The sequence below is a fragment of the Haemaphysalis longicornis genome, unplaced genomic scaffold (genome assembly GCF_048455015.1).
Source record: "Haemaphysalis longicornis isolate Haplotype H1 unplaced genomic scaffold, Haemaphysalis longicornis Haplotype H1 scaffold_12, whole genome shotgun sequence".
In the NCBI taxonomy this organism is placed as follows: domain Eukaryota; kingdom Metazoa; phylum Arthropoda; class Arachnida; order Ixodida; family Ixodidae; genus Haemaphysalis; species Haemaphysalis longicornis.
Genome location: NW_027526225.1, coordinates 73,255,364 through 73,327,452, shown reverse-complemented (window position 1 = coordinate 73,327,452; position 72,089 = coordinate 73,255,364). Strand labels below are relative to the sequence as shown.

General features: G+C 45.0%; 1 protein-coding gene across 2 annotated transcripts; it reads left to right on the top strand.

The window, feature by feature from the left end:
• Positions 1-12,196: 12,196 nt before the first annotated feature.
• Positions 12,197-67,669, top strand: LOC144162813 (serine palmitoyltransferase 1-like). Of its 2 annotated transcripts, XM_077693479.1 has the most exons (12): positions 12,197-12,327; positions 23,699-23,809; positions 37,703-37,797; positions 45,884-46,050; positions 49,452-49,584; positions 51,133-51,273; positions 51,835-52,021; positions 53,426-53,521; positions 55,312-55,408; positions 56,664-56,718; positions 60,580-60,694; positions 66,377-67,669. In XM_077693479.1, exons 1-12 carry the CDS (start codon positions 12,265-12,267, stop codon positions 66,548-66,550), a joined length of 1,434 nt encoding a protein of 477 aa, XP_077549605.1. In that variant the 5' UTR covers positions 12,197-12,264; the 3' UTR covers positions 66,551-67,669. The 2 variants fall into 2 exon arrangements, 1 of the variants encoding a protein (XP_077549605.1); XR_013320774.1 differs by lacking the exon at positions 56,664-56,718 and having other exon boundaries at positions 66,377-66,506.
• Positions 67,670-72,089: the final 4,420 nt, after the last annotated feature.

Genomic DNA, 72,089 nt, shown 5'->3' with positions numbered 1-72,089 from the left:
CGTGAAGGTATGTGCCATGCGTTCTTAAACTTTTATTCGTTCACAACATATGCCTATGAAAAGTTTTCTTTCAACACCGGATTATAATCCAGGTCTGAAAATGTTTTGCTCTTTTCTCACTTTTTTACTAGAGAGAATTCCCAAAACAAATCTATTTAAAGCAAAAGGGCTGGTGTGCGCTGTACCAGAAAAAATGGTACCCTGGAAGGGGAGGGTTTCTATAGAAGGAAAAATTTGGTCTCATGGTGCGCGTCTGCAAGAACCCATGGACCATTTTGTTAGGTCAATATCACGACAATCGATCCGAGGGAAGATTTCCGAGATGCGTACAAGTTAGGGCTAACATTGGCACATGGCACATCCAACACAGCACCATAGTCACCCGTTTTATAGAGAAAAGCTGAATGCGACGCGGAGCTTTCCCCTGAGAGGTCATTAAACACATGGTTGAATACATCGTTCCACAATCACATAGTTTATTTTATTTTTTACGTCGCCACAGAACAATATCACGAGCTGTGTGATTCATTGTGGTAGTTCACGACACCCTCACACCTAGAGGAACCTCTGGGGCTGTGGATGAGAGTGCAGTTTAGCAGCTGCTTTTAGTAACTCATTTTCTAGCTGGCCAGGGCTATTGGGACGTGGTTATTGCGTGCCCCAATACCTAGTGGATTTTCTCGGTGACTAAATATTATATCACTCATCGATCACTCAGAATCAACTTCTCAGCGCAAGCTTACACCCTTCCATGCAGTTTATTGATCAATGATACTTATTTTGTATTTAAGAACACTCCTAGCTTCCACAGTGTGGCTGTGATAGGTATTACGTGCTCGGATAGCACAAGTCTTGTCCAAAGCATCTTGTAAAAGCGACAGAGGACAAACAAAAGCAAGTATCTCATGCCTAACAACACAAAAAATATAAAAACTGAAATTTGCACAGTTGGCAGGAAATGCCAGCACACGCTTCAAAATAGTGTTTTACGTAACACCAATTATTAAAAGTGACAGAGGAACGTTGCCAAGATGGGTAGTTTCGAATGGGATCAGGCAGTAGAATCCATCCATTCAAAAGAAGTAAAACCTTAATGTATCAGCATTATATCGGTATTCTCTCCAGTGATTAGTGCGTTTGTTCTGCGGTGATAGCGCCTCAGAATAGCTGAAGCATTGATTTCTGAGAGTTACGAGAGCGTCATTCGACTGGAAATTTCAGCCGTAGATTCCTTGCACCAATACTCAAAGATGGGGTAACCTGCCTCAGTCAAATCCTGTGTAAGGAAGTAGTATTCTTGTTGCGTATACAAAAAACACGCCGTACAGCTTTTTGTTGAGGGCTGTCTTACGTAGAATTGAATGTTTCATGTACAGATTACAACTAGTGAGCGGAAAAAATGCAATCTTTGTGTACAGGTGTATTTCGCACTCCGCCTATGTGACTGACGTTTTGAGCGGGTATCATTCCACCTCACGTGTCACCCACCGCTGTGGCTCAGTGGCTAAGGGGTTTTGGTGATGAGCACAAGGACGCGGATTCTAGCCTGTCCGCTTCGGCTGGTTCACTGATGAAAACTGGAAAAGAAAGCGCCAGTGCATCAAGATTTGGGCGCACCGTACGTACCCATATTTTCTAATTTAATCCGTAGCCCTTCACAACGGAGCACCACTTAGCTTCGGTACAGCTTGGGCACGTCAAACCCCATTTCTTTTCAACCATAACCAGTGAATAACCCATTCTTTTGAAGTCTCAAGTGGTATCCTACCAGCTCCTATTTACCCACCTTGAAAAAAGGCTCGCAAATGATGACCCAGGTTATAAAAACAAAGGATTACGCCCTACTAGCTACTGGAACATGCATTTATAAAAGCCGTCTCTATAGCGCAGTTGAACGTGACAACCCAGTGACCAAAACAGGCACAAAATATAAGCAAACATGCAAGCTATTAACAGTACACGTGTAATCCCAGTAGTGCCATCTCAGCGCTTTGTAGATAGAGCGATGTTTGGCTTACGCACATTGAACCCTCCCGGCTAATAACACAGCTTCCAATATCACCCTGTACATGTTTCTCTTGTACCGACACATCTGTTATTTTTTCGCAGAGGCCGTCAAAACATCCCTCGTTGCACGCCGTGCAGGTAAAGGCCAGGTGCGTAAACTTTATGCCCACCGCCCAACTTTGTGCTCACGTGAACGTATGTAAAGATAACGTCCGGATTGCTCGCTATGAAAACATGTACAGCACGTCACGATGTACACGTGGGAAATGAACATCGAGCAAAGCGGGCGAAGATTTGACATACACCGACGTGAGCCCGACAGTTTCATTGGCGGCGACATCGTACAGGGACCTAGTTGAGCTGCTAGTAGTGCAACGAGGGCAGGGTGCCTCGATGCCAGCGCCGCCGTACAGGGTGGAGACACCCTTCGTACGGTACCGTGCCGCCGCAATTGGGTCAACGTGCTCAACACGTTCTTATTTTCATTTCCCACGAGACTAAGCAACACGAAACAGATAAGATGATTCAAACTTCGCGAGTAAACCACGTTGCGGCGATAATTTTAGCGCGGTTTTTTTACAATTACTTGCTGCGGTGGCGAGCGCGTGCCCGAAAATGACGGCGCCAGCGTATACTTGTCACCGCCCTGCACGGCGGAAGCGTAAATCGAGGCACCCTAAACGGAGATGGCTTTGAGCACCTCTGCGGAACACATGTAAATTAATGCTGAGACTTGTCTACTAGTACCCAAGCAACGTAACGGTGATTCACTTGTGCCTATTTCCTTCGCCCAATTATCTTCTTCCATTATACTATTTTGTACAATCGCAGGGCGTTTAGATTGGTGCTTTTTCTCGATTTTTGTTGTGTTTCAATTGTGTTTTGAAGGAGGAGGCGGGGATGCGGTTGTTTTTGGCTATGAACGCGGTGTATGCGATACATTAGTTGGATCCCGTATATTTATAGCTTTTTTTCTTGTTTTTCCCTCGGTTTTTCTAGCTTTCCTTCTACCAGTTATCTCTATTTACGCTATTAAAACGACTATATACATATTCTAATATCACCAATTATGCATTTCCTGCACATTCAGTGCAGTACACCATTGGTGCTTTTTCACGTTTCGGTAAGCGTTTTCCGTATTTTTATTTTTGTCTCCATGTTGTAAGGGCTGTACATTAAATACATATATTTGATTTCGTTAGTTTTTTTCTATAATTATCGTTGTTTTGGGTGACATGTTTGGCTTTTTTCTTCCTACCACTTATGTCTATTAACACCATTAAAAATTTTCCGTCTCGTAACTTCTCTAAATATTTGTGTAAATGAATGGCGTTCCATGGTTGTAGCTTTTTGATGATTACACGAACACTATACCAATTTTTCGGCTACCTAACGCGAAAATTTTGGTCTGTCTGTCCGTCAGTTGATTCAGCCGCCGGGCACAAATGTTGAGAGAACAGACAAACAAAAAGAATGTAAAAGGCATAGCCATTCCAAACCACGTGGCCGGTGGTGTGTATAAGCCTCTCAATACTGTTCAGCAAAAACGAACAGGCATAATTGAAACAAAACGTAATGTTAGACAAACCAAAAGAATGTAAGAGGCATAGCCATCCAAACTACTTTAGGCCGGTGGTGTGTATAAGCCTCTCAACATTGTTCAGCAAAAACTAACAGGCATACTTGAAACAAAACGTAATGTTATAACTGACGGTAGCAGCGTCCACTTTATTTGAAATTGACCTGGTTTCATTTTTATAACCTACGCGGTAAAAGTATGTCTAGAACACAGATGAGGTAACAATAAACATTACAGAAAACGCTTCTCCTCTATGTGTTTCAAGATCACTTGAAAGAAAGGTCCCAACAGATGACGCGCGAGAAATGCGAACTCGGGACCGAATCAATCAAACCACTTGCATTTATTAAGTGGGAAGTCTGAATATTCTCATTATCTAACTTTTCAACCGTTTCAGTGACGCTGGTCGGGATCAAATATTCCAACAAGGCCGTGGGTGCTTTGCATTGAGCAGATGGAGTATGTCACTGACCCAGAAGTACTTTCAATATATTTTGTCTTGCACTTTGGTTGCATATTTGCTCCACGAGACGGCACTTTCCTGGGATATATGTGGAGCCCTCCAACAGCATGTGTTCCACGGCCATCATCGATCTCCAGTTATTACACTAAGGGCTTGAGGTATGACTTTGGAGGACGGCATTCAGGCGTAGTCAGTGGTATAACGTCCCTAGCTTTCGCAGAAAACTCTCTGGCCGCTTCATCCTGAGCTCCTAGTGTATGTGGTGTGAGAAGTGATTGTGGTGCTCTGGAAGGGACCACAGACGGTTATCCGCGCCATAAGGACGCTATCCGTTACATTATCCGCCAGTTGCCAAGCAATGCACCATCTTTGCGAACCCGAGGGCACCTTTCCAAAACATGAATCGGCATGACTGCCTTACCACTCCCGAAACTTTCTGTCCGGAATTCACACACCTGCAGCCCTTCTAGACACCAGGCAACCTTTCAGTGGCTTCCTGGGCACCTACGGTGTTCTAAAAGGCGAGAATTCAGGCTGATGAAGCCATTCGCGGAGGCCTGGAAATGCGCGAAGTGAAGAATATTTTCATTACAAATCATTATGTTCGAGCTGCGGTGAAGACTGTTTTCGGCGCCATATGACATCTCTTGAGCGGAAATGCATCCTTATAACAATAAATTGCACGACTTCCCAACGGTGTACAGCGGCATGGTTTGTACAGCAAAGCTGAAATATGTCCCGCTACTCGACGTGATCGAAGGCGTCCCAAAATTCAACTCCGAAAGAGCGCTGGTATTCTTAAAGGTCTGAAGGGTCCCTGAAAAATTCAAGAAATGTCTGTTCTTGTGCTCCCATCGCGGTAACCTACTGTTACAACCACTAGCAAAGCAGGTAACTCTGGGCGTTAAAATAGAAAAATACAGAGAAGGCTGCCAAGGTTCTTCCTGGGCCGGTACCAATGGCCGGAAAGTTCAACTCCTATGAAAAAGATTTCAATTTGGAGCTATTTTTATCGTACCGCAGAAACTTGTAATTACAATTTGTGTAATATAGGAACAAACTGGAAACAAATACTTGCAGATGCCATTTTATGCTTGACATGGGATTGGTCATTCCTTCAAACTTAAGAAACACCATCCTATGACTGCTTCGACCATTCATTTTTTTTTTTTTGTAAAATCAATACATGCGAAGGAAATAAATGAGGAAGCTGTACAGCTTTCCCTTGTAGACGTACGGCTGCATTGAGGTGGATGTCTAATTTCCCTTGGCAGAACTCTACTCCACCTTGGATATTTCCCCTATATCTGGTCGATATATCAATACATCACTGGAATGGGCCCTAGAACGCACAAGTTTCCTCTGTGAATAACTTTTTTTTGGAACCTGTAAACCCTGCTCTAGAACCTTCGCACACGGCAGATATATCTCGATTAAGGAATAAAGAACAGGTCATTTCAGCTCTCAAAACAGAAACGGGTATATCAGAAGCTCAACCTCAATGCGGGAAGTCTGAATATTCTCATTATCTAACTTTTCAACCGTTTCAGTGACGCTGGTCGGGATCAAATATTCCAACAAGGCCGTGAGCCAAAATGTTCCCCTAGCGCAAACCCACTCAAACCGGTGGTTTGAAGTTAGGGGACGCATGCCGGAGCACGCGGACACAGGGGAACTACGTCAAACGCAACAGCGAGGTTTGTTAACTAGATACCGTTGCGAATAGAATAACATGAAGCGCTGGTGTATTCAGAAGGTGTATGTACATGACGGAAGGCACAGCGCAGACCATAAGTGCAATATCTTCGTCAACCTACTTTTCGATCTCCACCTTAGAGTCTGAGCATGCCCACCGTCATCTCTTTTTGCCTACGATTGAGCACAAGCAGGCTATGTCCTTGCGTCCTCTCCTCCTGCCTCTGTAGCTGATGCACCATAACAAGATATTTACAAAGGTCGCGTACGATAGGCACACACTTTTCCTCGCCCCATCGTCGCGGTGACAATAGACAAAGACAGACGGTCTCCATCTGTGCGGCCACCTGGGCGCGTGTTTGGAAATTCTTCGCTGCACAGCGCTCCGCGTGACATGTGTGATTTCACTTCGCGCACTATTCCATTGCGCAGCTGCTAAAAAGGAATGAGGGCCATTTTACAGTCGAGTTAAACCGTCGCCAGTGCTTGGGCTAGCCACTGACTGTGCGAAAGTAAAAAAAGACTGTTTAAAAAAATTAAATTTCGATTCCGCCTAGGGTAGACTCAGTGCAATAATAAAAAAAAACGTTTTCTATTCTATTTCATTCCCGCGCCAAAGCTGAACTTCGTCTACGGCGTGCGCCGTAGTGAAGCGGTCTGGATTAATTTCGACCACCAAGAAATGTTTAATGCGCACTGAAATATCAGACACTGGGGTGTTTGAGTTCCGCCTCCATGTAAACAGTTACCACTGCCCCCGGAAGTGAACCCGCGCCGTTGGGCACACCAAGATAAGGACTCTTTAACTTAGGCGCCACGCCGGGTAGAAAAGCATATTACAATATTTGTAACAAAGATACCTCATTTTTATATAACAGAATGCCCAGCGATGATACAGTAATTTTTCACGTGCGAAAAAGAAGTCAACATCAAAAACCAATTACGAAAGGTCTCAGGGAACCAGGAGAACCTTTCAAAAAACTCTAGGGCGCAGAAATAAAACAAGATACGATGCTTTCTGTTTAATGTAGCAAATGTTGCCAAGTATGCAAATAGAAGTAGTGCATTTGTGTCGTTTAAGCTTTTTACTTTTTTAGAGTGAACGTGTGTTCGAATAAATTCCAACCAGCATAATTTACGAAGTTTCTTCCAGAGTGTCATCGAGTGTTAGGCCACAGATCCTGCGAGACATTTACCGGTACCATAGCAGTTCATTGAGACGGTAGCCTTAGACGTTTCGTCGTTCAGTCGACCTTCAACATCCTTCAGCGAATCATAGTATGAAAGGTATTTCGTTTCAAATAAACAAAAAAAGCGTTCTATAGCTCAATGCGCTCTGAAGCGTGACGTTAAACGCGGCAATTACAAGAGGTGACCATCCACACCAGTAAACCGCAGAAGAAGGTAGGGAAAAACGCAGCCGATTGAGCGGAAATACAAGCAGCCAAACCAACTAAACTGTCGCATTAAAGAAAAAAACGGTCGACGACAACGGGCATCGCTGCGGACGTAAATATAAGAGTTGCCGGGAAAATAGTCACGCCGGAAGTGGAAGAAATATATGTCAAAAGCAAAGGCGAACTGGAAAACAAAGGGAACGTGAAACAAATTAAAATTGAAAAAAAAAATTAGACTTTGTAGACCAAATCTTAGTTTGGTTCTTCACAAAGCCTGCTTTGGTTTGAAGACAATGCTAAATGTTTATCACAAACCTCACAAAATATTAGAGATAAAATAAAGCACTGGCGAATCCCCCGCCACTTTCTTGCAAATGCTTTATTACGTCGAAAAATTTTGTTTAAGTGAAGGAATCCCGCTGAGCATGCCTGGGTGATGTAAGGGGGGCCTCTGGTAGATTTTTAAACTGAAAGCTTTTTTTGTGAGATCCATAGCATTCTGCCAAAGTGCAGTTACTCAGACAATTTGGTCGACTGAAAATCTCTGATAAGACATCTGGACACACGGCGGGTGCCTGAAACAAACCTTTCATTGTGTCAGAATGGTTACTTGAAAATCTCAAAAAAGGAAGAGTTCTTGATGAGGCAAGACAGCATGGATCATAAAGAAGGAGGACAATAGTATACATTTATTCCATAAACCACGCTTCCGTATACATTTAGATCGTTCGTAGATGCGTTTACGTAGTGCACAATAAATTGTCGTATGAGTTTGTCCTTTTTGTACGATTTCGGTGTTTGAAGATTTGACGACCGATTGGACGCACTTTCGAGGACGTTTTTACGCACATTCATGAAGGATTTTACGCACGTTTGACGCAGTTTTGATGCGAGAAGGCTTTCGCGCTTCCTTCAACTTTCTTTAGGTGAGATGATAAAGTTTCTGAAGAGTAATTTCAGAGTCAGAGTCAGAGTCAGAATTTTTTTTGTTAGTCAATTGAAGAATTACAAAATTTTTGTATACAGAAGGAGCTCCCCCAGTCAGAGACTGAATCGGGACCGTCTATATCAGTGAACATGAAAAATGTATTTGAACTGTAGTAGTGAAAAACAAATCATAAAATACATCTGAAGCAACGCAAGGTACTCGAAAGCAGAGCAGAAAAAAAAGTAAAAAAAAGCGAAAATTGTATATAGAAAACACAAGGCTAATTCAACATTTCCAAGTAACTGGGAGATTGTTGCAAGTTGCAAAAGAGCAAAAGTGCAAACGTAAAAGAAACCCCATCTATCTTTAGCTATATACAACAACCACCGATGATGTGATTCATCGCCAGAAGGTTGTGCAAAAGTTGCCATTAAAGAGAGAGGGAGGAACAGTAGAGAAGTAAAAAATGCGAAGAAAAGTAAAGGCCAATCAAACTTACGCTGGATGTGGCATGGACGTGAGGAACGCTTTCAGTTCTTTCTTTGAATTAGCCAATAAATTGATTGGGAAATTCGGATTTCCGGTGGTATGGTGTTCTATAGCTGGATTTCGGTGAAAAAGGCTGTTTGTTTGCCGTAGTTGGAGTGAACTAGAGGTAAAATGAAATTGTGGTTAAGTAGAAATCTTTTGAAGTTAGTATTTATTTGGTTGCATTCGAGAATTGCGAACAGAGGAAGCTGGTTGTTAATTTTTGTAAACAGTAAGATACTCAGCTTTTATTTAAACTGTTTTCAATATAATAAATGTTGTTCTCAAAAAGGAGTGCGTTGGCATCACTGCGGAAAGGACTGTGGCTAAGTATTCTAATAGAGTGGTTTTGAAAGTTGTAAGGGAGGAAAGGTTTCTGATCTAGGTATTGCCCAAGATTAAATACAGTAATTATTATGGGAACGAATAAAGGTGAAGTATAACGAAAGTAAAGTTGGCTGAGAGAATACACCACAGCACTTAATCAAAACATGTGTGTCGGACGCCAGTTTCCTTATCAGATAAGAAACGTGAAAGTGGAATTTCAAGTGACGGTTCAACCAAACCACCCAAAAACCACCCTCTTTTCTGCTTCAGTTTCAAATTGATTGAGAAATATTCGAGGGATATAATTCGGTACGCATCAGTGAAAGTGAAAAACAACGACCCCGGTTTTAGTGGGACGAATCAGTAATTTATTACCAGAGCACCAAGCCGCCAAGCTTGCCAGGTCTTTGTTTAGTTTCTCAGTCAGAAACTGGAGGCATTCATCAGTGTTAACCATTGCTCTAGATATTGTAGTGCAAAAGATTTGCCCACTTAGAGTATGCTATCAGGCACTGCGAAGGACGCACTATGCCCCATGTGGGTATGCCCTGATACGGTGGCCATTGGCAATAATGGGTACGCAGTGAATCGGGACTGTGAAGACGACGAGGAGGTAGCACCGGCCTCGGATAGAACGCGCCACGATCTCTGATAGCTCGCTGCAACGTGATCATCGCTCCGGCTAGTCTCAGTGCCTACCTGAACACCGTCACCTGGAACGCTACCATTCCCTGCCAATAAACACCTCTTCAGTATGCATAAAATAAGCAATCTGAGGCATTAGGAGAGGTTGGCAGATCATTTATGTAAATTATAAAGAGAAGTGGGCCGAGAATCGAATCTTTTGGAACGCCTATATTTGTTACTTTGGGCCTAGAGTTATCACGTGACACATCAACAACCTGACTTCTCTTGAGGAAGTAATTTTTTATTAATAGTAGTCTGGGACCAGTTGCTCGTATTTCTTCCAGCTTCATAAAAAGAATGTGGTGATTTATAATGCCGAAAGCTTTGGTGAAGTCTACAAATACAGAGCCTGCATAGTTGCCGCCATCAATTGCTTCCTTCAGCTTATCGGTTAAAGATAACAAAGCGAGGTCAGTGGAATATGCCTCTCGAAAACCAAATTGAGTAGGTGATACAATCTGAAAATTATTGACAAAACTCACGAGATGAACGTCCACCAATTTTTTTAATACCTAACTAACAAATGGTAGTAGGCATATGGAACGATACTTGGGTATTAGTGCTGACCCTTTTTTTAAAGACAGGAACCATTTTACCCCTTTTCAGTTCAACAGGAAAGGTGCCAGTTTTTAAAGCTAGGTTTGTAATGATTCATAGAATATACTAAACAGCGTGCGCAATTCTTTTTATATGAATGGGGTGAATAACATCCTGACCAGCACTTGTTGTTTTCCAACTGCGAATGACATCACGAACTTCATCAGATGTGGTAGTAAATAAAAAGACAGATGGGGCAGAGGAGGTAGGCATAAATTGTAACCGGAACTTGGGATGCCATCAGTACGAAAAAAATAATTACTGAAGGCCTCAGGTATCTCCAGCGAGCTTTCACACTTATCGTTGTGTTGCTGAACGGTAGTTATGCTAGACTGCCTTTCGTTTTGGTGAATAATGAGTAAAGTATCTTCCATTTTTTCTTGACATTTGAGCCAGAATGTTCAATTTTTCGTTCATAATACATTCGTTTTGCATTTTCTGACGTATTCTAAGAACATTACGGAATCTTCTGTAACGGAAAAGGAAATGCAATTTAAGAGGTTTACGTTTTATTTTATTTTTTATAAAGGTTCTATTTGGCTCTTAGCTCTTTCAGTTATTTTCCAGTAATTCAATGGTTGTGAGGAGCGGCCTATACATTTTTACTTTTGAGTTTCTGCGTATCGCATTGAATGTGGAATAACAACATAGATACAAACCCTGCAAATGCAGTTCGGGGAACCTTTAAGGGTATCACTGAGGGCCAGTCAGTGCGCATTACAGCATCAATGAACGATTCTTTGTAAAAAAACCTCTGGTTGAGGATTTGCTGGTTCGACTGGCGTTGTTTGTGAAGGGCAGGCAAATCGGGTAATCATCAGTAATGTGGACTTTAAGAACCTCTGTGTCCGGTGCAGGACACATTAGAAACAGCATGATCAATTGGGGTGCTTTTACCATTAGTGCCGCGAATGGGAAGGGAGATTAAACATTCATATCCAAAACTCTGAAAAGGGCGTTTGTAAATTAAAGAGCTATGGGAAGAAAGGTCAGGTAAACTTATATTTAAATCGCCCATAATCACATCAGTTGTGTCAAAAAGACGTGATGCATGCAAAACAACATTGAGGGCTTGGCAGAAATTGATGACCGACGAAGATTGAGATCGATGGACACTCCCAAAGATGAAACTCTTATTGCCAAAATTGATAAAACTATGATCGAGTTGCACCCAGACACTTTCCCGGTCAGTTACATTTAACAAGTCAGATCGACGTTTGTGCTTGGTGTTAGAGTTGATGTATATGGCTCCACTTAAATGATTGCTATGTGTTCTATGCGAGTACACAGAAATGTAAGAAGGTAAACAAAACAAATTTTTGTCGTCGTCGCAAAGCCAGGTTTCAGAGATACTGGTAAGAGAAAATTGTTTATCAAGAGCCGAAAGCAAAATACTGTATTTCGAAAATTTTCACTGATGCGTTTTGCATTAATATAAATAGAAGAATGGAAGACAGGCGAAAACAAGCATTTGAGTTGGTCTGTTGGGAAGTAGGTTTTAGCGCCACAGATAGAGAATTTCAGATTGGATGAGGTTCGCTAGCAGGTTTCGAATAGGTTTAACTAGCAACTTCCAATTTGAATTCCAACTTCCAGTTAACAACACACCGATAACTTACTCGACATTTGGTACCGGAGCATATTCCCACCCAGGCACGCCACTGTGGCGCAAGATTTGAAAGCTTTTCCATATTGCGTAGGTGTACCGTTATCTCTGCAGTGAAATAAAGGTTAACGATTCATTTGGCGCTATGCTTGCATGTTTTTCCTATCTGACACGCTTTATTAACACCTGTCTGCCGCGTATGTCGTCCTTGAACCTTGACGTCACCATTTTCAAAAGCGAATTATTTTCCCCCTCTCCCTCCATTCGACGGCCGACCACTCAGGTGTGTCGCCATCACTAACCAATCACGCGGTTTGAGTGTTGGAATGTTAACACTAAGTGACGCTTTATAGCTCTCTCACAGAATGTACCATTTGCCATGCTGCGCTTCAACCCATCTGACCCGGCGCCTACAAGCTTTTTCCAGGGAAGCCGACCCATTCACCCGACATGAAGGGGGCCATGATGATAGTGTCATGGAAGCTGTACGCAAATTTGGAAGCGTTCCTCCAGGTAAGCTCGGCTGTGTGTTATGTCGTTGCTTCCGCCGGATCGCTGCCGGTATTGCGATTGGAAACAAGGCCTATCATGTCGGAGCTTGCTCGTCTACCGCCTGATATTTTCGCAATTGCGGGAGCCCGGTGTAGATTGCAGACTACACCAAGCTGGTGCAACGGCGCTCGGTCTCAATTACGTGTACTGTGGACAAGATGCTTGTCTGGAAAGTTCGAGTGTGCTTCTCTAGCTTGACATCTGCTGATTGCGCCTCGTTTGAGACCTTCTTGTTCAGGGTCATGGGCACCCCATTTCGTCACATCTTTTAAGTATTCACGCCATGTTGAACGAATAGTATTAGTGAGTCTGAAACGCGATTTCTTTTGCAGCGTTCATTTTTTTATTTATATTGTGTCAGAAAGAACAGAAATTATCGTAGGCTCATCGTTTCCGCTGTTCGCGCAGTAATGAAAATCAGTTCGTCGTTGCTTGAAAATTCTAATGCCTTCTGTGGCCTCTCCACTTGTCGGTATTAACAGGCACAACCATGGGCCCAAAACAGAGCTTGGTGCGTGAGAACCAGATGTAAAAAATGTGGGAAACCATAACACAACGATTTTCCGCAGAAAGCTTTAGCCTTGCATTTTTGTTCTGCAAGAGCAAGAAATCCTTGTGACACAACAAACTTCATCGAAAATTAATTAAAAAAAATGGGTGTAACTCTTGTTTAACTCTGACGTCTGACAAGGGTCTTTGCTGGTCATCCACCTCCACAGAGTGGAATGGCTTATGAATGTTTTAAGGTCATGTGTAGCCCAATTTTTCACATTTCAAAGTTTCCCAACTCTGTTGCGGGATATGCCTTAAGGAGTATGAAAACGCTATTTCCATTCAAGAGTTCTTTCTTCGCAATCTGTGTCAGAAAGAACAACAATCATCGTAAAGTTAGCTGTTCAGCTGTTAACCCACGGTTCACGGTTGCTCGAACAATGCAATGAGTTCTAAGGCCTACGCACCCATCGGTAGTCACCGGTGCAAAAGCAAGAGTAGGAAACATTAGATACAGATGTAGTGGATTGACGAAAACAAAATGCAATTACATGCTCTGGGCCAAATTTACTCCGTACGACAAATTTATTCCCGCAGTGCGCGCTGAGCCCTTTCATTGAACATCGGGGAAACCGTAACTTTTCCTGATTTGTGGCATAGAACGAAGTCGTATAGATTAGATTTCGAATGAATAACCATAGTATCACAGAACAAAAAATTCTTCCTGTAAAAATTGAGAAAAGGTTATGAAGGGCTGCATTTTAAAACCATTCATGTGAGTTGGCTCTGTGTGTGGCGGTTTTACAAAGTGCTATGTAGCCGCATACCACGCTCCCCGTTTCTGGGTTCGGCCATTCCGTACACGTTGATTCCGCACGCGGAGCGACGCCACGTCTAGTGTTACAGCCCCGTCTGCGCTGCTCGTAAGCTCGGGCCTTTGCCCTCTTTATGATCGTCCTCGCCCTGTCGTTCCGCTTAGAGTAGAAAAACTCTGTTTTCGCTCGGGATGGGCTCAAGGGAAGAAGAAGAGTGGGAGATTTTCCTCTGTCTTTCCTCTTCAGGCGGCTGCCAGTGGTCCTTGGACCATGGCAGCGACTTCAGTCATCTGGTCGAGTTGGACTTGTACGTTCGGGTGCGGTCTCCCACTGCTCACTGGTTCCAATTTCGAATAAACAGTGGCCTTCACTCCTATTTTTAGACGGCCAAACCATGTGTCGCAGGTCCGCCCTGCCTTCCCGAACTTTTCATTAGGTTCGTGGCAATATAGTCCTCGGCAGCCACGGCTGTGGTCCACGGTGTTGGGCAAATTTGTTAGTGTGTAGCAGCCTCCACGCCACTGACTACCACTTGGTTAGCCTTCTGTGTGTTGCGGGGCACTTGGCCATCCGTCACCTGTAATGACCTATTACGTACCGACAGGAGACCAGCCTGCCCCTATCGAGATGCTAGAGGAATCAGTCTGGATTGAGGTGGACCTCAATAGGGGCGAGAAGCTGCTAATCGGTGCTTTCTACATATCCACGGACATTTTACTTATTGAATATAATCGAAAATTCACATATGTTGAAAATGTTTCAAATGCACACGCCAGCCATAACTTGATTATACTTGGGAACTTTACCAGCCCATGTATTCACTGGAACGGTATTTCATTCCAGCATAAAAAACCGTTATGTAGCGCAGAAATGCAGCATTTTATTAGATTTTCAAGCGTTCCCCTCCTTGCAGCTGTTCTGCCGCAAAGAAAACTTCTGTGGTGATGTTCTGGATGTGCGGTTCTCTCACTTGAAAAACGTAGAAGTGTGTGCCTCCGATATATCTCTTATATACCCCTACAAGTTCCACCCCCTCTTACTGTCGGTCTCTGTCGCTGCCCAGCATCGCTGTGGCGGTGTTGATGGTTGTGCACTTCCACGATATAATTTCAAGCGTGGAGAATATGCTAGGCTGTATCACTTTTATTCATCTGCTGAATGGTCAAGTGTTTTTGATGTGCATGATGTTGACGAACAGGTTCGATGTTTTACCGAAATTGCCAGGAGTGGATGGAAAAGTACATCCCTCTTTATAAGCCTGTTTATTCCAAATTTCCCCGCTGGTTCTTTAAAGAACTTCAAAGTTCACTTACACTTAAGCCCAGAGCCAACAAAAAGGCAAAGCATTCTGGGCTTGACAAATGAAAAGCGGAGTTTAGTCCGTATCGCTCACTTTGTAAAAGCCTCTAGAGGCGTGACCACCAGCTCTATATAGGGTCCTTGGAGGCTGCTGCGTCTCAGAAACCGGCTGACGGCTGAATGCATGTATGCGGCCGTTCTAAGGGGTCCAAAGAACACATTAGCCTCCTTAATTCCGTTGGGGAACAGATTGAGGATGTTGTCACCAGCTTTGCTCAGTACTTTCATTCTCTCTTTCAAATTCAAGATGCTAACGACAAGTGCCTATAGTTCAATAAAATATCCAATTTAGTACACGTTTGTTCAATGAAAAACTTGTCAATGATAGCCTTAAACAGATGAACCCATCATTTTATTGTGGTGCAGATGGAATTCCAGCAGCCCTCATGAAAGCTTACGTCAACATTTTTGTGCCTGTTTCAACGTCCATTTATACTGTTTACTTTTTGGGAAATTCCCTCGTGCATGTAAGACCGCAAGAATATTTCAAATATTTAAGTGTGGTAATAGGTCAGCTGTTACCAACCTCAAAACTCTTTGAGTCAGCTCTGCACAGAGCACTTGGTGCCTGCCTTCAGAATGTCCTGATAACATATCAGCATGGCTTTTTCTCGGGTCGATCGACGGTTAGAAATCTTGCAAGCCTTATGACACTTGCTCTGGCTGCTGTTTGAGAAAACGGCCATTTTGCCGTCATTTATTTTGACCTCAGTAAGACGTTTGATGTGGTGAACCATCAATTAATTATTAACAAGCTTACTGCGTCGGGCGAAGACGCTGCCCTAGTTGCCTTGTCCAACTATCTCCTTGACCGGTCCTTTTACGTAGATGTAAACAGCAAAAAGTCACGTGTTTACACTGCAAAAAGTGGTGTACTTCAAGGTTTCGTGCTGGGTCCACAATTGTTTGCTATCTTTGTCAATGACGTGTCAACAGTCCTAACAGAATCTTCATTTCTTCTATGCTGATGATGTCAAACATAGCGGTGTTCAAGACTGCTCAGCTTTGCAAAAGGACGGGTCGGAATTATCAGTCTGGGGCAGCAAAATCTGATCAATTTTGAACCCTGCTAAAACAAAGGTTATCCCGTACAGCCACGAAACCCAAAGTATACTGCTTTCCTACAGTATTGAGGTCGCTCCTCTACAAAGGGTTGAGGAGATTAGGGACCTCGGGGGGCTTCTCGATAGTACTCTATCTTCTTCTCCTCATATTAAGCTCATCACCTGGTGAGCGCTCCGCAGTCTTGCAAATGAAATCTGTGTCGGATTTCAGAGGAATTCTCCTCTCCATATCCATTTCTAATACTATACAATGCAATATGTATCCCTCAGTTAGAGTATGCTTCTCTTGCCTGGGACGGCATCTCCAAATCTGGTAGTGAAATAATAGAACGTGAGAAGACGTTTTTATCCATATTTAAGCACCATCATCACATTCACAGTCCGGGTCCTGATTCTGACGTAACCATAGTTCCTTGCATCCCTTCCTTGAACTGCAGACGTATGCGTGCCGATCTTACGTTTCTTCATAAAATTGTTAATGGTGACCTTCCTAGGGGAGACTTGCTCAGCTGTTTAGAGTTTAGGGTTCCACAAAGGCCACCAGGTCACATCGCCCGTTCTTGACCGCTGCGCCCCACTCCTATGATTCTCCGGTGGGCCGAATACTGAATTCGTGCAACCGCTATTTTGACCGCATTGACATCCTTAACTGTTCCTTTAAAATTTTCCCTACTGCACTGTTCAATACAGTATGTTCAACATCTATGATGTCTCGGTCATTCTTTTTTTTTCTAGGTTGCTGGAGTTTAGTTTCTCGGCGGTTCTGTTTTTACCAAATGATAGTTATCTATTATTTGAAACTTTCCTGTGACTTGCTCCTCTTATCATTTGTGTGTATACTTTGCCGTTGTTTTCTTTGTAATACTGTCAAACTTTGTTGCTCTCCTTGTTATGCGGTCTTTACAATAAGCAGAGGCACAAAGCCATCTTTTTTTCTTTTTTACTGCAGCTACCTTTCACTCCACCTGTGTTTTATTTATGTCATTTTCACTTTTTCGATTTGTGTGTGTGTTCTCACTTGTTTGTTTGTTGCAATATGTTTCTTGTATTTTGTTTTTATGTAACTATACGTGCGGCAGCATAAAGGCCAGTGGTTTTTTCTGGGCACGTAAATAAATATGATTGCTTGGTGGATTGACAGATTATTGTTATTATTATTGTTGGGAATATAACGTCGGTGTCATTAAGGTGTTCTTCATGTATCCACTCTAGGAGACTCGCAGGGAGAGCATTGAGTGCGCCGGTTGGAGCTTTAGTAGTAATTTATTGATTGCAGGGTTAAACGCACGGACGCAACGCAGGCGATGGGGCCAACTGTAGTGGAGGGCTCCGGATTAATTTTGACCACCTGGGGATCTTTAACGTGTGCTGAAATCTTGTACAAGCGGCCGTTTTTGCTTTTCGCCTCCATCAGAAAAGCGGCTCCGCTGCCGGGAATCAAACCCGCGACCTCGTTCTCAGCAGCGCAACGCCTTAGCCACTGAGCCACCGCGGCGGGTAGCTTTACATACTGTAGTAGCTTGTCGTTCACAGCTGGCACGGGCGATCGGCACAAGTGTCACGCTCTATCATGCCACAATGGATCTAATCAGTGCAATCGGTCGCTACACGCCACAACTCAGGTGCGGACGCTCGCTCTCGTCCGGCAGCTCACTTTCCGTTACGGCATGGGTAGGCCGTACTTGCTTCGCTCCGCCTAAGAGTGCAACCGATGAAAAGCGCGGCCGTTCCCAATAATCGCAGAATTATCTAAAATAGCATACTATGCAAAACACTTTACTTTCCATAAAAATCTGCAATATTTCTGTGAACCATGCATTTAGTTTTTTTTTTCATATGTTTTGTTTTGCCGCCCGGCCGTGCCAGGCTGTGTTAACCTGGATGATCAATCCATCGAGATCTTAACGCGCTGTTACAATCATAACTGGGAAGCCGGTACCACCCACCACCCCGAATGGAAGCACGCAAAGGTCTCGCTCATTCCTAAACCCGGCAAGCCTCTCGACCTCGCGCATCTCTGGCCCATCTCCCTCACCTCTTGTGTAGGAAAGGTCCGCCAACATGTCATTCATGCACGCTTGGTACAGCATCTCACGCACACATGGCAATTCCCCTCCACCATGTTCGGCTGTCTGGCCGGACTCTCCACTCAGGACATTCACATCCAACTAAAAGCATTACATAATAACTCCCCAGTCTCGTGTAGACTGCAGCGATACTCGCCCTCGATTTGCGAAAAGCTTTCGACCGAGTCTCACACAAAGCCTTTCTGCAAAACCTGGCAGCCTTAGCTAGCTCCGGGGGCTGGTGCTTACAATTACATTCACAATTTCCTTACCGATCGCACTGCAGTCTTTCAGATCAAAGACCTACGCTCTGATATAATACACCTACCCTCAATAGGCACCCCACAGGGCGCTGTCATGGCGCCACTGTTATTCAGTATAGCGATGATTAATCTCCCGTAACAGTTGAATAGCATACCATCCCTTCATCACAGTCTTTATGCCGACAGTGTCACCTTGTGGGTGACCGGGGGCAGTGATGGGCACATTGAGGATACCCTTCAACAGAGAGCAAATGTCGCCGCTGCCTACGCATGTGGCAGCGGTTCTTTCTTTGTGATGCCGCATGGGTTCTCTCATTTGATAGAGAGGGCGTTTTGCCCTTTAATAATGGACTGGAATAGTCTTCTGGGATCACCAGCGTTCTTGATATAGTTATACGGTTCGAGAAACAATCACGCCGAAAGATAAATGCTGGCCGAGTGGACGCCGCCATATTCCATTTGCCACCACTGGCCTGCGCACGTCAGCATGTTGACTGTGTATTCGCCGCTCGCCGCCTGTGTATTCTTTGAGTTGTTAAGGCCATAGAGTTTCTTACAATATACTCTAGAGAGGAATCTGGCGCTAGCGTCTATGCAGCTCACATCAAGGCCGTCTGTGTAGCCATGGGCTGCCATTAGATCATGCACTCGCCTTAGTTTTATAATTGGCTTAGATTGAAACACTTTAGTGGCCGTATATTCGAACACAGTGCCACAAAAAACGCAAAAAATGGTGTGTTAGTGTGCAAGTGGAAAACAAAACTGACTCTTTTAAAGCTAAGGAAAAAGGAAGTGAAGCGTATTTTCTCAGGAACGGTTGAGCCTACTATTCTGCAGACCAAGCTAGTAGTTAACACCCATGTCAATATTTGGGGGAAACAAGTTAGGAAAGCTTTTTGAGCGTGCCTATGAAAACATCGTCTTCGTGGTGAACCGATGCACCGACCGTGAGCTACAGTTTAACAAAACTTGTTGCTGAGCGAGTTCGTGCATATTTGAAGAAAAAAGAACATGTGGCGTTAAACAGTCCCGGATGAAGACAAGATAGGAGAGAAAGAGGCGTCCGTATCTGTCGTATCTTGTCTTCGTGGAAGTACGTTTTTTTTTTCGTCAGCTACAACTTTCGCGGCGGCATATTACCCGCTCAGTCATACGTTCTTCGACTGTGGCATGACCTACGTGAGGCACGATCACGCACTGCCTGCCGTTTCACCAAATACGGCTACCCCAGACCAGGGCGGATTTCGGCTTCCTCGTAGCTCATAGATGTGTCAATGCATAGTGAAGCAAGCAAATCCCAAAACCCCTTAAGAATCCACCAGTCATGACAAGCCCAAGCCACAATGGGGTCTTCTCATAAACACCCGCGACGACATGAATTCCCAAGTACAGTTTCCTCTCTAGTATACTTACTAAGAAACTCTATGGTTAAGGGAACAGAGGTTCGCTCCAATAACCTTGGTTTTCCTTCAATACAGCTGCGTCGTCTTTGGATACTTCACAATCTGAAAGCCTTTCGTTGGTATTGCATTTCATTGATATCGATCGTTGGTATTGCGTTGCCATTTCGGTCATGGTGTTTTGATTTTGGCAGAAGTATTTTCGTTTTTGTTTTGCGGTCATTATATCTCGATGTTACCCGCTTTTATTTCCACTGTGGTCAAGCTTCGCCTGCACCCCTCTATCCGGAATGGAGGAGTTCGTGAATTCTTTTGAGTAATTTTTATAGCCGGTGTGACTAATTTTATTTGGTAGTTTGTATGCGTTTAACCTGGTTTCAACACCTTTTCATTAGCTTAGATATAATGCGTGTCACCCAGGACAATGATGTGATGGGATGCCTTGATCTCGTATAGACGCGTTCCCAACGACATGTATATTCAACGTACCGCACTTTGGGCGAGAACGGGCCTACCACCCTACCATTCAGCTAACTGTCGGTGGGTGTAAAATGGACCTTTCTAACTTGTGCTTCAAGAAAGCCCCTCAAATGCGGTGTCAGCTTTTTCTGCAAATATAACGTCAATGGGCAGGCGGACGCCTACCCTCTGTCGTTGTAAAGAAGTTGTGACGTTAAGTGGCAGTAGTTTTAGGTTTGTACAACACGTCGCATCGTGTAAAAGTTAGCAAACAGAAGGAAACTAAAGTTCTCTCCGTCCCTACGAATATGCAAAATAGACCTTCCACGAAACGTCCGTGATGTGTTAAAAGCAACATGGAACTATGTTCTTCAGTGCGCAGTACAGGGTGGTGTATGAAGTGCTGCTGTCGGGTTGGAAGGGGTACATCGCCCAGACTGACTCACACCTTAATGACCGGTTGAAAGAACACGGACTATTAATGGTTACCAACCCCCAGGATTGTCATTTGTTTGTCTAGTGCCATGGACGTGGCGGGTTGCGTATCATTTTCTAGAGCGAAGCTGTATCTATGCTTAATCACCCCAGTTCCCGCGCCCGTGTGGAAGAAAACCAGGCGACTGGAGGTCCGCGAAGGGAAAATATTAAAGCCACTTCCACGCCGCTTAAATCTGTTTAAATAGTGGAGCAGGCTTCGGCACTTTGGCGGCAACCTCACGCAGAAGCGGAGCTCACTTACAACGCCATTCGTTGCGGTATGTAGTGCGTTCTCGAGGCTGACCCAGGGGGGTTTGGTAGTTTCTCCATGCATATACGTCGGGTGGAAGTTCGCCGCGTGCCGAGAGCTTGCGCTGGACCACAGTCGAGGTGGTTGAGCCATCTGTGGGCTCAGCGGACTACCTTCACCCGGACGTCCATATAGGCGGTGGCGCCCTCTGTCGGCCCAGAGGGGTATATATACCTTCGCCTGGCGTGACGTGCATCGGTTTCTCCTGGCGTGACAAGCATCATCCCCGCTGTCAGAATTCAGCCCCGCTGTCACAATTCATAAGAAATCGGATCATGTGGCATCCATATGTCTAGTTCTTATATTTCCTTCACAAAAATGTCTTTCCGGCAATTAATTTGTTTCTAAAGGTGAAGGCGACATTAAAAGATTGGTGTAGGCTTTTACTTGTAACATGGCTGTCCAATACTGCGTGTTCCGCAGTTAAGCATTGTTGCAGCGCCACGTTACACCTTCCACCGTGGCTGCCGCTTTCCCACCGCGGCCGCGGCGTCCATAACCCCCTTGATATCACTATGCTTTCATTTTAGGTACTGCAGGACGTGCACGCGCCGGCAGGCTGGTCGCGCACAATGTCCATATACCCGTTCTCCTGGGCGAATATTCAGCGTTGGTTTCTCACAGCCAGATGCGACCTGATTTCTATCCTCCGTGCACCTGTGGTTATCAATGGGGTTTTTCGGCGACTGTAAGATTTTTACGACGCGGGAGAGAAACAGATAGCCCCTTGTTTCTTCGCGAATAAAGGTCCACTCCTTGCTAGTTTAATTCAACCAGTCGTCCAGGAATATGCCCACTCGCAAATTACAAGCACGAGTGGTTTGTTTTCTGCGCTCGTTGCACTTCGCCCGGCTCGGCAGGTGATCGTTCTTCACAGAGCGGAAGGGCACTGATTTCTTGCCTTGCGTTGTCGGATAGAGCCTCACAGAGCATAAGGTGAGAGATGGTATTGAGGCCGATTTGACAATAAGATCAGGATTTGCATGAGTTTGCGTGACATCGCCTCCGTATATTGCAGCCCCAAAAAAAAAAGAAGAAAAAGGGAGACGGGTACAAAATATGCGTAAGAAAGAAAGCTTCCTTGAGAGGCTGCGTCAATAATAGAGGACACATATACGATAAAATAAAGAAACGGCCGTACACACTCTCATCTTTCCTTAATTTAACTGCGCGAAAACATGTGGAGACAGAATGGGGGACAAATAATACCAGACGTGGCGCAGTTGGCGAATTTATGAACTCGCCCAATTCACTGTACTCTTATCTTTCTACTGAGCGGCTTGTGTCAGGCCTATTCTGGCACGGCATTATTTAAAGTGCTACACTTACAATGTGCAGAGTGTAACAACAAAAAAAGAATCGGCACATCTAAAAACGGTCAATACAAAATAAAAAGATACCATATGATAAGTACTAACTTGGGTATGTATTCTAAGCTCTCCTAGGAAATTATTTTTTCTGTTCAAAATTTTCGGCATGGAAATTATTTCAAGACGCGGCAACATCTTCAATACATTTTGCATACCATAACCCGTACGATAAGTAGGCACCTGCCAGATTTTTGGCTTTCGGCTGGCATCAGCAGGTTCATTAACACATAGGCAGCCAAGAAGTGTACGTACATTATCATAACCATTTTTTATCTTTTTTGTGTGCGCGTCGATCAGCCTCACGTGGCGCATGTCAAATATCTTTGTGATGTTGTGCAGTTCAAGCAAGTGAGCCGTGTGCGCCCCATAACCATGAGTGTGAATTGAGCGGAGCATACTTTTATGCCGAACAAAAATGTTGTGCTTATTTACCATAGTTGTGTTCCCCACACTAAGTGAGCATAGTTCACATGAGACGGGAATACTGAATTATATAGCAGCAATTAATCTTAAGTTGGTAGTAAATACCGGTGCCCGCTGACGATTCCTGTTATCCTTGAAAGCTTGTAAATTTCATTAACACCTTCGTCCCAAGTTGAGTGGCTTTTGAAAATTACACCCAACACTTTAGTTTTTTCTACAACTTCTGTAGCGTCACGACCTCACCGTACATGAGTAGGAATCACACCTGGTTTGTTTCGCGGTCTAAAGAACACCGTTTTTGATTTTTTGCATTTCTTTAGGTTGTTAAACTCAGAGCAATGTTGCACTTTTTTTAGAGTGATGTCGGCTTTTTTAGTGGTATCCTAAATAAAATTAGAGGAAATCAATAAAGCTACTTCATCTGCATATAGTATACAGTTCGAATTTGTATCAAGATCTACAATATAATTAATATACAACTTAAACCGGAGCGGCCATAAAATACTACCTTGCAGCACGCCTGGAAGAATTTTTATAACTGATGACTAGAAATTTACAATTGAAACATATTGCGCGCGATGAGCGAGGTATGATGCTAGAAGGCTTCGAATTAACTCCTGAAAACGCATTTTTTTTTAGTTTCAATAGAAGTCTACCAGGGTTATTTGTGTCAAAGAACTGTGAGAAGTTGAAGACACAAAACAAAACTATGGATGCTGCGTGTTTTCTTTTCCTTTATTTCCGTCATATTGAAATTCCAAGTCGACGAATAGCAGTTCTTGGTGTCGCAAACTACAGCAACGCCTCTTTTTTTTTTCCTGGCTTCGTTTGCAGGCTCCTGCGTATCATGTTGCCGTCGTGGCGCTTCTGCTCGCTTCGGCTCTCTGGTTTCTCCTTTGCAAGAAGCCCCAGATGGGTGCTGAAAAGTCGGGACTCACCGAGAAGGTATGTAAATACCGAAGTGAACAGTGTGACGTTAAACTGCGTCTACTCACAACTTTATAGGCGCAAATTTAGCGTTTGGATGCATTCAAGGGACCTGCAACACTTTTTTTACTTTTTACGAAATCCTAAATGTTTTGAGAACTTGGTTGAAAAGAGCACTAAGTACTTAGATTATGTCAAGAGACCCTGCAACAGTTCTATTCTCGAAATATGAAATGCCTTAACAACGCAGACATCAAGTTCATCTAGTACTTGAATTAGGTCAAGGGACCATGCAACACTTTCGAAGTAATGCTTTCTACCTCTACCAGCCAACAGTTCTTTCGCGGCGTGCGGGACAAGAAACTGCGAACGCGGCGGAAGCCGCGCGGGAGGGGAGTGGGTGGCGGAGGGTTTCATTCACGGAGCACACTGTAGATGATGCGGCAAATTTACCCAAGGTTCTTCGCGCTGAGGTGCCTGCTCGCCGGCGCCCGCGTCGGCGGTACGGCTCTGTCGTATGCTTCAGCGCCGGTTGTTTTGAGCCTGTTTTGGCGCAACTCGCGTCCATTGCGCGCTTTCTTCGCACGGCTTGATTAACTTGTTTGACAGCACCTCCTAAGTAACTCGTACCCGACGGAATTAAGTGGTCGTATGGCAAATATATGTTAAGGAGTGGTTTGAATGGCGGGAAAACAAAATGTAGAGACCACACACTCTAAACTTTTTTGCCTCCCATATACTCCCTAGAGGTTCTTTTTCGCTTGTCCTCTAGTGATCCTCCTTGTAGGAGTTTTTTTTACTACATGGAACAGGGAGGTTTTGTTTACCTCCTCAAAACAGGGCGTTTTTAGGTGATGGAAAGGAGGTATTTAGGGAGTGTTAAGAAATGTCCGGGAGAATTTAAGGAGTTGAAAATGGAGTATTCTTTACTTTTAAAGGGCGTTTTTAAGTGATGTTTATGGAATTTTTAGGCGGTTGAATAGGAGCCTATTATGGCTCCCTTGGGAAGTACTTATGGTATTTTAGGGGCGTTTTTAGGAGGTTCAAGGGAAGCATTTACTTCTTTTGCATGGAGTTTTGCCAAAGCTTGGGGAGTTTTGTAGGCCTTCCGAAAGGAGTTTTTCGAGGCCACAAGGGAGAATTTCTAGTTCCCTGCGGGAGTACTGATTTCACACGGTTTTTGTCGATTTCAGGTTTATTTCAAACGAACTTTCGCAGACAAGTTTACATGGTACATGGTGTACACAAGGAGGTTCCGAAATAAAAACTTAGGGCGACCTTCTATAAGAAAGCACAAATGGTACATTGCTAAATAACACGCCAGTTAGGAATGGAAGACAGCAATACGATGCTAGTTGAATAAACCGTAGAAACAATATTACTAGATGAACTGGAAATACGCGAAAAATAAAGATAGGCACAAACACAACCGCATGGTAAGTGAAATCATTATATAATACTAGCGGATCGAGAACGCGTCGGTACTTATCAGAACTTATCAGTACGCATCAGTACTCAGTACACAAAGTGAAAAAAATGGTTCCAGTGGTTTACAATAACAAAAAAAGTTTTCAGTTGGTGGTGAAATGAGCGAGAGCAGTGTGCTAGTTGAACAAATTGTAGAAACAATATTAATGCAAGAACTGGAAATACACGAAAAACAGATCAGCACAAACACAACCGCATGGTAAGTGAAATCATTATATAATACTAGAGGATCTAGAACGTGTCAGTACTTATCAGAACTTATCAGTACGCATCAGTACTCAGTACACAAAGTGAAGAAAAAATGGTTGCAGTGGTTTACAACAACAAAAAAATTTTTCAATTGGTGGTGAAATGAGCGAGAGCTGTGCAGAGATTTGATATTGAAATGTAACGTGCACTTTGTAGGTGGTAAAGGCACAAGAGATAAATGATGCAGGAGACAGACAGCAGTGAGATGGCTATGGATAAATGAGTAATATAAAGAACAAAAAATATGCTGCACAAAATACCAGTGCGTTTTGATAAAGACACAAATGCGCCAAGAAAAGTGACCGAGTCTGACGGGTTAATTGCAATGATATAGAACAGAATGGGTGCTATCGCGACAGCTTCTTTAGAGTGAGAACAAAAAGCCATGAAATTCATGTTTTTCGGATAATTTTTAGTTGATTAATTTCGCACCTGTTGCCAACATTATTTAGATAATTGTTTCAACTTAAATTAGTTTGTTAAAATTATTGCTTCACTAAAAGATAGCTGTATTATCAGCATACAGAACGGCCCATCAAATAGCCTCTTTTCAGTAAAAAAAAAGAAAAAAGAAAAAGTCAGAAACATAATACGGAATTCTTTTTGACTACTATCCAATGATTACAGGGTTGAAAACAAATAAAATATTAGTGAGCGATATTCATGCGATAAAAGTTAATTATTTCTAAATCCTTCACACGTGGTTTGGTGCTGGCAAGGTCCAAAATGGCATGTTCCACAAACGTTAGAGCTCTGTGTGCCTTCTTGGGATATTGAATGTTCCAAACCCAGAACGATGCAAACAGACTACACAGTCCTCCCAGTAAAGATGATGCAGTCAAGACACGCTGGCCATCGATGTGGAGGCCAACTTCCGCGTTCATGGAATGCAGGCAGGTAGTCAAAGGAACATCTGTCTGAAAAAGCAAAAAAGAAAAAAAAAATGCCCCACACGTAAAATTCTTACTCATTTCAATACTCATTCTTACCGACCAGAGCGGTAAGAATGAGTCAGAGCCTTGAACGAAAACAACACAAAGACTTATATTTGGACAGGCAAAACACGGTACAAGCACGTGGACAGGAACGTAAGAGGTAACTTAGAATGAATACAAATGCCAGCAACAGTTCTAATACAAAACATACAATCAGGAGCGTTGACAAATAGATATTACAAAGTAGAGCAGTTAACTAAAAAGAACACGAACAGATCGATACATATGAGAGACAGAGTCCCACAATATTCATCTACCAGGCCAGACGATGCACCGCTGCCGGAGGCGATTCGGCTACCTGAGAACGACGCCCAAACGTAGCTAACTTGCTTCGGCGCTAGTCTCTTTTTTTTATAACTGCGCACTTCGCGGAGATAAAGGGCACAACCCGCAACGCGCCTGCCGCCGACGAGCGCACCACTTGCCTTTCTTCCTTCTAGAATCATCGACACGCCTTAGCACTGGCAAAGCTACGCTCGCCCCCTCGACAGAACTGAGCTTCGGTGAAAGCTGAGCAGCGGAGTTTTTGTTTTGGTATTTTCTTGCCGGCAAGTGGTCGCGTTACCGCCGCTTCGTTCGACAAATTCCAGCGTTTTCTAGGGGCAAATAGAACTGAACTGAATGAATCGGACGACTTAACAAGAATTAGGCCCTGAACAATAAAAAATGAAAAAAAATATACGGTACTTTTAGACGTCGTACGCTCGAGTTTGTGGCAACGTACCCGTGTGCGGCTCTGTCCTGAAGTTCGGAGAAATGCAGGCGGGTTGCGTTCCTTTTCTCGTCTTGCATTACGCTTTCTTTTAAATATGAGCGCCCTCTTTCCCGACCTCTCTACGTTCCTTCTCGCTTCCGTCTGACTGCGCTGATTTTCGCCAGCATGAAGTAACCGTCACGTTGCTTTGAAACGACGCCGCGCGCGACAAGCGATTTTATCTCGAATGCCCTGTTACAAACCGGCTTACAAAAGAATGCGAATGCATACCCCAAAACCCCCAAACAAGTAAAATAAAACGAGTGAGCGCTTTTTTCCTTGTTCGTGCGTGTACGTGCTGTGTGCGGCACGGGTATTTCGCAGTTAAGCCTATCCAAACGTTTGACAAACGCATTGACTGATGACAGACCACTTACCAGCGAGCTGTCCGCAACTGTCGCCGTATCCAAATGCTGTTAGCGGCTGTTCGTCGTGTGACAGGGGCACATAAAAATCTTTCCACCAAATGGCACTACTAGTCCTTCGCAAATAAGAAAAAATGATGGCCCAAGGCGAGGCGCTTGAAGCTTCGGCAGCACCAAGTCACCGGCCGCGCTGCATTGATTGCGCGGAGGTTGTTTACATCCGGGCAGCAAGTCATGCCGCCAGGGCAAGTTGAGTCGCTGCAGTCGGGTGCGTTGGCGCGCTGGCACGAGAATTTAAATCGTCTATATATGCGCAAGCAAGCGAAACAGATGAACATTGCAATTGTTTGCAACGGCGAGAACTGTCTCTTCGTTAGCAGCAGAGTTTGACAACACCTATCGCCAAAATAAACAGATTGAAACAACACGGCCGCGCTGTCTGCCTCTGATCGCGCTGGTTGAAGCATCTATACGGGTATACGTACGGTATCGGTTTTGTAGCTGTATGCAACCGTCGCGTCCTGCTTACTCGTTCTAATTGGCATTAGGCCACGGTTGAAGTGCTGATACACGGAAGCAACACAAGACTAACATGGCGACCGCCCGCTTGAGATGATTACCTCCGATGGGGAGTTTATTGTGGACGTGGTAGTTTACAAGGAACCGAACGCCATCTCACAAATGGTGTTAAGTCGTTCTAAATCCTCCCTTTTGCTACACGGATGGGCAACGGTACTACCATGGAGGTTCGTCCACATTTTTAGATCATGCCTAGGGAGTACATTTTTTGCTATAGGTACTTTCCAGGGCACATTACTTGATTAAAACTCCATTTCCGGCTAGTTTGCGTTTACAGTGCATGCAGACAGCTGGCCCCTAGAGAACCGCTACATTTTGCACACTCCTTGCCACGAATGGGACGCCGTTTTCTAAATTGATGAATACCAATTCAATTGTGTTTTATGAGGTATTACACAAGACGGAAGGAGCAACTAGTGCTCATAGAGAGCGATTTTAAAAGTTCCCTCAGCTTTCTCGCAATTCCCAAACTTACTAAAGTAATTAGTCTAAATCAGTATAAATGGGAATCACTAAGCTAACACGCCGAATTGTTGTGGTGACACGCTTGTGTCGCGCGGTGGTGGAGCACCGAGCTAGCTCATCAGGATGGCTAGGTTCCGCTGTCTCACCCTTTTAAAAACGCTCCTCTCCAGACTCCGTTTCCTTTCTGCCGACGCATGGCCGGGCTACGCCGGCGGCGTTCAGCGCTTTAGCCCGGCCGTGGCCGACACTGCTGCGTTCGGGACTCCGCCCACGCGAATTCTAAGTAACGGCTGGCGAAATCTCAGAATCTCTTGTTTCACTCTTTGTGGAGCCACGTATGTGAATTCAAGTGATGTCGCAAGGGCAATTATTTTGGGTGTTGTTTAAAGTTTTGCTTTCCAACCACCTTCACAGTGTAGATTGGAGCCAATTTTTTAAACTATCTTTAAAACCTGAATTTCTTTGATAACGTAGTAAAGAGTCGTATTCAGTATTACAGTCGTGGTTTTTCAAGTACCCGACCCAAATATCAGCGCTTTACTCCCATGAACTGAGGAAGTAGCCACTTTAAGCATTTTTCTCTCTTTCTCGGTCCGGGCATTGGTTGCGCTGTTGAGTGACTGGAGTGGAGCTATATCGCGTATCTTGACCGACTTAGCAACACACGCATTCGACAAGCACTTTTAAGAAAACCGCAAGAAAACCAAAGGAGCAATCGCTGCGGGAGCTAGAGTAAAACGTCGTTATAACGAAGTTGAATGGGGAGTAATAATTGCTTCGTTATAACTACTACTTCATTATAACCAATGTCCATTTCTACCCACAATTTACATGCGAGAGAGGATTTACTCGCCATCAAAACTCACAGCATCAGGAGAAAACAAGAAAAAATAGTAAAATAAAAACTGCAAATAATCGCTACTTTATTCAAGAAAAACAGCTCATTATTGATCTTTCGACAGAACATGAGCTGGCGCCTGACTACGCAGAGGAACAGTCCTCGGATCTACGCCGTCCTACGCAGACTCATACGCAGAGTCCTAGGACTGTTCCTTGTGAAGGAACAGTCCTACCCAAAGGAACAGTCCACGTCTTTTTCAGCCGAATGATGGCTTTTTCAGCTGCAGCCCAGCTTTCGAGTCACTCATCGCTGTCATCGTGAGCGCCAAAAAGCGGCGCAGCCGACCCGCCGCATCCCGGTAGAGTGCCTGGAGGAACATCCATGCACCATACAAGGAGCCTGGGAGACGCTCACCCATGCGCGTGTGTCCAGAGGCTGGCTGCATTTTAGCGCGCTGGAGTTCATGGCCCCCATCCAGAGGGAGCTTTGAATTATTGCAGCCGTGATGCGACGTAAACCGACGTGCTCTATAAGACATTTACCTGACGGGTACAAAAATGACCCGTAAATGCTCGTTGTGGAAAAAAACGGTTCGTTATAACCACTGTAAGGAAATTTTGGCATACTTAAAACGAGGTCCTAAGTGCATTTCAAGGGGAATTTTATTCACTTCGTTATATACATCAGTTCGTTATATCAAGGCTTTGCTGTAGAGAACTGTATAGGAACTGTTTTTACTGTATATGAACCTAGCAATCGGATGTCATATGTGCTGTCGCGACCAAATCGCGCTGTATTGCTCTGTGTAGTGCACCTACAACTATAACATCCCAGTGCTTCCAGACACGAAGAAAAGTGAAAGCGTTTATTGGCAGGGTTGCAGGATCCCTTTCATTTGCTGCCTGTTCTGCGTGTATCCTTTTTTAATCAGAGGTGCCATGCAGACATAAGGCAAGGATGTTTCATTTAAAATACGGCTTTGTCAACCCTTTAAACAATGGTACCTATTTCATTGCAAACTACTTAAAAAAATTTAGTTATTAAAGACAACAAATGAAGCAGCTGTGACCCTCAGCAACTTCCAAGCGAAGTGTTTATGACATCACACAATATTGTTTACACTACTACTTCCGGCCGCCCACGGAAGCCATCGCCAAGAACCATGACTGGGCGATTGCCGTTACGCTTGCAGTTTTCTTTAATCTTTTTACTTCAAAGCTAACTTGCAGTCAACACACTGATCACTGGAATTTCAGTGTTGGCCCAAATTACGTCACACTTTCCCATTCTACGTCACTGTTGCACGAAATTAGAAAGATTTTCAGTGCTTCATGCGTCTTTTCGGTTAAAACGTGTCTTTCCCAGCAAGAATGGAGCTGCCAAAGCGAAGTGTTTTCTAAATGAACAAAGTTATGTTTTGTTTTCATAGCCCTTTTAGCGCGGAAAATTTGTCTCACTGCTCTTTAGTGACCCCGACGTCCACATAAACGGTACAAAAACCCGAGGAAGACCAGAAGGTAGACAACAAATGCGAGCCGTGGTTAAGGATTGAATGATTAACAAAGTTCACTAATATATACTTACTGCTTGAATTTAATAATACGTATGCCCGGATTGAGATTGTTTAGGATCAATTACAGTGCATTAGGATGGATTAGAGAATAAGGCAAATTAACACAGATTGGGGACGGTAAAATAGCGTGGCGTCTGGGACGTTGGATTGACGCGTATATAAAATGTGCCTGTCGAAACAGTACGCCAGACTCTCGCTTCCAAAGCACCTAAGCAGACTTAGGTGTCCCGACAAATGTGTTTGATCTCTTCCCAGTTCCAACGGAGATACTAAGCCCAAAGGGAGCCACAGGCATCCCGCGTCTCACGCGTACTTTGCCCGCTAAATTGGTCTCGACGGCTGTTCATTGGCCTCTCATTCGCAACAGCAACTGAGCTGTGGCATTATTTGTGGTCGCGCTTTAATTTTGTCACGAAGACACTACTTTGAAATCTGTGACGCAACATCGTGGCAGATTGAATTGTTACGTCACCTCCGACCGATTTTAAATTGTTTGTCATGTTTTACGGGTTCGCAAAGGTACACGACACGTATGTTGTCGCGCTAAAGAGGACAATAACGCATAACTACCCGAAATAACCTTGATGTTGACCTCTTCGAAAAACTAACTAAGCTTGGAAACAAACGTGCATTTGCTATATTGCTTACTGCCATGCTTTTGTGCTCGACAGTTGGCCAAATTTTCTCAAGAGATTGGAACTTAAACCACTTACACGGCGGCGAGTAATTAAAAAGGACCTAATTTTTAGCGGTTTGTGTTCATTTTCGCAGCTAAGAACGAGTGCTGGGTACTTTTTAGTTCTGACTTCCAATACATACGCTTTTACGGCTGTCACATATTACGTCACTCTTTCCCATATTACGTCACTGTAACGCGAAATTCGAACGATTTAGATATTTCTTCCCGTTTTTCGGTTAAACTACGTCCTTCAGGGCAGGACGGGAGCTACCAAAGCATGTCTCCGTAATTTCTTTTTGTGGCTGCCTATTCTTCTTTTGGAACTGCGAGAAACACTCAAGCGATGACTTCTGGGTCTACAGCTCTTGGTCGCCATCGTCATAAATTGCTTCTGCCATTATGTTCGAGTTTAAAGTTTAAAGCCTGTCAATGAAGGTCTCGAAGTAAAAGGATGCTGAGTACGCATGGAAAAGTTATCACCATAATCATAATCAGCCTACTCAGGTCAACTGCAAGAAGAATGCCTCTCCCATTGACCTCCAACCACTTCTGTCCTGCGCTTCTCGAGTCCACAGTTTACCCCCGAATGTCTCTATTTTGTCTCTCCATCGGGTTAATGGCCTTCTCCTTCTTCTAGACACATCTCTTGGCATCCACTCTGTTACCCTAATCGTCCGCCGCGTGTCGCTTGGTATCACTACATGGCCAGCCCAAGTCCTTTTTTTTTTTTGTTCAATGATATCTTCTACTCTAGTGTGTTCTCTGATACAGGTAGCTCGTTTCCTGTCCCTTAGTGTAACTCCTAACATTATTCGTTCAAAGTCCCGTTCAGCTGACCCAAGTGCGCTTTCTAGCTGTTAAGTAAGGCGCCAAGTCTCAGCTCCTTATGTAATCACCGGCAGTATGCACTAGTTTTTTTTTTTCGTTTTAGTGATAGAGGTAGCTTACTTTCCTTTATTTGGGAGTACTTGTCGAGTGCTCCCGAACTCCTACCTATTCTGCGCCGGATTTCTCTCTCATGGTTGGGGTCAGCACTAACCATCTCCCCGAGGCAGTTACATTCTTTTCCTTCTTCTAGCGTTTCATCTCTTAAGTTGGAGAGAAGATTTTGGCGTGTTTAGTCCTCATTAATTTAGAATTAATCATATTTATTTTTAGCCGCAAGGCTGTTCTTTCTGATCTTAGTTCCTCGAGCGTTGTTTGCATGTGTTCTGTAGTCTTACTCAGCAAGACAATGTCGTCTGTAAACCTATAATGGTTCTAGAATTCCACGTTTATCTGTATTCCAATGTATTCCAGTTCAAGCTTTATCACTACCCTCTCCATACATGCTGTGAATAGATTTGGAGCGATGTTATCTCCCGGTCTTAGTCCCTTTCGGATCGGAAATTTATCGCTTTGCTTGTGGAGGGTCATCCCGCCCGTGCGTTCTTTATATATGTCTTCTTGAAGCCTTAACTAGGTTTCGTCTATTCCCTGATATTTTATTGCTTCTAAAACCGCTGAAGTGAGTACGAAATCAAACGCTTTCTCGTAATCTAGCACTTGGCATTTAAAAATTTCATGTAGAGGGGCTAGTGTGCTCTGAGAATTTTTCTATCACTTGATTCCGTATAGGAATCAGTTCCATGGATCATTATCAGTTCCATGTCCTTCATTATCATAGTTGATTGTTGGCGCATAGGCCTGTACTATCTTTAACCTGTATTGGTTGTTTCGCTTGATCACAACAACCGCGACTCTCACGCTAATGTTGAAAAACGCGTCCACGTTTCCTGCTATTTCTCTGTGTATTAAAATCCCACCCCGTGTTTGTTCTTCTCTTGGGGTACTATGTAGCCCACAATATGCCTGCTAGTGAGCTTCATAAAGCCTTCGCCTGGTCTTCGCTTATCATTGGGATATACCACCTAATGTCCGCGAGCTGATCTGGTACTACAGCTAAACTTCCCTTACTAGACAAGGTACGTGCGTTGAACGATGCCAGGGTAAATTTCCAAAGGCGGTCTGTGCAGACCCAGGGATTCTTAGCACCCTCTGCTGTATCGCTGTCCTGAATGTCGCCGTGGGCAGGTGCTCTACAGCTTCTGGGGACTGAGGGCCTAGACTGAGTTGTTTAGTAATGAAAGGTGGCGGCCAACTACTACGCCAGGGTGGCCAGATCCTTCTCTGATAAGGTATTTCTGCTTATGTCCCATAGAGCCTTCCTAGCATGGTTGAATCTTTTCTAGTGTAGCTCCTCAGGTATCCGGGATGAGAGTTGCTTCCAGAGCAGACAGCACTCCATACCTGCATGGGTTGGGCTAGACGAAAGCTAGACGAAAAAAACTACACCATCCTCCCATGGGGAACTCTGAGGAGATGCGAAGCAACATGGGGGTTCCGTGTGGTTCCATTGTGTTGTTTCATTTAAAGGAGCGCGAATGGGAACGTAATGTGCACCCCCATGATGCTTCACATCTACGCTGACGGGACTGTTGGTTCCGATCGAACTCATCATACAAGGACGTAGCAGAACCGGCGCAGGTGATCTCTCCGACAAGACTGAACGGGGCGCGCAGCGCGCACCTGCTTTATTCGCTGGCGACAGAGGAAAGGGGAGAGTGGGCGCATGCAGCGCGCACATTCTTCATTCGCTGCCGAGGGAGGAAGGGGGAGAGTGGGCGCATGCAGCGCGCACATTCTTCATTCGCTGCCGAGGGAGGGAGGGGGAGAGAGGGCGCGTGCAGCACGCACCTGCTTTATCGCTGGCGAGGGGAGAGTGAGAGAGGAGGAGAGGCGCTGCGGACGGGGCACGCTGGAGTGACAAACCCCGAGCAAGAGATGCTCTTCATCTAAAAGAACGAATGGAGTTTTCCGTGGACGACGTTGCCGCACCCGCCGATATTGATATTGCGCCTGCGTTTGTCGGTTTTCCTTTTTATAGGCGCGGTGCTGAAGGATTAAGGTAACACGCTGGCTAAGTGACAAGATTCACTGACGTCTGGCCGTGTGAAAGGTAATCCACTGCCATGCTCAAGTGTATAGCTACGAAAAATGGCTAGTTTGAAGCTCAGCTGGCCAAAAGGGCCACTGAAGTCTCTCCTCGCCGAAACAGAAAAATTCGCTTAGCTTTGTCTAAACGGGTCCGCCATGACGGGAACGTTCTGGAAGCTATGGTGCCTGTTTGTGTGCATTTCGGCTTTTAGCAGTAGCTTTACCAGAACTTTGCCTAAAGAGCTAATTTAAATTGTCAAACTATCGGAACAGCAACGCGAACACACGAGTATGGCATTTAAGGGGTCCCCTGTTGCGGACGTTAGCTAGGTTTGTTTTACTCGCGTGTGACTCAACGTGCGCGGCCATCCCCGCGCCGGAAAAAAAAACGTTTGCAACTGTAAAACTATTGGGGCTAGGAGGTTCAAATTTGTTACAAATGTTCTCTAGAACTTTATGAAAGCCGGATGCGAAAAGATTAGGACATACGGGGCCGATTTCCTGACAAAAATTCAAGTATGCGCAGCGCCGAGTAAACGCGTCCGCCATGACAACATGGTTCTCAAAGTTCATGAAGGAACAGTGCTCTTAGGCAACGCGGGGACAAAGCGCGTTGGGCACGTTAGGTACTTCAGCTGCCAGTGGGTACCAAAATCATGCATTCCTCCGTCTAATGACGACGATGTTAGAACGCGGAGCTTGCTCTTGCTGGATTGTTTGGTTGGCCTATCCCTCACTGCGAGTATGTGCTACTCTAGAGGTACGCACCACGGTTCTAGAATGCCCACAGCAAATCTCGGATGTGCACTATCCGTAGGCCTAACGTTTGTGTTAAAGCTGTAAGACGCGAACCGGCGCCTGCTGCTTGGCGTTCAGTGAGTAATATTTTGAGTGGGTGCCGGTTTCAGGGGTTAAACCTCAATATGAGACTTTAGGCATAACTTCCTAAAACTAAAGATGGGAATTTTAAGGCTAACGACTTGTGGCTAACAGCCTTACGGTACCGCAGAGCAGCGCCATTCTTGTCGTGATGGGTTCTTTGGTTGTCGTCGTAGTTTTTTCAAACCCCTTAAACCGTGTTGAAATGGGGAAACCGGAAAGACGCCGGCTTTTTAACGCCAGGAGCCAAGGTTCAAGTCCGTCCACGGGAAGCGTTTTTACATAGCCCGAGATGGTTAATCATCATCGAGAGAGAAAGTTGACTTTCCTGCTGTACGTATTGGCATACAACGGATCAGGGAGGACACTAAAACTTCGCTTTATTAATGGAGCTGCAGCTACGCAAGATTCACTGAACACGGTAGCATGAATAGGAATCTCAGGTATATATGCTTGGGTTCCGTCCTACGTGGCCATTTCTCACCTTGTTTCTGTGGCGTTTCGCATTTGTGGTAGTGGTGGTTTAACTGGTTTATTGAGTGGAGAGGTTGGAAGCGGATCTGCCCGGCTACTCCATTTCACCAATACAGGGTCATAGACCCAGCTATACTACTCTACTGTGCACCACACTTTCCTGAGTACTAAAAGTTGTCTGTAAAATGTCCTCCTGGGTTGGTGGTCACTGAATCACGACAAAAATCTAATATGTCACCTAATACTTTGTCACTATTCCTGTTGAGGTAAAAAACACATTCAGGGAACGAACAACCTTATTCTGAAGCCCCGCATCAGGCCATGGTCCTAGTAAAGATTCTAAACACACCACACGACGGTTCTCTAATGGGAGTTGTGTAAAAGTTCACGCCTTTGCCGTGAGTATAATGGGCAGTGTAGCATCATGTGGGAAACTTCCTCGGGCGCTCCGCATGCGCAGGATACTGAGGTTGCACAGTGAATTCGGTACAGAAACGACTTTGTATAAGCCACCCCGAGTCGAAAACGGTGAAGCAGAGTTTCTACATTTCGTGACAGCTCCACATTCACACGGAACTGTAAGGCTGGGTCTATTGCGTACAGCAATGACCGCTTCGTGTCTTCATCAAACCACGCCTCTGCAGACCGTTGCTCACTTAGTTACCGTATGATGATCCTTTTATCATCAGCGAGGAGAGGAACGGTGAACTCCTCGCCGTCGTCGTGCCCCTGTTTGGCGAGTCTGTCGGCTGTCTCGTTGCCTTTTAGGCCACTGTGGCTGGGTACCCATTGGAAGTCTACGACATGCCCTTTATCACGGGCTGCTTGAAGATGTTCGGCAATCGTAAGGGTCATTATTCGATACCCGTTTCTGGCCTGAACATTTGATAGGAGCAGAAGTGCTGGCTTAGAGTCTGAGCAGACAACCCACCTAGCACTTTGCTGCCTTGTGGCAATACACGTGACAGCCTCCACAATGGCTCAGATTTCAGCAGTTGCCGAGGATGTTTTGTGTGACAATTGGAGCATCTGCTGCACACCTAATGCAGGCACTGCGAACGCACAAGCGGAGCTACGTGTATTGCAAGATCCATCCGTGTACACATGTAGCTTGTCCGCGTGCGCGTTATACATATGCATCAACACTAACTGGACCAACGCCGGTAAAGAAACATTTGTAGTTTCCCAACACATATCTCCCGATATCACTACTTCAGAAAATTGACCGGCCAGTACTTCGACCGATGTCAATGCTCTTTGCACAAGTAAACCACGCCAAGCTCCACGTACGTCCCTTGGCCCGTAAAGTTTCCTAAATTAACAATAAATGAACCAGAAACAAGATAACAAAGAATAACCAAGAGGAGGTTCTCTGAACTTCCCTAAATTAAATTGCTGTAGTTTTTTTTCACTTTTAGGCATGGAAATGAGCTTTCGGTGAAAAAACGTGGCAGTGCAACAATTAAAGGGGTATCCCGGCTAAAATTAAAGTTTTGTACTTCGTGTCCGTTTATCGCGAATGCAGAAACGTTGTCGCGGATTCGTGTTCGGCGAATGGCATTGTTGACCTGCCATGATTTGGATTGCCTTTCAGGAAAAAGAGGAGCTTATTGCAGAGTGGAAACCTGAGCCTCTGGTTCCGGCCACTCCTCCCAGTGATTATGCGCTGAAACCAAGAATAATCACCAGGTAAGCAACGTCCATCACTGCCTGAATTCTTCGTCTGGTTTCTGCATCGCACCAACTTGGGAGAAAAAAACGCTTCACCTGAACGTCAGCAGCTGTACCTGTTTTGTTTTTATACAGTGTGATCAAAGGTAACTCGGCGGGTTTTTTTAATTAGGTGCTGATATCTACGTGAAGACCCCGTGCACATTAAAGTTATGCTCCAAGGGGGACATAGAATGAGGTGGTAATTATTGATGTGGATGGCAAATTTAATTAAAATTTACTAATCAACTTTTTACTGCCTGCGGTAAGCAGGCATATTTGTATTGAGTTGTTAGGCGGAATCGTATTTATACACTGTTTCGTTTGGTAGAATTCTTCTAGCCCATCCGTACTGCGAGATATTGAAGTGGAAAGTTTAACTGCTATTCTCAAGGTTACGCATGCAGGGTCGCAAGAACATTTTGTGACGTGCCTTGTGTGCACGGTTTTTAGCTTGACAACGGTGTGGAGGCATAGGCAAAAGTGATAACTTGCACCCTTGCAGTCTTCGCACGCGTAATCGCAAACTTCAGTGCTCGGTACCGCTATTGTTCCGTAATTTCACCAGGCGAGAGTGAAATAGGGCAAGTTATCATTTTTCCTTATGCATCCTCCTTGTTGTCAAACTAAACAAAACATGTCATGAAAGGGAGGAACTGTGCGCCGCTTCTCGCGGCCCTGCATGCGTAATCTTAGGAACAGGGATTAAACCTTTGAGTTCAATATCTCGCAATATAGACGCGCTAGAAGAATTCTACCAAATGAAACTCTGTAGAAAGACGATTGTGCCTAACTTTTCAGTACAAACATGCCTGCTTACTGCAACCACTTAAAAGCTAATTAGTAAATTTTAATTAATGACGTCACCGACATCTATAATTACCGCTTCATTCTGTGCCCCACCGGGGCGCGTAACCTTAGTTTAGAGGCAGTCTTTATGTAAATCTAAGCACGTATTTAAAAAAAACCTGTGGACTTAACTTTGATAACTCTGTATATTGTTGTACTATAGTTACAAAATGATTTCGCGTTAAATCTGGCGCTACGTTTTTCTTTCGGCAACTAACATTTGAAGTGAGGTATCGAAAAGGGCAGCATTTATCACTACTATTTTATCTGTGGCGTCACAACTGGATACAAAGAAGGAATACGACTTTTCAGGATCTTCATTGATCGGAGCCTTTGATTTAGACTAATGCAGTTTTAAACGTCCACTTCTTTAAATGCAAAATCATTAGGTTACCATGTTGGTGAAAAACATGGCGTGCACTTCCGAAGGGGCGTACACAACAAGGCCGTCGTATGGAACACACAATAGGGGACTGCTGAAAGAATTAAAATATTGTGACGGGGCAATCCCTGTTCAAGCCAAACATGTGGTGGGTGCTGCGCCGCTGAGGGAAGAGCACAAGAAGGACGACGCTTGGCCCCGGACTCACGCTGCTGCTTAACGCAGCGCTTCCCATCTTATTTTGACTTATAAATAGCTGAAAATATACGTGTTTTGCCACGTAACAATATGTAAATGAATGCTTGCAATGACCCAACCTTTTGAAGGAACCTCCTATGAAAAACGTAACTAACTCACTTAACACGAATTTGGACGAATTTTTCGCTCGGTGTGGTTCTCCAGAACGAGGGCCCCACAGAATGCAAGAGGTGTACGCAACCCCTAAGCCACAACAGCTCGGTGAATTTAGCTTACTTCAGGAAGACTCACTTGTTAACATTTTTATGGCACTTGCTACTTCATTACCCACGGGCGTAAAAACCACCGTGCATCAATACAAGAACTTTTACAAGTACATAGAAATGTTCACAACGGGATAGTTTGCTTATTTTAGAAATGCGTCACTTGTATACCGAAATAAAGGACTAATACTGTCGCTTGCTAGACAGCTAGAGCCATCTAGCGAAAGACCGATAAACCAAAATGTGTTTTTTGTTCACTTTTTCTTTCAGTAAAGAAGTGATATATTTTTAAAACTAGCAAAGTGCGCTGTTGAGAACATTTCTATCCAATTGCAAAACTTTTCGTATCTATATACGATGATTTTTAGGCTCGTGCGTACTGAATTAATAAGTCCCATTAGAATGTGACCACGTGAGTCCCCCTTAAGGTGGACCTAGGTAAAGCGCTTTGGCCGTCGGCTTAGAAACGAATATTCGAGACGTTTGCTCAGTACTAAAGGAGAAATTTCACCATGATGATTGCACAAGTAGCAGTTTTACTGAGCAGCGCAGCACGATTTCGCTAAGCACGTATATGTAAGCCTAACAAGGTTGACTGGCCAAGCACCACAATACAAAAAAACTAAAACCGAAGAAAGGACAATGTAGCAGGAAAAAAACCTGGAGATGTAATTTGTGTCAAAGACAAACAAGCAAAAGCGAAGAAGGAGGCGGAAATAAAATATATCAGTAAAGACGTTTTCGACAAGCGTCCCTGGACTTTCGCCTTCCTTTCACCTTCACCTCGTGATAGCTATACCGCGCGCATCGTAGAGTAATGCCCTCGAACAGGCTGCGTGTGAGTTAGCCGGAATGAAATTATGAAAAGAAAAAAAGAAATCGCGACTTTGTGCCTTATCTCAACCGAGCTTCTTAGTAAGTGTACTACAGAGGATACTACACGTGGGGTTCCATGTCGCCGTGGGGGGTTATGGGAAGACCACAGCTTCTAATTGGGCTTGGCATGACAATTGGATTATTAAGCGGTTTTTTGTATTTGCTTTCTTTACTATGCTTTAGCACGTCTGCGAGCTACGAAGTAGCCGTGAGCCGTGGCAACTGCGTGTTCGGTGAAAGAGCAGGCAGTGCGTGATCGTACCTAACGTGATCGTACCTAACGCCGAAGTAGAAGGAGCGTATCACTGAGCGGGTAAAATGCCGCTGCGAAAGCTGCACCTGACGAAAAAAAGTCAAACGTACTTCGGCGAAGACAAAAATACGAGTTATAAGGGTGCCTGTATCTGTCAAATCTTGTCTTTCTCCACGGATACTTAAAGCGATGGTTTCTTTTTTCTTCAAGCATGAACGAAATCGCTCACAACAAGTTTTGTTAAACTGTAGCTAACGGTCGGTTCACCGGTTAACCACGAAGGCGACGTTTACGTAGGCACGTTTACGTTTAGGAACATTTCCAAGCTCATCAAACAACTTATTATTTGAAATAATGCCAAAATAATAAAATAAGAGTCCCTAGTGAGTTTCCCCCCCCAATTTTAACATTGTTGTTCACTACCAGCTTGGCCTGCAGAATAGTAGACACAACCGTTCCGGCAAAAATACGCTTTACTTCCTTTTTCCTTAGCTTTTGAACAGCCTGTTTTATGTTACAGTTATATGATAACACACCACTCTGCTTTTTTTTATGCGCTCTGTTCGAATATACGGCCGGTAAAACATTTCAATCCAAGCCAATGACGAAACTTAGGCGAGCGCATGCTATAAGGACGGCCCTGTGACGGCAGAGATGGCCTTGATATGAGCCGCATAGGCCTTACCGACAGATTCCACTCTAGAGTATATAGGAACAAACTGTGTTATCTCCAACACGCGCCCAGCAAAACTTGCTGTTGCTGCTCCTTTCATGCACAACCTCATCAAAATAATGCGCTGTCATTTCCGACGTGTGACAAGCCAAGCAGTTGCTTTCAATCAGCTTATTTGACAGCGCTGGCTTATGATGCGCACGGGAGCGCCGTCATGTGGTATTTTTAATATTTCGCGGGGTTTCTTTATTAGTCAGAAGACATGAGTACGCAATTAGTGCGTCGCTGAAAATACCGCAGTTAGATTCCGCTTGCGGGTGCCTACAAATTCCTCATTGACACTTCAATTATTAGGTCAGTACTTTTACAGTTAGATTAGTAATTATAAATAATTATTTAATTAGGTATCACTAACTAAAAAAATCACTGGCCGATACTCCAGCGTACTGGAAACATTATGTGGTAGGTTTTGTACGATTAACGCCATTGCTTTTTTTTTTTGTATTCTGGGAGCATGATAGCTGGGGCACCCTGTATAAGCCGACCTTGGTTCGGAACTGATGTACGCGCTGACTCTCAGCAAATTTTGAGGTGATTTTTTAGTCGTCGTCGACGTAATCCTCGTCTCATGTAGTCCCGGTACTAAAATTATTAGTGGCTTAGCTCGGCTATGCCAGGGTATACGTAGCGTGAGCTAAGGTTCAGCTGGTTATTCTTAAGTTTCCTGATTGTCTAGGATTACCTGAATATCATGCTTACTGCTGCTAAAACGATTTCCAATACAATCCAATACAATCCAGTACAGTCCAGTCAATGCTCTTCGCGCATGCGCAGCACGGCTCTCCAGGAGCCACGCAAAACAGCTACCGGCGCAGCGCCAGACTTGGCTACTAGTAACCGTGGCGCACAGCTTGGCATGCGCCGGCGCCAGTGCGTCTGCCGCGGGTATGACGTAACTCCTATGGAATGTGCAGACCGGCGATTGTGCAAACCCAATTCTCTACACGCCCGTACTCCAATTGTATTGGATTTGCAATCCAAAACAACACAATCCAATTTAATCCAATCCAATCCAATACAAATCCAAGCTTAGCCAAGCCACTCCAATTCAATCCAGTCCAAATAATATCTAATCCAACCCAAATCCAATCCAATGCTCCTTGCGCTTGCGCAGCACGGCCCTTCAAGGTCCACGCGAAACTTCTCAACCCCGGCTACTGTAGACTAGGCTACAAAACACCGGGACACTCGTTTACACCTCGCTCTAGAGCGCTTCGTAACGCATACTAAAAAACACCGGGACAGTCGTTTACCCCTTGCGCTAGAGAGTTTCGTACTTCAAAGACAAGAGACTTTTGCAGCAAAGCTGTATACCTCTACCCCCCAGCGGTTCCTTCTCCGTTGGCAAAAACGCCAAGGCGCCAAGAATACTTATACACTGCACACTTCGCCCCTTCCCAGGTTTTACGTTACTGGAGATGGCCCGGGATTTTTTTTTCTTCATTCCGCACTTCCACAAGCGCTGATTCTTTCATAGACTTTAATGCCAGTATTTCTGCGCGCTTAAAAACAGGGTTTAAATCGACATATTTCAGTGTGTCGTAGCAAAAAACATACCGGTTTAGTTGCGGTTCGGGTTCAGTTGAATTCATTTCGTTCCGATTCAGTTCCGGTTCGACTGATTCCCAGACCCGGTTCGCGAACTGGTTCGGAAGCTTGGACCGGTTCCCGAACCCCTTCAGTGAGATAAATTAATATTGAACTGCGAAACAATATATTCTGAAGTTTGAAGCGACCATAAAAACTGAATACAATCCTGGTGCATTCAAGGTACTGCTTTTTTCCAATAAAAGTTGATGAATTTTTAGAACATCAGTGAGAAATTAGGCCAGATAATTGAAAAAATACATGAAGTAGTGACTATTCAGTGCTGGTGTTGTCCTAGGGTATACTTAACACCTGTAGGGTGATAACCATAGGCACAGGTTAAGTGCCAGGCACATCTAGAAGAAGCAAAACAGACAGGAAAGAGTCGGTTTTCCTTCCTCCAGTTGTACCTGGCGCTTAACCTGTTCCCATGATGAAGTACCAACTAGCTCGCATCGACACATTATTTCGATAACCATAGGCGCCGACTACGGCGAGGGAGGGGGTCTCAAGTGCGCGAGCCCCCTCGGGGTTTTCAACCCGGGAAATCCCGGAGGGGGCTCGCGCTCCAGAACGGGAACTAGGCTGGGCCGATGCCATAGGGACGTGTGCAAGGCCATCCACTCCTTCATTTAGGAGACAGCTCGTCTGCAGTGTTAAAAACATTCCGATTAGGCTGACTTTTACTATATATTTCCTATTCTTCTCTCTATGGTTTTTTTCTCGTGTTTTCTCTCTCTCTCTCTCATTAACCTAGACCAAATTCTTTCTTCTGCTCCATTATTTTGCCTCGCTTGATTGATTGTAATGAAAATATAACTCTTCTTGGCCAAACCCCTAAGTGGGTATGCGCCATTTTTCGGGCCACCACCACCACAAAGCATCACTGAAAAAACAAAACAGCAGAAAAAGCATGAAGTGTCAGCGCTGGGCAGATTGAATAACGCGGGACCGGCCTAGCTTCTGCATGTGTCATTCACTTATCTAGTGCCACTTCCTATCCAAGCGAAATAAGTAGTCCCTGCAATGTCATTCTCCCCGGCTATAGGCTCAGGAAAACTCCAGGACGTGGCCTGTGTGGTCGGGGGATAACGTCTTGGAAAAGCAGAACACGCGTGCCATACGCTAACAGCTTTCCCTACTATATCTGTTATCATTATTAGGATTCGTTAAAAAAGCGAAGTTGTCCGCTCTACACATCCCAGAAAAATGTGGGCCACTTCCACTAAGGTCACAAATAACGACGGGCGAAGCATGCAGTGCATAAGTGTATTCAAAGATTGCAAGTCTCTCTCTTTCCACGCGGAACGCGCTGATTCTGCGCCGAGGAAGCGCCGGTGGGAGTCAATAGATCCTGGGTAGCCTTCAAAGATAACCTGCAAACCTAATATTGACCAGAAACACATGGTGGGGGGGGGGGGGGGTAGCATTGTTTACAGGCGCCTTATCATATATAATGCGGTGTCGATGCTGAGCGCTCGGCGTCTTAGGCTTTGGCACTGTTTCCCAGGGTGAGGAAACCGTTGGGGGGTAGGCGTATGCAGTTTTGCTGTAAAAGTGTCGTGTCTTTGAAGCAGGAAGCATTCTAGTGGGAGGCCGTGTAAAAACGAATGTCCCGGTGTGTTCTTATAATACGCGTTTTTGCCCACGGAGATGAAACGTTCATGGACGAGGTGTTGGAAAACTAGTGTCCCAGTGCTTTAGTACCGTGACCACATGAGGCGCTGCGGACAGGAGACGCCGACAGCCCGAATCCGTAAGGCGCTTCGCCCCTAAAATGGTTTATTATACCATGCCCCACGGCGCTTATTGCATTCGCCGCGAGGACACGTTTCGAATATGTTAAAGCTTGGACGGAGGGCTGTCTTGACCAAAATCTACCTTTTCCTGTTTCGCTTATTCGATGGCTGAATGCACCAAACAAGAGCATGTTATTTGTGTGGAACTTGGCACGGATTAATTTAAAACGAAGCGCTGGGCCCGTGGAAACACACTTGTGAATTATAATTTTCGGGTTTAGCTCCCAGAAGCTAGTGCTGTTGTACGAGGCCCACCGTATATTGAAGGCCGGCAGAACAATTTAGACCACCTGGGGATCTTTACGTGCACGCATGACAGCTTGCGTTTCTCATTTACATCAGAAAACGACAGCCGGATGGGGTGATCTAACCGGTATCCTTGTGGTCAGTAGCCAATGGCTCACCAACTGAGCAGCGTTTGACCTCACACTTCTCGAGTATTTACACTCTCCAGGTGTCCGACCTTTGCAATTAAAAGAATGAAATGCAACAAGTATGCAAATCTCCAGGGTTGGCCTTCGCCTTTGCCCAGTGCAGCAGTCTACCGGCTCGATCGTCATTATACACAGTCGCGGCCAGGGACGCGACAAAGTGGATGCTTCATATCACCTGCAGGGTGCCTAGAGTGTGACATTTTCTTTGCGCAGCCTTACAGTCTGCTTGCGCTACCAGCGGTGGCATACTCCTGCAACATTGGTGCGCATACCTTAACTTTTGCCCTTGCGAGGAGGACGGGAGCGCTGATAATGTTTTAATTGGTCTGTCGGGGAAAGATCGTGAGAAGTTGTAAAGTGGATGGTGCCTGAAAAACAAAAACTCCGAATAGCGTTGACTTGTGGATAACCGAGCCGTTTCGTGGTAAACCGGGAACCGTTAGTTCTTTTTCGGCTCAAGTTCGGTTCCGCTTCCGGTTCGGGTTCAGCGTGCTCTAAAATTAAGGTTCGGGTTCGGGTTCAGTTCCGGCAAAAATACCGGTTCGTTTCCGGTTTTTCGTTTTGTTCGGTTCCGATTCGACACCCTGAAATATTCCTAATCGGTACCCCGAGGTATACTATAACATGTTTACAATTTGACGGTGATATAATGCCGCAAGGTTTCGTTTTCTGTACAATTTGTGCACCGCAGCAAGGTGGGTAAACAGGTGGTGGTGGACGGACGCTCCTGCCTCAACCTGGCCAGCCAGAACTACTTGGGCATGGCTGAGCTCGAAAGTGCCGAGAAGGCAGCTATCGGAGGCCTCCGACGATACGGTGTCGGATCCTGCGGCCCTCCCCAATTCTTCGGCACTATTGGTGAGTGGATCACCACAATATTGGGCATCGGGACAACCCGCGATCGTTCAGCTAATAAAAGAGCCATCCAATTAGTCAGTCCTTAATCTTAAAGCGACACAAGCATGACAGTGGGGGGACTGCTAACTTGATGTCCATATCGACTACGACTTTGTCGTTGTAGAGTTACTTTTGTTAGTTTGGTAATGCTTTGTGATTTTGGTTATTTTTTAAGGACGTTTGTGCGTGAGCAACAAATTTCGCTTAAGACTAGTTCATAACCCACAAAAAAATATTTGTATTTGTGCCAATTCAGATGAGGTATTAAATGCCTTGAACCGAGCCAAACCTATTTTATGTTTCCGTGCATGCTTGCAGGGATACATTTATCAAACAACGAACTTAAGTGGTATTGTTAGAACTCGCGATCAAAATTAAAACCCACCAAGTCCGCAGCGGAAACACCACCATTCTGCCGCAACTCGCTTGCAAATTCAGAAATCAAATAATTACCGCACTATTCATAACCTTAACGAAGTAAAACGCAGTATAGGAGGAGCAACAGTCACTCATCATTGTTTGCAGAATCCGCATCAACTACAATCTGCAAAGAAAGGCAGAAACGCAGCTGAATAAACACAGACCAACGGTGTGATGCGGACAAGAAAACTGCAGTAGGCACGAAGGACATGTACGGCGCGCCCACAAAGAAGTTATATGGGCCCACAACAAACCTTGCGAAGAAAACACACATGGTCTCGAATCCTAAAGTAATCCGCTGCGGTGGCCCAGTGGCTAATGCATTGCGCTGCTGGGCTCGATTCCCGGCCGCGGCGGCCGCATTTCTGATGAAGGCGAAAAGCAAAAACGCCCGTGAGTGCGAGGTTTCAGCGCACGTTAAAGATCCCCAGGGGGTAGAAATCAATCCTGAGCGCTCCACTCCGGCGCACATCATCGCCTGCGTTCCGTCGGCGCGTTAAACCCCACAATCAATCAATCAACCCTAAAGTAACCTCGGTAGTAACTTATGTCTAATTACCACGTAGGGAAATGGCCAAAGGTGGATAAAAACTGTGTGCTCAGTGCACTAGTAAATTGTGGTGCGTGCTTTCCAGGAAGCATGGCTAACTCTTGTGACAAAATAAAACAGTAGGTGCTGGCTGCAACAACAGCACGACAGAGACGCGCACCTCCACTACCCGGCTCTTCCAGGGGAATGCCTATTGTTAACTAAACAAGCTGACAGGTTGCACCGCGAATTTACACCGACTTAAAGAATACAAAACCATCATTAGTTCCGAAAATTAGAGCAGCTTACCCTAGTGGCACAGGGCTGAAGAAACAGTAGAGCCCTGCATCGACCTAGGTTCTTCCGGTTTTGCTATGTTTTGCTATGTTTTGCCAGGCTTTGCTAAGTTTTCTTGGGTTTTGCCATGTTCTTCCTTTACTGGAATAAGGAATGAGGGGTGAGACCAGGTTTAGCCGTATTTTAAAGGCGGTACGGGTGGGGTCCCACACTTTCAGCGGATGGCAGGAAGGAAGAAGCTAGGAAGTCCCTGAGCTCGCCTGTTTGTCCTACCTTGCACTACGGCAAGCTACGCCAATTTTTTGCGTTTTGATAGTTCAAGAAAGACGATCACCTTACAAATGGTATACTAAGGGGTGTCGCCTATGACCGTTGTGCTCAGACTTGAGCGATCGAGCAAGAGAGGTTCGCTGTGATGATATACTATCTGGCGTGGTGCATCCTTTACAGGCGAGAAGTTTCTTTCTTGGTATTTTTTGCTAACTGCAGTGGGCCAATCTCAAGATTAAACAGCCTCGCACTAAAAGGATGCTTACAGATCAGCTAAGAGGTTTTTTTCCGAAGACATTTCGGGACTTTGAGGAAATTTTTGACTCCCTTGGGCTTCAACTCGGCCTGCCAGATTCAGGACTCACGACTCCATATCCTCTAGGCGCAGTAGTCGCTCAAGAAAACAGCGGGAGCTCTAGTTTTCAAAGCGAAGCGTCGTGCTTGTACTACATCGAAAAGAAATGTCGCCTTGGTGAACGACATGCGCCTGCACTCTCTGGCCGGTAGCACAACAGCTGTTTGTGTTAATAGCAAACGATCCTGAAATTGTTGTCCCGCCGCTTTTTTTCAAAAGCGGTAAGCGCATATATAAGTCATATATAAGATACAAGTCATATATAAGAACTAAAATTTTGTGCGCGAAAAAAAAAATCCACGCTTGCTACAGCGAACAGAAGGTGGATTTTAACAGACTGAGCTTGCAGAAGATGGCCTGGTATTTCTCGGCACAGCACAAACGTAGGTGAATCAACGTTTTGTTCTCGTGAAACTGGCAGCACATAATATTGGTTGCGCCTGTGCGTGCATGTGCGCAGGTGGGTGAATGGGTGGGTGTGGTGTACAATGTGTACACCATTATAATTCTCAAATGCCTAAATCGTACGAGAATGAGAGCACGAGGAAAAGAGGGCGTGCTTCCTACAAGGTGGCAGTTGTGGGCTGCGAGTGTACAGGGAAAGGTCTCTTGCGAGAGCGTGCCGCCTCCACGCTGAAAAATTGTATATTTTTGATGACCAAAATCTATCACTAATTGAATGAAGAATATGCATGTTCTTGTTACTTTGCCAACACGCCAGTGCAGTGTGGGGCAGAGAAAGTATTACGGAAAGCAGCCACAAGGCCACAAGTAGGAACGGCTGCGTAAGTACCAATGTGTCGTGGGGCTTATGCACCAGTTCATGCTTCAGCAAAAATTTAATCGAAAAAAATGAGGTGCAATTGGTTAGACGTAACATCATCATTACAAAACGAAAAAAAATATAAAATCACAGTAGGTGAAACAACAAGCACGGTGCAAGCCGGCACAAGCAAGGTGAAACCCATTGAGGAACACTGCAGTAACAACTGGACTAAAAGACAAAGAAATGGAGCTCTAGTTTTGCAGTTAAAGTAACGAACAGTCCCACATTCATACATTCACAAGCAAGGTGTATTGTATACGCACCTTGGTTTGCGCCATAGTATGCTTGCTTATTCATGGTATGCACAAGCAAACAAACCATGAACAAGCAAGATACCACCACACCAGAGGCGGTACTCGCACCATGAAACGTCCTGGGGACACCAGAGATGTTTTCATTTTGAAATGACCCCCTCCGGACCCAACCCCACAAGCACAGCTCTATATATCCTACTGCGCTTTAACACTGCTAAGACTGAATGGTTCCTATGCCTACTTGCTTTGCTTGACCGTTCCGTCTTGTCTTTATGTGCACTCGGAAGCTTTCTCAAGGAAAGTTCAACTGCGATTTCAATCCTTCAATTCGCCGTCATTCTCAAACTTGAAGTGGCACCTAGGGTGCAGACCCAAGCGAGTGTGTCAGCGTGTGCATGGTTGTCTCTGCAGACGTCCACCTGGCGTTGGAAAGACGAATTGCCGATTTCATGGGCGTGGAAGACACGTGTCTCTACTCGTTCGGTTTCTCCACCATCGCGAGTGCCATCCCTTCCTACGCCAAGCTGGGCGACATCATCTTTGCGTGAGTGGCGTACTATAATAACCGTTATAGTACTGTGCGTGCAATATGCCTTCGGTGGGCGGCTCAAATCCGGGGAATTATAAAGCTTCTCTGGAATATATAATTTCGGTGCAACGTTATAGCAATTTTTCAAACTGTTACTCAGTAATCCCTTAACTTGGCCTTAAACAACTTAAGTTCCCTGCTTGCACTATATAGGTATACTGCCTGTGACACCATTAACACGTGTAAGGGGTCGTGTTTCTGAATTTTTACGGGCGAAGCATCTTCAGGCGGAGGCTTGTTCGGTGTCCGGCGTCCATGATCATACCACAGCACCTTGTAAATTGAAACATCTGTGAACAAAATGTTCACCAAAGGTTAACAAGAACAAAATAGAAGGTTCACAAGAGGTTAGAGAGAGAGAGAGAGAGAGAGAGAGAAAGTAGATAGAGAAATAAAGAGCTCCTGGAGAGCCGTGTTGCGCATGCGCCAGAAGCATTGAATTGGATTGGACTCGATTGAATCTAATTCGATTTTTTTTTAATTTCATTGAATTGGACTAATTGAAATGAATTGAACTGGATTATATTGAATTGGACTAGATTGAAAATCTTTTTAGCAGCAGTAAGAACTCTCACGGGTGATTCTCTGAAAGAGCAATCCCCAGTTCTTCGCCCATTCGTCAGGCTTCACTTCTTAGAGATGCGTGAATTTCAACCATCTCTCCATCTCTCCGAGTTGTTGATCAATTCGCCCTTGCGCTACAAATGGCTAGTATCCTGTTACGCTCAGTTGGTAGAACGACTGCTCCGGTTAAGCGGTAGTCTCTGGTTCCAATCTTGGACCAGGATAAATTTTTTTTCAAGTGCGAAATCTCTGGGAAGCTCTATAGCTTTCCTTTGTAGTAGTACGGCTGCATTGAGGTGGATGCCAAACTTTTTTCGCAGAAACTTACTTCACCTTGGGGATTACCCCTAAATCTGGTCGATTGCTTCTCTACCCCAAATTAAGTCGTAGCCATTATTCACTATCAACTAGAGATTTTTTGCTTTATCGTAGGGAAGAAGTGTCACCATCCAAATATGCGCTGATGCTTCTAGCATCCCTGCCATTGTTTAAATGGAACCATGTGCGGGCCCTGCAACAGATTTTGATTACTGTCTTGCAGAGAGCACATAGCAACCCCATGACATGGGAAGCATGAAATTAGGCTCATTACATCACTAAAATGAGTATAATCTTTATCGCAATGGGTGACTCTTCAACTACGTGCCTTGCTAAGAGTAGAATTACCGAACAGTTACAGTATATTTTGAGGCAGTGCGTTAAGACATAGCGTGCTGTGTAATTACTGCATGCGAAGAGCCCTTCTCATGATACCTGTAGACCCAAATACGTTTATAAGTATTGTCGTTGCGTGAATTGAATAAAAACAGGCAGCCTTAACATGCCGACTGCCTGGTACGTCTGTTTGCCTTACCAATGCGGTCATATCACAGGTGACCCCTGAGCAGTTTACCGTACTTTCTAATTGAACGGGCCACGTTTACCTTTCTGCCATTTCAGGGACGAAGACGTCAACTATTCCATCCAGTCGGGCCTGCTAGCTTCACAGAGCACCGTGTACTACTTTCGTCACAACGACGTTGAAGACTTGGAGCGGCTACTGCTGGCGCAGCAAGACCGCGACTTCATCAATCCCAAGAAGTGAGAACATGAACGGATTAACGAAGAGTCCGCTTTTAATAAAACTTGGGGAATCCGAAGTCAACGTCTTGTGTATCGATTATACACCATCAGGGATCAATGCAAAATTCTATAGGAAAGCCGCGAAGTTTGTCTGAACAGTCAATTCCGAAATTATTGTTTCTCAGTTGGGTAACTAGAAACGTACCTCTCCGCAAAGTTTTGTACAGCTCTGGACCAAACTGCAGAAACTAGTGTTCCTGTACGAATTAGTATTTCAGCTTTTGCTGAGCATGGTGCTTCAGATAAATATTTTCACTAAATATTTCTTTGTGTGAGTCTGTGTGCATTTGTTTCAGTTATTTACTGAGTGCTGGTCTATCAATCCTTTAGCGATTCCATTTCCTGAAATCGCCAATTGCTCAATCTTTTGCGGATGCACGGTGTTAAATTTGTACGTTACGGTCAGATATGTCTGGCGTACAGTTACTGCATACAAGATAGCTGCAATTTCTCGCCGCAGCCCAGTTATACGTCAGAAATTGTTTGCACAGTAAAGGTGTTTCAATATCGCTCGCACAGGGCTCGCGTAACTCGGCGCTTCCTCGTCGTGGAGGGCATCTATGCCAGCCGGGGAGACATCTGCCCACTTCCCAAGCTGGTGAAGCTGCGCAGGAAGTTCAAGCTGCGGCTGTTCATCGACGAGACGTGCTCCTTTGCTGTGCTGGGGCACACAGGCCGGGGCATCAGGGAACACTTTGACGTACCCGTGAGTATTCCGAAGGAATGGCCTCGTCGCGCATCGAGCCGTGATTTCATTCGAAGGCGATGTCGTAGCGCCCACTGTAATTGAGGTTGAGTAACTATGTAAGGTGCATATGTGCAGTCTGTCAAACTTTCTGGGCCGTTCAAAAATTTCGAGGCCACGAATAGTTCGAGGCAAATGTTTACATTTATGTGTGACCGAATTATATTACGGCAGTAAGAAAGGTAATTTCACCGGCATTCTTCCGAGTCTCACTTGAGAGGTGACCTAGTTATTAGAATTATTTTTGAGTGTTAACTTTTGAGGAAGACTATGCACGAAAATCTGGGTGCACTAAAAAATTTCCTTGCAAGCCAGGCAAATATCATATGTGTGATGAAAACACATGGCGCTGAAGACAGTTGTTAAAGGATATACTTTTTTGAATTCTTTTCATTACATGACAAAATAGTAATGCGTTCTTGCGATAACTGTTGACTTAGTTTTCGCAAGACTAATCCCTCCAATCGATTGTTTTACTTGTCTTGCTAAATTCTTTTGCTTTTAATATATTCATAAGCGGTTTTTTTTTTCTTCGAGGACTTAAAGACTCTATCGCATGCTTCCTTTGCGGTTCCTCTATGCAATGTTTAAGTTTTAAGTCGGAATTTAGCTTAAAGTATAAAATTCTAACAAAACATTTTATGCAAGCTCATGATGCGTGTGGCTTGCTGTTTTGTGCGCATAAGCAAGGAAGTAGTTTTATTCACAGTTCATCCTCTCCGTCACATGAGAATTTAATTCAGAAAGGGGTAAAGAAAGGCTTAGAATTTTGACCTAAGGCTTGCAGCCTACAAACCGAAATATACAAGCCATTCCTGAGACGTTTGCGTATTTTCGCCACTTGCAGTGACTAGCCTTATTATTAGATATCTTTTTAGTGTCCTTTGCATAGTCTTAGTCATAATTTATACGGCCTCAGCCACCAAAAATTTAGGTCCATGACTTTATCCTAAGACGTGATCTGGATGCCATCCTAACTGCATACACTTCTCCTGGAAGCCCAATACCAACGCCACCGCAAGCACAAAAGTGTCAGTGGCACTTAGAATACCACAAGTAGTCGTGTAAAACGACCGGTACCACAACACTAGTAATTACAACCACAAATTGAATTTTAGCTCAGTATCTTTCGATCTATCTCTCTTATCTAGTTTTTTATTCAATCTATATCTGTCACTTCTGTCACTTCATGTTAGATTACCTTGCAGTTTGAGTATATACTCTTTTTTATCGCTTCATTTGTCCATTTATTCACTTGCAGTTTGAATGCAATATGCTTTTAGGTTGCAGCATTATTCGTGTACCACATATACGTGTTGTTTCTCAGCTCTTGTGTTGCTTTTTGCGCGTTTTCCCCAATGACAGAGCAATGAGATCGACCTTATGTGCGCCACTTTGGAGCATGCGGTGGGCTCCTTCGGTGGCTTCTGCTGTGGCACCAGGTTTGTGGTGCACCACCAGGTGTGTGAAAGCTTGAATGAGGGAGGAGGAAAACCTGCCTGTATTCCTATTTTCCTGCTTTCATATTCAGAAAGGAAGTATTGAAGCTGACGAGGCATAAGTAAGGTTGTTACATCTTGTGATTCATTGCTTACCAGACCCACCAGAAATAAAGTTTAATCAAAGTATATTTTATTCACACTGCAGGAGAGCACAGATGATAAATTTCAACATAAAATACTGACACGGGACATTTCAAGGGTATGAAGCGGTTGTTTTATTACAGTCTAGGTTCCTTTCTTAATGCGCCTCGGTGATGTTTTAGTGCTTCAGTGATTCTTTGAAGATGAATGCCTATTTGTAATGCAGATTTTTTAGGTTCCGAGCACTAGTATGATTGACTCCAAGAAATCTGTGCACGTACTTTGAATCTCAGCGCAGGGGCCCAACCACAAAGTGACCAATGCTCGCGGGTGTATATTGAACAACGCTTTTAAACGGCTAGTCAATTCAACCGTTTCATTCAGTAAATAAGTTTAATCAATCAAACAGTCAATAAGTTAGTGTGGGAGCACTAGACTTTCCGCCAACGAGATATCTCTGTGCGTTCTCTGGCATCTGACCGTACACCGAAAGCAAGTAAGGGTTACATATCTACGTAGAGAATGTACGGCAGAAATGCATTGGATAAATGCTGTAAACAAGGAATTCATGTGGCGTCTCATGCACACAAGTTAAATATACCAAGCCAGAATCAATTGGGCATGATTATTGACGCCTGATTAAAGCTTAAATTCAGAATGACTCAGCAGGCAATGGAACGAAAGATGATAGGTGTGACATTAAGGGACAAGAAGAGAACGGAGTGGGTCAGAAAAAAACGCCTGTTACGGTCATATTCGTAGAAATTAAGAAGAAGGAATGGGAGTGGGCAGGGAATGTAATGCGAAGGCAAGATAACCGTTGGTCATTACGGGTAGCAGAGTTGATCCCTAGATAAGGCAAGCGGGGCAGGGCGTGACAGAAAGTTTGATAGCTAGATGAGACCAAGATGTTTTCAGGGGTAAATTGATCGAGTTAGCACATGACCGGGATAATTGGAGATCTATGGGAGAGGCCCTTGCCCTACAGTGGGCGCAGATAGGCTGGTGATGATGATGTTGGAACACGCAGACATATCAAATCTTGCTGGCTTCCGCATATAGAACGAACCTGAATAAGATGGTCCCATAATTTTTTTCTTGTATGTTAAGTTTAGAAAAAGACTTCATAAAGCCTATTTTGTATACTTATCTATAGGATTAAAGCAAAGGTCATTGGTGAGAGTGTTAATGCTAGGTATCAGTACTTGACTATGCGTGTTTCACCTATGCCAGCTCATTGGCTACTTAACATGGTGATTTTGATTTTGGTGCGCTTGAAAGCATTTGCAATGTTGGGGCGCCACGACAATCACACATTAAAATTGTGTTGGAGTGATTACTCCTTTTTACCCTGTTTACCCTTACCTAGGGATTATTTTTGCTAAGCTGGTAGGAGTAAATCCCGCGCTATGCCCTATATCACGTCAGTTGTTTTTTGTTATGAATGCATTGCTCCAATTTAAGATAAGAATAACCTTAAAGTTTGTTTGTATAACCTCAACAATATGTCTGCATCTACATACTTGCCTTTTTCGCAACATTGAATGCGCATACCCAGTCACTGTGCAGTCCTTTTTTTGAAATTAGCACATCGACGTATTGGCAGTGAGTGTTGACTCTAGTTTTTTTTTTTGGGGTGGGGGGCGGTGTTTGAATTTTCACCTGCAGCAACTAGCCGGCCAGGGCTACTACTTCTCGACATCACTTCCGCCACTACAGGCATCCGTCTCCCTGCAGGCCATCGACTACCTGTCCTCTCACCCTGGTAATTATGACAATTATTGCTCACCTAACGCCTGAAGCATTTTACAGAAATGGGACGTTTTTAGGCGAAAATGTACAGACCCTGCCAGTATGCATGCTCTGATTCGTCTGTGAATGATTCCTGGAGATTCTGAGGTGTGAGTTTTGAAAGATTGGTGAATTGCCGTGTGGTGACTGCAGCTTAACCTCTAAGAGGGTTCCATGATAGGAAAGAAAACAGAAAATGTAGATTTGGGTGAAACGAAGGAATTCATTTTGTGGCATAGGAATTTCCGACGCGTACATGTCTCCTGTGAAGCGCCCTTGGTTGCGACTCATTACAAATGCTCCACGGAGACTCCACCAAACATGGACCGCCGACTTCTTTCGCTCGGCCATTTGTGTTAATACTTAATTTGAGTGTAGATGGCGATTCAATGTGAAAAACAAAAAAATGGAATAAAACTGCAACTTGACTGCGCTGATAAGCCGAAGAAAAAATTAAGAAGACAAGTAAGCAAATATTTAGGTTACTTTGATACTAGTGGTGCCAGTGCATACTCAAGTTTTTTACAAGTTTGTATTACAAAATAGTGGCGTTAGATACAGAGTGCTTCTAAGCAACAGAATTTCGTTCTCTCAACGATCAGTGCAATAAATTTCTTGTTGATCATTTTCATGTTAAAAACTGGGTTCCTCTGTTACTTTTTTTATTAAAATGCATTTTCTAGCTTCTGTGCTTGACTCCTGAGGTGCAAGGATGTTTAAGGTTTTGGTACACATTCACAGCCGTGTACCTTATTTCCGTTCTTGTAACAAAACCATCTTTCTAGAATTATTTCATGCTTGAAATAGGGGTGTGCTCGGTTTGATTGGAAGAGCATCGTATAAAAGACATCAATTTTTAGGACATTTTGCTTGCGATAGCAGGGATGATGCTGAGAATGATGGTACACCAGCAGTCGAGACAACATGATAAATTAACCTGATATAGTTGTATTAAACGCTGACTTTATTAGAAACGGTTGTTTCTTAAAGGCGGTGATAATTTGTTATTTTTGCGCTGCCGCAAGTACCGCAAAAATTTTCGTGTAAAGCGAGTGTTCCACTAACATGGTCCTGTTATACCGAAGGTTTAGTGTATGGTATTTTGTGCGCTGTGGTGGAGTTGATCTGAAGCACAGGATTTCGGCCTGGACACTCTTGAAGTATTCTCGGCCCGTGTCACCTTTTCTCAGTAAACATATTGCGGTCATTTTCCTGTTTTTCGCTAATAGAGCTACTTACCCGGCTGAGAAGAAACTGCGTCGCAATTCACGAAAAGCTGCAAAGGTAAGTTGTTATTGCATATTGTGCAGTCCGCATCATTGAATTCGCTTCTACACTTCACGCACCACTCGGGTACACTGTAGAACTCGGTACGTGGCCGTGCCATGGCCTGCTCAAAGGTGTAACCTAGCTGTCGCGAGATTGTTGTAGAGAAGTTGTTTATGGCTAGTGTTTTGTGGATAGTTTCTGCACGTAAGCAAAACAGGTAGAGTAGCGTCACCCGCCTTACTTTCGGTGACGCCATGAGGTCCATCAGCGCAGAACTACACGATTGTCGTGACCGAGATTCTTTAAAACAAGATCACGACATGTCGTTTTCCTGAAAATACCATGTATCTAAAGCTCTGAAATCTTCTGATTGGACGAATGAGGAGGCAGCAACAAAGGGAAGGGTTCGACGCAGTCGCTAGGCAATGCCAAGTAGCGTTGACCATGCGCAGAGCCACCGGTCTGTGGCCAGTGGATGTGGGCCCTATTCTTCCTTCCTGCTCTTTTTTGTCGTTACTTTTCGTTCTTTCCCTTCTTTCTACCTAGATTTTTTCTACATTTTTTCTACCTAGTCTGCGTTCCCCACTGCTGGATGCATGCGCCAGACCAAATTCAATGGTTGAATCTTTCTCTAGTTTTGTTAATTCTCCATTACAGAAAAGCGGAGATGTTGGCTCGCTTCAGCTGTGTTTATTGCAGTAAGGGCTTAGTGTAAACGTTTAGCCCCCTGTTTTCGCCTAAAACTTGATATAACACGATATGTTCAGTTTTACCTGGAGTAATAACAACATGATACAACTGGTTTCTTTTCATACGTTTGCAATTCACAAACGTGTTCTTCGTCAGGAAGTATGGCTCTCGGTGAAGCAAGAGTCTCGTGGAAAGTTGATATTACACAAAGTAGACAATATCTGGGCAATCATCTAGAAAGATATCTAAAATTAAATCGTATCAATACGTTAGGTGTAAACACCTTTTCTGTTCGGATGGAAGCCTACGAGAACTTAATTACCAACAGCTTATATGAGGCCACGGCCAGGCAAGGACCAGCTGTTCCGTGTAAGGTCAGCTGTGGTCAGCCTCATATTTACTTCTAGGAATTGCTTGTGAGTGCCATTTGATGATAAAGGCATGAAAAGTGTTACCAAAACGCGCTCTTTCTGTATGAAATAAAATGGAGCTCGTTGCACTGTAGCCTCATCCCGCAAAATACATTCACAGTTGCACATGAGGGTGTTATTCGTACAAAAAGCGCACATTTCATTTCTTCTCAAGGAAAAAGCAGTGGGATTGCTTATACCAATTATACACTGTGAAATTACTAGGTCCTCCTCTGAGAAGCGTCCTTGAAATGTGCCACAGGCACCATCTAAAAACAATCCACATCCAGAAAACCTCTCTCTAAACAATATTGTGCATACAGAGCGCTTAAAAACAAAAAAATAAATTAAGAGAGCACTAATATGTTGACAGCCGTGGTAAAGCTGTACTGAATCTCAATGTGGCACTGAACCGTGGAACCGATCAGCAGGGTCATTTCAGCAGAATTCGCCATAAAATGCGCATACCTTGAAAGCGTTGACCTGGATACTGCAACGTTTCCGAGTCTTTTTTTGTGCAATATAACACGATGAAAACGACCAGCTTTAAATAAATGCATGCTTTTGCCAATTTTCCCCTACACCTTTTTACCTTTGTTTCAAGAATGCCTGAAAACAACTAGTAAACAGATGCACCTCATTTGTTTTATTCATGACATGCACCTTTTCGTGCACTGTGCATGTCGTCATGTGACTGTCAACCATGCAGTCGTGCTTCTGTATTTGTTTCGAGTCCAGCAACGTTGCTGAGAATTTCGACAACGCTCAGTTCATCAATGCTTTGTGGTAAATGCGCAGCAATTTCTAGCTTTCATCCGAGAATACCACCAGTGTAGAAAATTCTCAATGCTAACGAAAGCAATCGACGTATTTTATTAAGCTTGGAGAAAAAATTTGGGGGAAATGCTCCTAAAGCAATGAACGTCATGCAAACAGCCGGATACTGAGTACAGAAGAAGGCGTCAGTAGAGGAAATGAACAAACAAAAAGGGTTATGTGCATGTCCACTCAAAAAACTGGACACATCCGGAGTTTCTAGTTATATGTGAATTGAAATATAATTATTTCGAGTATCCATATGTGCCAAAATAATATTCAGTTCAAACAAAAACTAATGTTTACGTATTTGCATAAGTATTATATTAAGTGGAACTTTTTGTTTACAACGGGGAAATGCAATTTGGAATACTTTTGAGTTGATTAACGCATTCAAACTCTACAAGATATGCTGTTTTCTCACAGCGTAAAACTAGGTTAATATATACATAAAACCTTATTATAGCTAAATTTACAGCTATTCTTAGGCCACTGTCCTCTGGCCTGTAAAATGGCTGCGCTGGTCGCAGCGTCACAATTTTCCTTTTAAAACTTCGAATCCTGATTACTTACAGGGATAATGGTACTGCAAATTACAGCGCGTATAGAGCCGATTTTGCAGTCAAAAGTAGCACCATCTGATTTTAAACGATCTGTGACTGCGCAAATTAGCAATGTTTTCCCCTCCGGTGTTCCTCGGTTGGCCCTTGCCAATTTCCTTGATCCATCGCCTTCGATAATCCATCGAGATGCTAGAATTCATCTATAAATTCCTCCGAATTTGTCCTGCAAGGATCAAAGTGCAATTTGTGAAATCTCTGTCTAACAAAAATTTTCATCCGCCGTGATTGCCTCACCGAAGTTCTACAGCCGGAGGGGTCTGCTCAGAATGGTGGTCGCTTGTGCCTCCGGTGGGGTTCCGGAGATATTTTTGTTCATGCATCTTTTTCGCGTTCTACCTTCCACGGTCTGAATTTTTATGATTTTTTGTAATACGTCTGAGCTTTAATTTCAGATGCACAGCACAGAAATAGGGTGCATTGAGCTGTTCAACTCATGTGGGACTAGCGCTAAACGAGATTGAACAGTGTAGAGGAACTCACACGTGCTAGCATGAACAGGTTACCCATCTCTTAAACCTGCATGCTTTTCAGTGTACTTACAACGCGACATTCTTTCTCAGCAAAATTTCGGAATGATCGTGGTATTAGTCACAAGGCCGAGCAGCAACCAACCTCAAAACTGCAGAAGAAGGGTAGGTGGTTTCACAGCCTATTTCTGGCTTCGAGGGATCTTTATGGCCAGCATGGTCGAGAACCTCTCTTAAGCTGTATAAGGAAGTACATCATCTTATAAAACAAAATTATAATAAGCCCCAAAATCTGCTCAGTATCCTTTGAAAGTATGTGCTCAGTATCTTTTGAAAGCAATTGCTTTCAAAACCTCCCTTAGGACGAAGGCCTTAAGTAACTGAAACTACCACGTAAGTGTTCAACCTGCCTTTGCTCTCGCTAAAATTTGACAGTTATGTGGCTCCTCGTAAAATACTTCCTTATGCGTTGCCATTTGTATCTGTGGTCTAATTAAAATGTATACAATTTGCTTTGCCTTACACCCGCAAAAACTAGCATAGGCTCCAATGGTGCACGTGGGAGCAGTGAAGTGCTACTAGCACTTGACGCGGTGGCTCAGTGGCTAAAGATTGCGCTGCTGAGCACGAGGTAGCGGTTTCGATTCCCGGCCGCGGCGGCCGCTTTTCTGATGAAGGCGAAAAGCAAAAACGCCCGTGTGCACGAGATTTCCGTGCACTTTAAAGATCCCCAGGCGTTCAAAATTAATCCGGAGCCTTCCACTGCGGCGCGCCTCATCGCCTGCGTTGCGCAGGCGCGTTAAACCCTACAACCAATCAGTGTCCTTAGTTCTAAAGATGAATTTTTCTCTCCATTCTTTCTTTTGACAGGATTCCACAGCTCCGGCTGGGCGGCAACGCTGTGTCGCCTGTGAAGCACCTCTACATCGCTGGTGATCGACCAAAGCAGGACTGCGCGCAGCTTCTCGATGAAGTCGTTCAAAAGGTGTAGTACTGCGTCAGTCACGTGATTTTCCATTTTTTTCTGGGAGCTTCAAAATTGACCACACACAATTGAACAACGTACTAGTGTACCGAAAACTAAACAGCCGTCACCATGCTACAAACCAGATGATACAACGTACCTCAAAACTTCTGCCTGGGGTTTCAAACGTACGCGAAATTGAGCCTATTCGCACTGAGGTTGAACACAGCTGGAACACTGCAGACTGCCGAAGCATTGCCAGTGTGGATGCCGTTTTCCATCTACTGTTCGTTCCTGTTGCGCACGACGCAAAACGACCACTGACAACTGTAAAAATAGGAATAGGGCTGGTTGCTTGGCAGCAAGCAGTGGCATGGTTCCCTCTACGAATTTTACCGAGGAATGTATAATCTGTGGCTCTAACAGGATAACTCGTTCCTTTGGTGCCTCAAAACATCGTCGCCATGGTCATAGCTTAGCGTGAAACACGTGATTAACTTTGTTTAGATAGCTCGCATTTTCTTACCGATGCGTTCATTCATGTGCCCTTTTGGGAAGGTCACAGGGTGTTTTCTTCATGGTAGCCTTGTTGTTATTTAACAACAGAAGTTAACTACACGAGATGACGGTACCCTACGCCTGCCCATACATGCTTTACTAAATACTAAACCATCAATACCAAATATCTGCACAGGAGTCGTGACCCTAGTGCCTTTCAGTTTACGAAGGCGTATTATACGCTTGCCAAACAGCCTGTGCTACAGAGGTTTCTGTGTTTCTTCGGAAAAACAAGTATTCTTTACGTATCCACGCTGTGGACACAGCGCTGCATCCTTGTCAATATTCATGTAGTTTTGGCGAATGTAGATTTTGAGCTGGAAATAAACAGATCCGAGCATGTGCCTGTCTTGTTTTCTTTCTTGTCTCACTTTTATGTAACCCATTTTTTAAATCTCGGCACCAATCAGCTCACCCACGACCGCGTTTTCCTCGACATAACCGTTTAACAAATAACATAATAAAATGCATATCACGGCATATCAAGCAGTCCTGTCTTAAAATATTGAAGTATACCTGAAGAATATTGCAGTAAAAAACGTGGAACGGGCGATTACCCATCCAGCACGGGAAAAGATGAATAGTTTCTACAGCATGCCCGTTGTTAAGCACATTAGAGCAGAGCGTGTCCCACAAATGGCTGAATTTTGTTTATTTCTTCCATAATTCCTGGACAATCTCGTACATAAAGCAGTATGATTAGGTTTCGAAATGCTAATCATACTGCTTTATGTACGAGATTGTCCAGGAATTATGGAAGAAATAAACAAAATTCAGCCAGTTGTGGGACACGCTCTGCTCTAATGTGCTTAACAACGGGCATGCTGTAGAAACTATTCATATCTGGATGGGTAATCGCCCGTTCCACGTTGTTTACTGCAATATTCTTCAGGTATACTTCAATATTTTTAGACAAGACTGCTTGATGTGCCGTGATATGCATTTTATTATGTTATTTGTTAAACGGTTATGGCGAGGAAAACGGTGAGGCAGGTGTAATACACCTGCCTCACTTTGCAAACGGAGCACGACGCCAAAGCAGCTTATAATGGCACGTCATACTTGACGCCAACGACTGGCTCTTCGCGTTTCATGCTTTCTGTTCGCGCTGCCACTGGAACACCGACCGGAACTTCTAAAAAGAAGCAAAGCACACATTTTTTTCCGCTTTTTCTGACCTTCCCCAAAATTTGAATATCAAGGCAAACACGCGGTGCAGTCTACAGCTCGGCGCAGCTATTCGTGAACCGCTACGTTTTTCTCACGGAAAAATTAAGGAGGGACGTTTGACTACATATGAAACTTCTCGAGTTCAGCTTCTATCTGCTTGCTTTTGCACAGAGCGTTGGTAAGAAGCTTAGCAAGCGGCATTTTGTTTTGCAAACAAATCTCTCTGTTCCGGGAATTTTTAAAACTTGAAAACAAGCCCCAATAACTAACAGTGCAGCTGTAACACAAACATTTTTGTTGTTTGTAAAGTAAGGCCCAAGAAGCTCAGTTTAACACTGTCACCCCGCTAGTTGCGATGCACGAATTTAGCTAGATGTGAGATGATGCCTGCACTATGGGCGCGTTAATAATGTCTTTCGCCACCTCACTTAGTATGAAGGCCTTAAATAACTGAAACTACCACGTAAGTCATCAAACCTGCCTTGAATCTCGCTAAAATTTGACAAATATGTAGCTACACGTAAAATACTACCTTGCGAACGTTCGCATTTGTATCTGTTGTCTCATTAAAATCTAGACATTTTACGTTGCCTTTCGTCCGCAAAAAGATAGCAGTGAAATGGTGCTACCCTTTCAGGGCATCCAAAAATGCTGTTCTGCGTAATGTTAAGGGGGATTCGTACGGGGAATGGAATCAATACGCTTCGTCCCCACGTCGCATATCACATGACCGCACGTCACGCCTCCTTGCTTAAACATGGGAAGCAGCCGACGCAAGTGCACGCGGTGGTCTTTAAGGACCGGCGCTGCTGGGATCGTGAACAATTTATCGAAGTTACACAGGTGATCCCCGCCATGTCAGAGAATTCTTTCCTTTTGTCGGAATGCTTCTCGCCGGTCTTTCACCTCCGCTGAAAAAAAATCGCTCTTATGTGAGTATAGTGATATGCGGTACGGTGACTTGGCGTGTCTGCAGCAGCCACCGAATGCTAGAAACTTCGTCCCGGCCTGCTTACCGTATCAGTCATCCACGGAAACTTAGATAAGAGTGAGTTACGAAAAGAGATGGAAGCAAGTTGCTTGACGGGCGGCAAACATTTCGCGAGGAGTGAAAAATCCCCGCCGAGTCAGCGCCTCATCCCAGCAACGCTGCTCTAGAGGCACCACTGCCCGCGCATCTGCCGGCTGCCACTCATGTTTACGCACGGGGGCGTGTCGTGTGGTCACATCACAGCTGGCGCTGCTCTGTGCCCGTCGCGTCGCGTTCATATTTGTTCGTATTTCTGTTCCCAGCCGGGCTGGAGCGGCGGCACGCGCTGTGTGCGCGCTCACGCCGCCGCTCCAGCGTGGCCGTGGCTCTGTTTGCGAAGTTATTTAGAAAATGGTTGTTTTTCGTGTCCGCTATTAAAAATATCCAGAAAATTTCGAGCATACCCACTTAGGGAGATTAGCCAAGAATGCCGAGCATACCAGACTTAAGCATTGTAGCCCTTCCCCTCTGCAGGGCTGTATGCCCTGATGGTAAAAGAAATAAAAAAATTAAATAAATAATAACATAAATAAATAAATACCCACTTAGAACGATTGGCCATGACTGGCGAAAAAATAGCAAATCCAAAATCGCCGTACATTTTGCAACACTTGCTCGGAACGAGAAAGACACGTCATAGCGTACGTCTCTCCAAGGAGATTTTCAATGATTATCACTTCCGAATAAATAAAGGAAGCTCACAACCCGCCGCGGTGGCTCAGGGCCTAAGGCGTTGCGCTGCTGAGCACGAGGTCGCGGGTTTGATTCCCATCCGCAGCGGTCGCTTTTCTGATGGAGGCGGAAAGCAAAAATGCCCGTGTGTACGAGATATCGACGCACGTTAAAGATCCCCAGGGGGACAAAAATTATCAGAAGCCCTCCACTACGGCGCACCTCATCGCCTGCGTTGCGTCGGCGCGTTAAATCCTTCAATCAATCAATGAATCAATCAATCAATCAGAGGAAGCTCACACTTATAGCAACAATTTTGGAGTAAAGGTCGTTGCCGCAGCCAACAAGCAAATCAACTGCATTAGTCGACCTGAACCGTCGTTATGGCCGTGAAGGTAGCGCACAGCTTCGCTACCTTGAAATCTTACGCGTAAGTTTTAGCTGCAGAATTTGTATGTAATATTCTATGTTATCATCGCGAAGTGCTTGGTACAAAGCCCTGGGCGTTCAGGTTCCGTGTCATTAATTCGGTTGTTCAACTAGTGCTTCCCGGAGGGTCGCTCCTTATTCTGCATCATAATGCCAGTTTATTGCTGCAATTATTCAGCTCATTGAAAGTTGAGGAACTTAACTATAGCATGATACTGTTGTATTTGCTTCTGATTGGCTCATAGAGCGGCAAATAAACACGACACGCGCACACAGTGCGCATTCTCACGCTACTGCTCAGCGAAGCATCGGCTCTACAAGCGCGACGCTTGTATGGCCGATCTCCAGTAGAGTAGATCCTTGAAAGCGATTTTCGCATGCGGAGGCATTTCGGTATGCCTAGTCGAGAAAACACATGGAAGGGAGGACGCACTCAAAATACGGCCATCAGACGTTTTGGTCCGGCCTCGCATAGTCCTGTACGGGAAAACACGGCCTGTCCGTTACGGGAAACCTTGAACTCGTTCGGTCTTTACATGGGTGAAACAAATGTGCAAAAATGGAATTGTTCAGTATCTTTTAACGGAAAATAAGGGCGGTACGACCGACTTAATGCAAAGGTTTAGTTCCGCTGCTTTATCACGGGAACAGGTTAAGCACCAGGCAACTCAGGAGGAGGAATGACAGGCACCTTCCTGTCTGTTTTCTTTCCTCCACCAACTAGCTCCCATCGACACATTACCTCAGTCATCTGGTTTAGTTCGATTTTCACTGTGATCTTGCTTTGTTCGCTGCCGCTGAGAGGTCAGCTTCCATCCCCTTTTAAGTGCGAATGCACTTCTTAAGCGAGCCTGAATCGTCCGCCGCCGTAGTCCGCATAGCAACAGCTGCGGGTGCGCGCGCTCCTCGTCTTCCTTAGCAACGGGGGGAGATGGGCGCGCGCTGCCTGGCCGCTGACATGGCACATACCCACGTGGGGGATTGGCCAGGAATCGGGCGTGAGAAGGGCTAATGCACCCGCTTAAAGGAGTACTGACACGAAATTTCAAAGATGGGCGCGCGCTGCCTGGCCGCTGACATGGCACATACCCACGTGGGGGATTGGCCAGGAATCGGGCGTGAGAAGGGCTAATGCACCCGCTTAAAGGAGTACTGACACGAAATTTTAAAGCTGAGATCCGCTCTAGCAATCAAGTACAACGACAACACAAATAGGTGTCTGTGAATAAATGCATCTTTATTTCTTTGTAGTTGTGTGTGTGTGTGTGTGTGATCTCTCTTTCGCGAACATTACCGAACCGCGCAAATTCAACTCGTGCATTCGCACTTTCACATTCTTCCCCTCGGGGAAATGCGGGGAATTTTTTTACCTGAAGTTCTCCAGCAGCTGCAGAACTCCGCCTCAGAATCCAGGCCGTGAAAGGACCCCTGCTTTGCTGAAGCTTTTCTGTCTTCCATGGTTGAAGCTCTGGGCAAGTGTATCGGCACGGCGCCTAGGGAACAAAAACTGAACTTTGCTAAGCATTTACTTAATGGCACAATTCAAGAAAAGGCTTGCTTTTCAAGTTGTGAAACATTTAATAAGGTAACGTTTACTTATGTTTCCACGGGTTGGCTGTTATACCTTAAAGCAGCAGCTGCACGTACTTAACTACTACATCAACTTTCTGTCGACAGATGGCAGGCTCGCCAGGTTTCCCGTTCTTGCCCCTGTTTGTCCACAATGCAGCCAGCCATCAGCGGGCCGGTTTTTGATACATAGGGCGTATGCAGGATTTTGCAACAAGCGTGTATCCAGTTACTATGATTCTCACTGTGTTCCAAATGTTCTTTCTCGCACGCAGGCATGGGAAGCTGGCCTAGCGCTAACACGGGCCCGGTACCTGGACGAGTGCGAGCACACCACGAAAGATGCGAGCATACGAATTGCCGTATCGGCCTCTCTGACCAGAGAGGACATTAAGCACGCTTGCGATGTCATCCGGCGAGTGACAGAGGCTGTGGTTGGGGATGTGTGACCTCACTTTCACTTCTTTGTGTCACCTACCGGCCGATCCATGTGGTGGAATCTCCGTCGAATGGATGCAGCCACACTGCCGACTTGTGTTTTTACCTCTTACTGCAAGGTTTCTAGGAAGCTATGGTTTTCTCACTGCTGTTTTGTCACCTGAACAGCATTATCTTCAGTTCTGGGAACAAGGGACTGTGGATGCATTTGCCTCTCCTGTTGTACGCTGTGTTTGACACTGGAGGCCGACTTAGACTTGGGGAACTGGCCGGTGGTGAGGACGTGTACAGGGACTTTCCCAGGCTTCGTCGAAACATCGAAGAATCTTATTTTTTTGCTGATCAGTGTTGGCAATCGTGAATTATGTTTCAAGGTTAGTTGTTTGAAAAAGTTTTGCCTATACAAGCTCCTCGCTTCAAAATCCTGTTATATTTTGGCCGGCTGGCTGAATCGAAGGACAGACAGAGGACACATTTCGGATTTAGGTTGTCCAAGAAACTTGTGGTTGTGAAATTAAAATGGGGCAAAATGCGCTGAGTCTACACTTTCAGCGTACAACGCGAACAGAACGCTATGTTCCTGTGACGGTGCGTGTTTCCATGAAGTCCTATGTGGAGTTGTGTGGGGGTATTTCTGTTGATAGTTAATAATTATAAAGAAAGCTGACGTACGAGGCAGGATTACAGGATTACAGATTACATAGTATTTACTGCGCGTAGTATTGAAGCACTACAGATTCTTGTACACCAGTAAAGGATCAATAATGCGCGCTGAAGAATCATGCACATGGTCTTTTACGCATTCCACTCGGATGAGAGCTTTCGCGGCTAGAGGCTGGATTCCCTATTTCTGTTCGTGGCCATGCAACTTGTTATGTGCAATAACAACTATAGTGAATGCGCAAAGCCATTTTTTTGTTATCTGCTTTGTTGCAGTCGTCTGGTTAATATCTGTTTATTTCCTGCTGTGGCTATCCTAAAATAAGTGGAATTAAATTGGCAGGCCGGTTTAAAACTTTTAGCCTTAAGAAACAATTTCATTATTCACGATAGGACAGAGAAAAGGCACTGACTTTTGATTCTGCAAACTATGGTTTTTGTTCTCTGAGTGTCTGTAACAATAGTGAAAAGCTAATAAATGATTGTAAAAGCTATGTTATTGTTGTGATTCGCCTGTCGTTGCAAAATTACAAACAGCGTTATTTTGGGGACACTGGTTATTGTGTTCTGTAGTATTCCTTAGGTGCTTCTGTGTGCGTAGACGGCGCTTTTTGGTCATTTGAACTTCATCTTTCTAAAAAATCGCGAATACAGAATGAACAAATTTATTTTGTTTTACTTCTCCAGAAGTAGACGTCCCCGGAAGGAATAAATATAATTTAAAGGGCCAAACCGATCACGCTACCGTACAAGCGGGGTTAACTCCTACCAGGCTCGGCGGTGTACCGGTAGGAGCCCTTTGCGAAAAAAGTGGCTCAGGTTCAACTTTGGTGAACCAAATTATCACGAGCAAAGCAAAGACCACGCACACAATGTTCAGTGGAAGTTTGCCTGCACACTAGCGTTTTTGCTTTTCACCTCCATCTGAAAAGCGACCACCGCAGCCGGAAAACGCACCGGGCCCTTGAGCTCAGGGGCACACCACCTCGCCACTGAGCCACCGCAGCGGGTATAAAACAATTAGAATAGTTTTAAGAAGAATAGCTTGTTTTTATGCCATAACAGTGCTCAATGATAATAAGGTAATTTATAGGCGTGAGGAAAACTCAACCCCAACCGCGCACAAAAAAAGCTCGTAGGACAACCTGAAGGATCTTTGACGGACCTCTAAGGTATACCGAAACAATACTAACATACACTGCTTTCTGTTTAATGCCGTAAAGGTTGCCCAGTATAAAAATACAAAGTCATGCTTACGTATCATTTCAACCCTTTATTTTCTGAAAAAAATTTGGCTCCAGTCCACGCTGGGAAGGTGGTTGGAAAGCAAAGCTTTAAACCATGCTCACAACAATTGCCCATGCGACGTCACTGGAATTCCCACACCTGGCTCTACAAAGACCGAAACCAGAGATTCTCCAGCCGTTATATGGAATTCTGGCGGTGGCATTCCGAATGCAGTAGCGTCGGCCACAGCTGGGCTAGAGCGGCGCACCCCGTCGCTGTAGCACAGCCGTGGGTCGGCAGAAAGAAAACGGAGAGGACCGTGTTTTGAATGGTGATACAGCGGAACCTAGCCATCTTGATATGCTAGCTCGGGGCTACACCAGGCGCGACTTAAGTGCTGACACCGAAACGATTTGGCACGTGAGCTCAGTGATTCCCATGTTTACCGATTTAAACTTGTTTGTTTAGTAAGTTTGAGAATTGCGAGCAAGCTTGGGGAAGTTTTATAATCGCTATTTATCAGAAACAGTTGCTCCTTTCGCCTTTTGCAATACCTCTTAAAACACAGCCGAATTAATATTCACAAATTTTGAAAATCGAGTCCCATTCTTGGCAAGTGGTGCGCAAAAGGTACTGTTCTTGTAGCGGCCAGATGTCTGTACGTATTCTCTACATTTTGTTTTCGTGCCCTGCAAACCAATCCTTAGCGTATATTTGCCGTACGACCAGTTACTTCCGTCGGGTCTGGGTTACCCAGCAGGTGTTGTTGGACAAGGTAATTAAGCCGTGCGAACAAAGCGCGCAATGGAGGCGAAGCTGCTCCAAGACAGGCCCAAAACAGCCTTCGTTAAAGCCGACGACAAAGCCGACGAAATGCTTCCCGCTGTCCCGCCCGCCGGTGCACGAGGAACACTGCGTAATAGTGCGCGTTCCCCACGTCATCTACCCTGTGTTCCGTGAGTGACAACCATCCTCCCGCACTTCGGCCGCGTTAAGAGTTTCTTGTCCCGCAAGCCGCGAAGGAACCTGTGGCTGGTAGAGTTAGAAAGCTGTGCTTTAAAACTCGTTTATTAAAGAAGCCCAACCAGCAACATTTACGGAGCGTTTCTCCGCGGTAACATCGGCCGTTATGCCACAGACGCTGCCTGACATTCTCCGTTGCTACCGCAGTTAGACCGATGCTTTATATTTGCCTTCTGGTTCTGTTGACCATCAACACCCTTGAACTAGTCATCATACAAGAGAGATCATTCTTTAGACAAAAGAAGCGTTCCATAGCATGGCGCGTTCTATAGCACGAGCTAAAATGCAGCAATATCGGGAGGTGGTGGTGGTGATATATTAAGAAAGGAAAGAAATGAGAACTCGCGATATTACTGAACTCAATAGGTGTTAACCCTCACACAACCCAGTCCAGAGAAGGGAAATGGGAGTTGCAAAGGATAGGAAGAGAGAGATGGAAGAAACAGAAGAGAGGGGGACAATTGGGGACAGCCTATGTCACCTTCGTCCCGCCCATGACTCGACAGCTACAAACGCTGTGCTAGTTCTGCCGCGTCCAGGAAGTTGAGTAGGTGCTGGAAGACCTACCTTCGGATGGCGTCAGTCCGGTGGGGCACGGAAAGTCTTCCAGCTTGTGGCTTAGTGGACCGAGTCGCTGGAGTGTGGCCAAGAGTTCTTCCCTCGCGGTGTCATGCCGGTGACAAGAACACAGGAAGAGCTCGAGTAGGTCGGGCTCTGGCAGTCGGCGCAGGTGGGGGACGTCCGGTGGCTCTGGTGGTGCAGGCGGGCTTCCACGTTGCAACGATTGAACTGCAGGCGAAGCAAGAGCAACCGGGCGTCTCTGCTGATGCGTCCGGGCAGGACCCGCGGGGTCTGGCCACTGACCACTCGGGCATCTGAATGCATGGCCTCCACCACTCGGGCCTGGATAGTCCTTGCAGCTTCAAATGACACCACACGTCAGGATGCTGGGACACCCGCCTGGCGAGCCGAACCCTTTGCCAGGGTGTCTGCAACCTCGTTTCCCAAGATCCACACGTGCGATGCCAGCCAGCGAAGTCTCAGTGGACCCCTGTGGGCCTCCCCTTCATTGGGGCTTAGACACCAGCGACCGCTAGGTAGCCCCCTGTAGAAACCCCCAACTTCGACTTCTTTCGTCTAGCCATCTGGCAACACTGTATATCCGCCTCGAGCTCGCTGTGTAGGCAGCAGCACTATCGAAATAAATTTAGTCGTTGTTTGTTCCTCACAAGGGTGTGGTGTCGCTCTATCTGGCGTCTTTCAAAGTTTCATTATTTTGGTGCCGAAAACGCGGGAAAGTAACAACGCTTACCGTGAAACAACGAGGCTATCGGGCGACGACGAGATGACGAATCCAAGTACATGGTGAACGCACACAGTCTTGGAAGTGAAACGCGAGTTGACTCTGTCGCGCCCACGCACGAAGCCTAAAGACGCCATCCCAATGAAGCCGAAGAACCAAACGAAGCCTACCACGCCACAACGGGGCTATGGACCGGCTCAAACAGAAAAGAGCAGCACTGCGAACTCAGGTGACGAAACTGATTTGCGAAGTGAATTCGGCGCTTGAAAGCCACGCAGAAGAAAAGGCCCTAAACGTTCTAACTGCTAGGCTTAGCGCCCTGAAAATAAAACTAAACGAAGCGGATGCCGCCATTGAGCCACTTGTGTTGGAACACGAAGCAGCGCAGAACTACGCCAGCACCATAGAATACGATGACGCGATCGTGACGTGCATAGCGAGGCTCGGCCAGGAGGCCCAAGAAGCACAAAAGGCAAAAAAGAAAACGGAGAGTGAAGCAACGCCGCCGCCGCCTTCCGACGGTAACCGGAGCTCTGCGCGTTCGAAGGTGAAGTTGCCGAAGCTCGCCCTACAACGATTTAGCGGCGCTGCCACGGAGTGGCAGCCGCTCTGGGAGCAGTTTCGGCAGGCTATTCACGACAACGAAGCTCTTCCTAACGCGGAGAAGTTCTTGTACCTACAGACAACGCTCACTGGGAAAGCTGCATCTGCGGTAGCTGGGATACAAGTGACAGGAGCGAACTACGCCAGCGTCATCGAGCTTTTGAAGGAGCGTTTTGGCCGCTCGGTTGTGCTTATCCAGGAACATCTCACCCAGTTACTGGACTTGCCTACCATACGAAGTGAAAATGTGGTTAACAGCCTACGTCGCCTCTACGATCACTTGCAGCGCAACATGTCGGCGCTCACGGCTCTGGGTGTGAACAGCGAAAGCTACGGAGCGATGCTTTGCTCCGCGCTGCTGCGAACACTCCCAAGCAAACTTGTCATCGATTATCACAGGTGTCGTACCGCAGTCAAATAAGACAACGGATTGCGCATAGAGGGCTTGCTTGATTTCTTAAAAACCGAAGTGGAAAGTAGAGAACAAGCACTGCAAGTTGGCCGACAAGAACGAAAGAACCCCATTACGAAACCTCGTTTCGAAAATGAAAAGACCAGAGAGTCGAAAGCGTCAACGGCTTCACTGTATTCAGGAAGTGGGTCGCGGCATATGGATCCATGCGCATTCTGTGCTGCGAAGAACCACGGAACGAAGGAATGTCAAGCACCACTTTCTCTGGAAGAAAAGAAGAAGACCCTCCGGGATTCCGGTAGATGCTTCCGCTGCGCTGTCA

What these genes read in the sequence shown, in the direction of transcription:
- LOC144162813 (XM_077693479.1), top strand. Translation starts at nt 12,265, where the DNA reads ATGAAGGGGGCCATGATGATAGTGTCATGGAAGCTGTACGCAAATTTG. An exon ending in AAACCAAGAATAATCACCAG is followed by an intron (nt 37,798 to 45,883) that starts GTAAGCAACGTC and finishes TGTGCACCGCAG; the next exon opens with CAAGGTGGGTAAACAGGTGG. An exon ending in ATTCACGAAAAGCTGCAAAG is followed by an intron (nt 56,719 to 60,579) that starts GTAAGTTGTTAT and finishes TTCTTTTGACAG; the next exon opens with GATTCCACAGCTCCGGCTGG.